This window comes from Bos grunniens, chromosome 14, assembly GCF_055505025.1.
Source record: "Bos grunniens cultivar Pamir isolate PY7600 chromosome 14, Bosgru_T2T1.0, whole genome shotgun sequence".
In the NCBI taxonomy this organism is placed as follows: Eukaryota; Metazoa; Chordata; class Mammalia; order Artiodactyla; family Bovidae; genus Bos; species Bos grunniens.
In genome coordinates, this window is record NC_141178.1 from 83,960,364 (window position 1) to 84,032,452 (window position 72,089).

Here is a 72,089-nt window from a genome sequence, read left to right on the forward strand (position 1 = left end):
GGGTGTTGACACCAGGAATGAGAAGAATCAGGACTTTTTGTTTGATGATGGGTTACTGGAACCTGAGAGTCACAGTTTCCTGCACAGAGAGGAGTGTTATCAATTTACCAGGGAATGAGAGAATTTCTTAAAAGAAAATTTAAATTTCTGAAAAAAAAAACATATATATACAGTGAGAAACAGAGTACTAACATAATTGGAAATCTCTATTACACAAAAATCTTTAAGAACACTGAAAGTTTATTTTTCAGGACTGACTCAGAGGCATAGTGACTAGATTAGATAGTTGTCTCTGGTGCCATCTATTGTCTGAAAGATGTAAGAATTCTAGGATCTACAGTATATGGGAAACACTTTTAAAGTTCATTCCTCTCAAGCAGTGCCAATGTGAAAGAGCATTTGCTAGGAAAGTCTGCTTTCTTAAGGCTGGTTCATGGTGAGCATGTAAGTATTTGAGTGGACGTAGCATGTATTTTCTTGATGATCTCCTTTACCACATTAGTTGCCAAGTTCCAAACCAAAAATCCTTAATACAAACCCTTTTGACCTTGTCATTTTTCATCCAATTCTTTGCTTTTAAAAATTCAATGTATCAATAAATCCATTCAATAAGTTTCTAATTTAGATGTATTTTTCAATTCTATTTTATTTTCTAAGGTTTCCAATCATTTGCAGAATGCCTCCCAACTTTTGTCATTTTCAATTTTTTTTTGACAATTTTCTTTAGGATGTTTTTAGAATTCTTTTTAAATTCTTACTTGCCAACTCCAATTTTGGTTCAATGTGTATTTGCTTTTGGCATTTTCCCTCTTGTATGGGCATAAAATCTTTCCTGTTATCATGTTAGTAATTTGTTTATTACATGCCGTACAGACTACAAAGATGTTCTACAGGATTTCTCAAATCAATGAAGCTTCAGTTATTTTTCTGATGCAATTAAGAGTGATAAGCTCCATTCAGTAGAAAACTGATTCTTTTGGTTTTGGCAACATGCACTGTATCTCCAGTTCACCCCTCGTACTAGTACTAGGTACTCACATAAATACTTGAGCTTTCTTAGTCTCTTCAGCACAAAAGCAATATAGAATTGTCTATTCTTGTGTTTCAGAGGTTTTTGACATATCTTTAACCCCCCACTCCAAGCAATTTAAAATTTGGCAAATGCTGTGAAGGGAAAACAGCTCTGTGTTTGTAGCCATGCAAATTTCCCAGTTTCTGTACTCTGCTGCTGCTGCTGCTGCTAATTCACTTCAGTCGTGTCCGACTCTGTGCAACCCCATGGACAGCAGCCCACCAGGCTCCCCCGTCCCTGGGATTCTCCAGGCAAGAACACTGGAGTGGGTTGCATTTCCTTCTCCAATGCATGAAAGTGAAAAGTGAAAGTGATGTCGCTCAGTCGTGTCTGACTCTTAGCGACCCCATGGACTTCAGCCTACCAGGCTCCTCCATCCATGGGATTTTCCAGGCAAGATTTCTGGAGTGGGGTGCCATCGCCTTCTCCAAGGGTACTCTAGTACTGTGTAATCACCAAAAGTTCTGAAAGTTTTTCTGAGAGCAGCTGAAACATCATTGTTTTAGTGAAACCGTCATACAAAACGCACATAAGAACAATCAAGTTGATGATGAAAAACTGTGTTTAGTAATTGGGATGGTTTTGCCTCCCTTTGGTGCTCTCAGGCATACGACTCTTATTTAAAAGTCCTTCTGGGACTTTCCTGGTGGTCCAGCGGTTAAGAGTTCACCTGCCAGTACAGAGGACATGGGTTCAATCCCTGGTCCAGGAAGATAACCACAAGCCACATTCCATCTAAGCTGTGCACCACAACTGCTGAACCTGTGACATTAGAGCCCATGGTCTAGAGTCTATGGTCTGCAACAGAAAGTAGCCCTACTCTCTGCAACTAGAGAAAGCCCATGCACAGCAAGGAAGATCCTGCACAGCCAAAAATAGATAGATAGGTAGATAGATAATTTTTTAAAAATAAAGTCCTTTCGTCTTCTCAGAAGGCACCTAAGATAACAGGTTCTATAGCACCCCCCGTGGGTCTCACCCTTCAGTGCAACAAAAAATATTACATTTCAGTGCTGAGGGCATCAAGTAACATTTTTAGGAACTTCCATGTGGTTTTTGAAATACTTTAAATGAGAGCTACATTTTAAAATATATGAACTATTTAAAAGAACCTCTACAGTATTAGAGTGTAGGACTCTAGTGGGATTTCAAGTGTCAGAAAAAAACAACCACAATATTACTGAGAGTAAAAATTGCCTCTTCAAACTAACACTAACAGAATTGCTATTATAATTATGAAGCTGTTTCAAAATAATAATTCACAATAACCTACTAATTATTCCCTAGGAATCTCTTGGAAATGAACATGTTTGGAACCTTCAGTTATTAGGTCCCTAATGACTTGAGAATGTATATAAAGTCCTTGGTTCTATTGGTGAAATTATTCATCTAGGTAATAGGAAAATGTCTCCTTCTTTGGTAAGTAGCTTCTGTGTTTACCAGATTGGCTTTATTGATGCAAAAATAGACTTTTATGGATCTGAGACCTCTGACATGTGTCAAAATAGTTGCAAAGTCATATGTATTAGCATATTACCTACGAATAAATTTACCCATGTCATTCTTCTATAGCTTCTACAGGGATCCAAGACACTTACCTTGTTTAAATAATTTTTTTTTGTTAACACAAATAAACTGAAACATGATCGGCTAGCATGTAGCCAACTGAAACATGATAGTTTCAATTAATTTATTTTCTATTCTAACATTGTTTTGCTATACATTTATGAAAAATTTAGCAAATCACTTCAGTTTGATTGAATCTTTTTGGTCATTCCCATTGAAAGCAAGAATCCAAGATTCACTCTCATCTCTGACTTTTCCCCTTGTGCTTCTCTTCTCACTCACGTTTCTCTACATGGGTGGTGGTGGTGGTGGTGGTAGAGGTGATTTAGTTACTAAGTCGTGTTCACCTCTTCATGGACTGTGGCCCCGCCCTGCTCCTCTGTCCATTGGATTTCCCAGGTAAGAATACTAGAATGGGTTGCCATTTCTTTCACCAGGGAATCTTCCTGACCAGGGATCAAACCCAGGTCTCCTGCATTGTAGGCAGATTCTTTAAGGGCTGAGCCACCAGGGAAACCCTTCTTAGTCTATTGGAAGGGATGCTCGCTGTGAGTCCCCAAGAGTAATGGACTGTGTTTTCAGGAAATAACTGAGTCATTCTGTGCTGCCTTCAGCAAGTCTGCACCACAGCCTGTCTCACAGAGGCTGCACTGTTAATTCTCTAACCACCTTCATGGTTGTCCTCGTGAACTTTGACTTCACACATATCTGAATTTGAATTATACCTGTCAACTACTTGCGGAGTGACTCGGAACATTAAGCTTCAATGTCCCCATGCAACATACGGAATCAATAATGAGAATCTAGCTTACACAGCCAATCTGTCTTGAAGTTTTAGAGGCAGGAGCCTGGGCTCCAATCCTATTTTCATCACGTCTTAGCTCTCCAGCTCTCTGTGCTTTAGCTCCCTCAACTGTAAGAGAAAGACGACAGTGACAGCAACTGCATGAAACTCTGTGAGTGTACTTTTGTGTAACAAGTAAATAAATTATATGTAAAGTGTTTAGAATATTGCATTTCACATCACAATCATTATATAAATGATAACTATTATTTTAAAAATCTGGTGACATAGTTCTAATTATTAGCTAGGGATAAGCGAGAGCAGTGGGGTCGTTTCTGTTGTTGTTTAGTCGTTAAGCTGTGTCTGACTCTTTGTGACCCCACGGACTGTAGCCCATCAGGCCTCTCTGTCCATGAGATTCTCCAGGCAAGGATACTGGAGTGGGTTCCCATTTCCTTCTCTAGAAGGTCTTCCCAGATCAGGGATTGAACCCACATCTCCTGCTTTGGCAAATGGATTCTTTCTTTACTGCTGAGTAGAGAGCAGTGGAGTAATTGAAACTAATCTTCACTCTTTACCTATTATGTGCCAGTCTATCTAAAGTGAGACAGCGAAAAAGTATAGACAGATAGTTTTCCTAATTTAACCTGGCAGAGAAACCATGTGAAATACCATTGTCATTATTATAGTAAAATTTTAAATATATATAATGTTATATGTAATAATATACATATAGTATATGTATTAAGTATAGCAGACTCTCTCTCTCTCTCTATATATATATATATAATACACACACACATAATTTTGCAAGGTCATACAGTCCAGGTGGCTAATATGAGATTCTAACCAAATGCTTATTAACTCTAAATTTAGGTCTTATCATTTCTGAACACTCTGATTACCTTGAAAACAGGCAAAATAAGAATAAATTAACTACTATTTTAACAAGGTACGCATCTCATTCACACTCTTTGAGGTAATAACATAAGACAGCATCCTAACCCTTCTAATTATCTTAGACTTTTCTGTGCCTATGGTATAGCATACTTTTAGTGATTAGATGATATTACAACAATGAAGTTCTTAGCCCTGTAGCTGTCTCAGTAATTTTATATAAGTGAGAGAATTACCCCAACCATTTGTTCTAGCCAACTGTGGCACTAGTAGCAAAGCTCATTGGAGGTTTCACTTGCTTGTTTAATAGATTTCCAAGTCATCTTTCAAGGTTACAATAAAAAGTCTTATATTTCAAACTCATGTTCAAATTCTCCTTGCTTCCAGAAAATCTCTGAGATTACAGAAACAGAAATTGACAACATTCTTTTTTTTTTTTTGACAAAATTCTTAGACTCAATTATCCTGAATTATATTAGGATAAAAATTAAACATAGCTATTTTTGTTTGCTCACATATATAAATAGTGAGGAGGCTATATAGAGTGATTTTTAAAGATGAGAAGTTAATACTAAGTTTTTGCCCACTTTACTCAGTCATCTAATATTTATGGTGTGCTTACTAGAAGCCAAGAATGATAAAGAATGCCAAAGAGAAATGCAGTTAACCACTTTAATCTCCTTGACTTAGTATCTTGACAGGATTTAAGGAATTGCTTTAAACTTGTCCCTGTCTAAAACATGCTCTCAGCTGATGATTACTGACATTTGCTTTCATTTCACTAATATTATTTTTGCTTTTATTATTTTTTTAATAGCTGAAGTATATCTCATTGCATCAATCTAATTACCGTCAAGAGTGCAACACACTACTATCTATTAAATACTGGACAGAAGGAGTACATTGTTCTAGAATTATCATTGCAAGATGTACTCAAGTTAACATACTTTTAATAACAGATATATTTTTCCTTTTATCATCATTTCATTTATTACTTCATTATTCATTTAATCCTCTGTACTAGCTATAGGTCTATACTTGAGAATTAAAAAAAAGTAAGAAATATGAGATGTTATCTGCACATGTCTGTCCAGTGGAAGAACTAGCCATTAATCAAACAAATAAAATAAAACTATCAACCATGAGATAAAGCTACTAAATTCTGAAATATGTTTCTCATAATTTATATTTGGAAGGAGATTTAAATGGCAACCCATTCCAGTATTCTTGCCTGGAGAATCCCATGGACAAAGGAGTCTGGCGGGCTACAGTTCACGGGGTCGCAAAGAGTCGGACACGACTGAGAGACTTCACTTTCACTTTGGTCTGGGACTCTTGACTTGATTGCTTGTTTTTTTGTTGAAACAATAAAATAACCTTATAACTATATCTATTCTTTTTCTGTATCAACATAGCATCTTAGGATGTTAGAATTCTCATAAGAAGAAAACAGCACAGAATATGGACTTTTTAGATGGAACCTATATCTTGGTAACAGAATTTATTGTTAGGGTTTCCAACTCGTCCTGAACTGCAGATTGTCCTGTTTCTCCTGTTTCTGACTTTGTACTCTATGATTTTAATGGGGAACATTGGATTGATGATGTTAATCAGGGTTGATCCGCACCTTCAAACCCCCACGTATTTTTTCCTTAGTAACCTATCCTTTGTAGACCTTTGCTATTCTTCAGTCATTGTTACCAATATGCTTGTCAACCTCCTCTCTCAGAACAAGTCCATTTCCTATCACAGCTGTGCCCTGCAGTTCTATTTCTTCTGTACTTTCGCAGATACCGAATCCTTTATCTTGGCTGCCATGGCGTATGACCACTATGTCGCCATCTGTAACCCTTTACTGTACACGGCTGTGATGTCTCAGGGCATCTGCATATGGTTGATCGTCTTGTCATACTTTGGAGGCAATATGAGTTCCCTGGTGCACACATCCTTTGCATTTATTCTGAAATACATACACACTGAGGAAACCAGAAGGGAAAGAGACACGTGTACCCCAATGTTCATCACAGCACTGTTTATAATAGCCAGGACATGGAAGCAACCTAGATGTCCATCAGCAGATGAATGGATAAGAAAGCTGTGGTACATATACACAATGGAATATTACTCAGCCATTAAAAAGAATACATTTGAATCAGTTCTAATGAGGTGGATGAAACTGGAGCCTATTATACAGAGTGAAGTAAGCCAGAAGGAAAAACATAAATACAGTATACTAACGCATATATATGGAATTTAGAAAGATGGTAACGATAACCCTGTATACGAGACAGCAAAAGAGACACTGATGTATAGAACAGTCTTATGGACTCTGTGGGAGAGGGTGGGAAGATTTGGGAGAATGGCATTGAAACATGTGAAATGTCATGTATGAAACGAGATGCCAGTCCAGGTTCAGTGCACGATGCTGGATGCTTGGGGCTGGTGTGCTGGGAAGGCCCAGGGGGATGGTATGGGGAGGTTGGGAGGGAGGAGGGTTCAGGATGGGGAGCATGCGTATATCTGAAATTAAAAAAAAAAGAAAAAACAAACAAACAAAAAAAAAAGAGAACAAACAAACAAGCTATGACTGAAAACCAAAGGGACAGCCCTTGGAGGAAAAGTGCCAAAGGCTTCAGTGTTAGAACAGAGATGACCCCCTCCCTCCACTTTCGGGCCTGTAAGTTTGGAAATACATTTTTGACTTCTGAGTCTTTATAGCTGCTTCCTAGACATTTCCACCTTAAACCTAATCTCAAACAGACAAGGAGCCTGCATCATCGGTGCTGAATGTGCCCTCATGTGCATCCCAGAGCGGAGACGGTCACAGCCCACAAAGCAGATTCCTCTAATGCTATGTGACTCAGGGCTGGGGGATTTGTCTGTCAGATCGGGCCCTCATTGTCCCTCTTCACCTCCCTTGTCAAAGCCTTTTGACAGCCATGGCAGCCCAGAGATTCTCTTTCTCTTTGAATTTGTCTCAAAATTAAATTATAAAAAAAAAAAAAAAAAAGAAAAAAAAAAAATGTCATTAGTCACTTTTTCCCTCCCTTGCTTAAGTTATCGTGCATAGACACGTCACTTAATGAGTGGCTTCTCTCCACGTACGGCAGCTCAGTGGAAATTATCTGCTTCATTGTCATCATCATCTCCTACTTTTACATTCTCCTCTCAGTCTTAAAGATCCATTCTTCCAGCGGGAGGAAGACCTTCTCTACGCGTGCTTCTCACCTGACATGTGGCCATCTACCAGGGAACTCTGCTCTTCATTTACTCATGACCCAGCTACCTGTATTCTCCCAACACTGATAAAATCATCTCAGTGTTCTACGCCATCATCATCCCAGTGCTGAATCCCTTGATTTATAGTTTGAGAAACAAAGACGTAAAAGACGCTGCTAAAAGGGTCTTAAAACCAAAGCTAAATCCCTCCTGAGATATAAGGTTCCAGGATTCATCTAAATCCCTGAGTACAAACTCCAGCTGTGTGTATGCTCAGTCATGTCCAGCTCTTTGCGACCCCATGGACTATAGCCCGCCAGGTGCTTTTGTCCTTGGAATTATCCAGACAAGAATACTGGAGTGGGTTGCCATTTCCTCTTCCAGGGAATCTTCCTCACCCAGGGATGGAACCTGTATCTCTTGCTTATCCTGCACTGACAGGCGGATTCTTTAACCCTGCAATGCCTGGGACAAACTGTAGCTAAGAACCTGCAACAACCTTGCCAGCACATACACAATTTCTCACACAAGCATTTTATCAAACACTTGTTTTCACAGAGCCAAACACATTTAATAGCCTCCAGATAAAGGAAACATTTAAAAGTTTCAAAATTGCTGCAAACTAATAGTTGGATAACTTTCCAACTATTCAGTTCAGTCACTCAGTGGTGTCTGACTCTTTGCAACCCCATGGACTGCAGCACGCCAGGCTTCCCTATCCATCACCAACTCCCGGAGCTTGTTCAAACTCATGTCCATCGAGTTGATGATGCCATCCAACCATCTCATCCTCTGTCATCTCCTTCTCCTCCTGCCTTCAGTCTTTCCAGCTATGGGGTCTTTTCCAGTGAGTCAGTTCTTCATATCAGGTGACCAAAGTATTGGAACTTCAGCTTCAGCATCAGTCCTTCCAATGAATATTCCTTTGTTATTGACTGGTTTGATCTTCTTACAGGCCAAGGGATTCTCAAGAGTCTTCTCCAACATGAAGGTTCAAAAGCATCAATTCTTTGGTGCTCAGCTTTCTTTATGGTGCATCTTTCACATCCATACATGACTACTGGAAAAACTATAGCTTTGACTCGACGATCTTTGTTGCTAAAGTAATGTCTCTGCTTTTTAATATGCTGTCTAGGTTTGTCATACCTGTTCTCCCATGGAGCAAGCATCTTTTAATTTCATGGCTGCAGTTATCATCTGCAGTGATTTTGGAGCCCAAGAAAATAAAGTCTGTCAATTCCAACCATTAGGAGCTGGGAGTTAATGCTAGAACAGATTGTAATAGGTTTTCTTAAAAGATATAGTAAGAACCTCAGAGACTGTGTCTGTGTGTGTTTTCATGTGTAGGATATCTCATTAACAAGATTGCATTTACAAAATTACTGGATTAGGGAGGAAGCCATATTCCTTTGGTTTCTGTGCTATCTCTTGTACCCAACTAGTCAATTGCACTTTGATCAAGTTACTTATTTTTTCTGTCTCAATTGTCTGACCTGTAAAATGAGGAGAGTATAGTACCTACATCAATGACTGTTGCATGTTTGACTAAATGCTGACAATCATGCCTGAATCATTTTAAACACTAGATAGATCTTAAATACATATTTTTCTTTAATAAATTAAAATACATAAAGTGCAACAAGATGGTGTGAAGCAGGGGTGCTAGGAAAGCAATCAGAACAGAATCAAATACCTTTTCTTAAACGCTGTCCAATAACAAGTCAAGAACCTTCTATACCCAATCTAATCCAAATTAATTTGAAAACTTGTTCTAAGTGGCATCTTGTAGACTAAACGTTAATTGCAAGCAGAGTATTTGTTTTCCTCCCTATCTTTTATTTTTATGTGTGAAAGTATTACTGAAAGTATGGAACATCCTTCTGTGGTATCTCAGAAATACAATGAGCTCCTGAGCATATAACCTGTGTCTTCAATGGCCGGTCAACTGACGTGACATTGGGAAGCACCACAGAGAACGGTCACTTGAAGCCTGGACATAAAAGGACATGTATGATTTCAAAATATATTTCTATAACTTATATTTTTCCTGTTTGTTATTATTTTAATCATTATTATTTATTATATCATTATTTAATTGCCATTTATATATCTGTTGGTGAGGTATCTGTTCAAATCATGTCCCCATTTTTAATTGGGTTGTGTTTTTATTATTTATAAACATTTTTGTAAGTCTAGCTACAAATTCTTTGTTGCAAAAATGTTTTACAAATATTTTATTCATTCCATCTATAATTCTAGCATCTATATTACATAATAATACATAACATTACATAATAATACAAAACATTAAAAATGATTTCATAAAATTATGTAACAGGAATAATTAATAATCAACAAAACATTTTTTCCCCTCTGCTTATATTCTATTCATACTGCTTCAGTTTTTGCTTGCTATATAAACACTATCTCAAAATGGCACAGGTTAAATAACTGGGCTGAATTGTGTTATTCTTCATGTTGACCATGGTCAGATTGTATCGACCCATACAGGATCCCACGGACAGAGGAGCCTGGTGGGCTACAGTCCAGGGGGTCTCAAAACAACAACAACCAAGTATAAACATTAGTTTGAAGGTTCTTGTTGTTTTATTTCAAAAGTAGTTATTTCAAAAGTATCTTACAAATAACAACCTGTGAAAAACTGAACTTCATGTGAACAATATATCATATTCTTTAGGTCTAAAAAATATACACATCATTCATATTCCAATTTTCACGTATTATCCAAGACACACACACACACACACAAACACGTGACACACATATAAATGCATGAAAACACAATGGAGATGAGTCTATATATTTCAGAAACAATTGAAAGTGAAAGTCACTCAGTCGTGTCTGACTCTTTGTGACCCCATGAACTATATAGTCCATGGAATTCTCCAGGCTAGAATACTGGAGTGGGTAGCTATTTCCTTCTCCAAGAGCTCATTCCCAACCCAGGGATCAAACCTAGGTCTCCCTCATTGCAGGCAGATTCTTTACCAGCTGAGCTACGAGGGAAGCCTACAGCATTCATTATCACTCATCTCATTTCCATTTTATAAAGAAAAAGTCTTTTTTATATTTCACTGGAGTGGGTAGCTGTTCTTTTCTCCAGGGGATCTTCCCAACCCAGGGATTGAACCCAGGTCTCCCACATTGCAGGTAGATTCTCTACCATCTGAGCCACCAGGAAAGTGCAAGAATATTGGAGTGGGTAGCCTATCCATTCTCCAGGGATCTTTCTGGCACAGGAATTGAACCAGGGTCTTCTGTATTGCAGGCCGATTCTTTACCAGCTGAGCTACAGGGTAGCTCAAGAGATAAAAATATATGTGTTAAATAAGTGTGTAGAAATGTTTCCCTTCAATGAGTAAAGAGACTCTTTCTTTGGCACCAGATTATTCCCACAAAAAGGTAATTAATATTATGACAAAACAAAAATACACATCTAGAGAACTGCTCATTAATACTTGCTTAATGTCTCACCAAATACTGAACATAACATAAACCCAAACCAGAAACATAATTATTGTATTATGATCAATCCATGATATGCTCATTATTTCTGGAACTGATACAGATACTCTTAAAACAATCATGGTTTTGAGAAATATTAGAATTGTTATCTTGGTTTGTATCCACATGAATATTCACAGAAAATGCTTAGTCCTGAAGCTTACAGCCAGGTATCTCTAACATTAGAGTCTCACCCACATTATTTTGAAGAGGAGAAGACAGGTAAATTCATCAAATGTATTCTTTGAAGTAAAGAAAGAAAGGCTCAGAGACAAGCTTGTAGAAAGTAACATGCCTCACAAATTACATTTAGATTTGGTTCAGTTTCCCAACGTTCTATACCAGGTACTTGTTTTATTGAGTAATAACAGTTATGCCTTTTTCAAGAGTGCGTGCATGAATGTATAATTTTCTGAATATGAAGACAATTGCAGATAGAATTGTGTTCTATCTTATGATATACTGCAGATGTGCAGAAGTGTTATACATCCATGTGTCCTTTTCTTGATCATTTTCTGAAAGCTTAGACAAGAACAAAGAAAAATGGGTGGAGGGAATTGCTCCTCCTTGACTGGATTCATTTTCTTGGGAATTACTGATAGCACCGAGGACAAAGCGACCATACTTACCATGGTTCTAATTGTTTATCTCGTTGGCCATTTGGCAAATCTTTGGATGATATTCCTGATTAAGATGGATCCCCAACTGCACACATCCATGTACTTTTTCCCCAGTCACCTCTCCTTCTGTGTCCTCTGCTGTTCCACTGCAATTCACCCCAAGATGATCATGGACCTATTTGCCAAGAGCAAATCAATCCCCTTCTATGGCTGTGCTCTGCAATTCTTGGTCTTCTGTATCTTGGCAGATTCTGAGTGTCTCCTGCTGGCAGTGATGGCCTATGACCAGTACAAGGCCGTCAGCAGCCCCTTGATCTATGTGGTCAGCGTGTCCAGCAGGATGTGCTCCCTGCTCGTGGCTGGAGTTTATCTGGTGGGAATGGCACATACTCCGATACAAACGGCATTAGCATTCCACTTATGTGTCTGTGGGTCAAATGAGATTAACCATTTCTTCTGTGATTTACCTCCACTTTTCCTCCTCTCCCGCTCTGATATACAGGTAAATGAATTGGCGTTATTCACTATTTTTGGTTTTATTGAACTGAGTACCATTTCAGGAGTCCTTTTCTCTTATTATATCATCCTATCAATCTTGAAGAGCCACTCTTCTGAGGGGAAGGTCAAAGCTTTCTCCACCCGCACCTCTCATTTAAATGTTGTGACAATTTTCTAGGGAACTGTACTTCTCTTGTATTTCAGGCCAAATACTTCCTACTCTCCACATCAAGACAAAATGACCTCATTGTTCTACACCCTTGTGATTCCCATGTTAAATCCTCTGTTATATAGCCTACAGAACAAAGATGTGAAACAGGCCCTGAAAAACTGGAAAATGAAAGGTGGTTTTAAAGGGTGTGCTATAAACATAGAGACACACATACATATGTTTGTTGTTTTTGTAAAATTATATTCATGATCTAAGGGAAATGAAATTGTTTCAAATACTTTAAAGGAATGAATAACTATTTTTAATACAGTATAATCTTTAAAAACACTACCGTTCCAAAACACAGCTTTCATTGTGTATAACAACTAATATATAGCACGTCCTTTTTGCCAAATACTTCCAGATTTTTGCAGTTTTGTCAAATATTATGATTAATTCTTTCATTCAAATATTATTTCAATTACACTAAGATTTATTGTATATTTACTGAGAGAACTTTGAGCATTTAGGTCCTTTATATTCTATGATACACACTGCATTTTCTATATTACTAACTATAAGCTAGAGCTAATAGCAAGTATTAATTAACTACACAGTCATATAATTCCTAAGAAGCCTCAAAATCACTCTGAAATAAAAATTGAGGACTATAAATCCAGCAGAAGCAAGACTATCAAAAGAGAAAAGGCAGTCTCTTCAATAAGTGGTGCTGGGAAAATTGTACAGCCCGTGTAAATGAATGAAATTAGAATATTCTCTAACACTGTACACAAAAATAAGTGCAAAATGGATTAAAGACATAAATATAAGATGAGGTATTACAAAACTCTTAGAGGAAAACATAGGCATAACAGTCTTTGACATTCATTGCAGCAATATATTTTTTTGTGTCCACCTCCTAAGGCAACAGAAATAAAAACAAAAATAAACCAATGGACCTATTTAAACTAAAAACTATAGGATACCATAAACACAATGAAAGGACAACCCATAGAATGGGAGACAATATTTGTAAACAATGTGAGCAACTAGGGATTAATTTCAAAATTTACAAACAGCTAATGCAGCTCAGTATACAAAACAAACAATCCAAACAAAACCATGCACAGAAGATCTGAATAGACATTTCTCCAAACAAAACATACAGGTGGTCAAGAGGCACATGAAAAGATTATCAACACGCGAATCATTAAACGCAAATTAAAACCACAAAGAGATATTATCTCACACTGGTTAAAATGGCCATAATCAAAAAGCCTACAAACAATAAGTGCTGGGGAGGGTGTCACTTCATTTCAGTTCAGTCATTCAGTCGTGTCCAACTCTTTGTGACCCCATGGACTGCAGCACGCCCGGCCTCTGTGTCCATCACCAACTCCCGGAGCTTACTCAAACTCATGTCCATTGAGTCAGTGATGTCATCCAACCATCTCGTCCTCTGTCATCCCCTTCTCCTGCCTTCAATCTTTCCCAGCATGAGGGTCTTTTCAAATGAGTCAGCTCTTCGCATCAGGTGGCCAAAGTATTGGAGTTTCAGCCTCAACATCAGTCCTTCCAATGAATATTCAGGACTGATCTCCTTTAGGATGGACTGGTTGGATCTCCTTGCAGTCCAAGGGACTCTCAAGAGTCTTCTCCAACACCACAGTTCAAAAGCCTCAATTCTTCGGTGCCCAGCTTTCTTTCTAGTCCAACTCTCACATGCATACATGACCACTGGTAAAACCATAGCCTTGACTAGATGGACCTTTGTTGGCAGAGTAATGTCTCTGCTTTTTAATATGTTGTCTAGGTTGGTCATTGTGGAGAAGGCAATGGCACCCCACTCCAGTACTCTTGCCTGGAAAATCCCATGGACGGAGGAGCCTGGTGGGCTGCAGTCCATGGGATCGCGAAGAGTCAGACACGACTGAGCGACTTCACTTTCACTTTTCATTTTCCTGCATTGGAGAAGGAAATGGCAACCCACTCCAGTGTTCTTGCCTGGAGAGTCCCAGGGACTGGGGAGCCCGGTGGGCTGCCGTCTAGGGGGTCGCACAGAGTCGGACATGACTGAAGCGACTTAGTAGCAGCAGCAGCAGGTTGGTCATAAGTTTTCTTCCAAGGAGTAAGCGTCTTTTAATTTCATGGCTGCAGTTACCATCTGCAGTGATTTTGAAGCCTAAAAAAATAAAGTCAGCCACTGTTTCCACTGTTTTTCCATCTATTTGCCATGAAGTGATGGGATTGGATGCCATAATCTTTGTTTCCTGAATGTTGATCTTTAAGTCAACTTTTTCACTCTCCTCTTTCACTTTCACCAAGAGGCTTTTTAGTTCTTCTTTACTTTCTGTCATAAAGGTGGTGTCATCTGCATATCTGAGGTTATATTATTTTTCCTGGCAATCTTGATTCCAGCCTGTGCTTCATCCATCCCAGCATTTCGCATGATGTACTCTGCATGTACATTAAATAAGCAGAGTGATAATAAACAGCCTTGACATACTCCTTTTCCTATTTGGAACCAGTCTGTTGTTCCATGTCCAGTTGCTTCCTGACCTGCATACAGATTTGTCAAGAGGCAGGTCAGGAGAGGGTGTGGAGAATAGAAAAACCTCCTACACTGTTGTGGGAATGTAAATTGGTACAGCCACTATGGAGAACAATATGAAGGTCCCTTAAAAACTTAAAAATGGAGCTAGCACATGATCCAGCCATCCCCATCCAGGGCATATATTCAGAGAAAACTGTAGTTTGAAAGGATATGTGTACCCCAATGTTCATTACAGTGCTGTTTACAATAGCCAAGACATAGAAGTAACCTAAATGTCTGTTAACAGATGAATGGATAAAGACGATCCACAACATATTTATAATGGAGGATTTGTTGCCATTCAGTCACTTAGTCATGTCCAACCCTTTGCGAGCCCATGGACTGCAGCATGCTAGGCCTCCCTGTCCTTCATTATCTCCCAGAGCTTGCTCAAACTCATGTCCATTGGGTCGCCATCCAACCATCTCATCCTCTGTCATCCACTTCTCATCCTGCATTCAACCTTTCCCAGCATCAGGGTCTTTTCTAAAGAGTCAGTTCTTTGCATCAGGTGGCCAAAGTATTGGAGTTTCAGCTCCAGCTTCAGTCTTTCCAATGAATATTCAGGACTGATTTCTTTTAGGATGGACTGCTTTGCTCTTATTGCAGTCCAAGGGACTTCATACCCAAAGTTTGCTCTAAGATCTTTGTATCTGGTATGATTGGGCTACTTCCAAAGATACCAGAACTATGATTCATTGGAAAATGAGTGTCCAAAGATTATGATTGTCATTGGAAAAGACCCTGATGCTGGGAATGATTGAAAGCCAGAGGAGGAGGGGATGACAGAGAATGAGATGGTTGGATGGCATCACCAAGTCAGTTCAGTTCAGATGCTTAGTCATGTCTGGCTCTTTGCAACCTCATGGACTTCAGGATGCCAGGCTTCCCTGCCCATCACCAACTCCCAGAGCTTACTCAAACTCATGTCCATTGAGTATATGACAACATCTGGTCCCATCACTTCATGGAAAATAGATGGGAAATCAATGGAAACAGTCACAGACTTTATTTTCTTGGGCACCAAAGTGACTGACTCCATGGACATGAGTTTGAGCAAGCTCCTGGAGTTGGTGATGGACAGGGAAGCCTGGCATGCTGCAGTCCATGGGGTAGCATAGAGTCAGACACGATTGAGTGACTGAACTGACTCACTGAAAGAGTTCCGTTGCTGTCTAGAAGGGAGAACTTGGGAGGATGTAATATGAGTGAGTCTTCTGTCTCATAGAATGAATGTGGATAGTAGCAAACAAATAAGTTTTTTAAGAAAAATTATGAACTCTGTTTATTTACAAAAATCACTTGTGTAAAAATTTTTAAATGAGTCATCTTTGCATATATGAACTTTATCAGTAGAAAATTCTGGACACAGTTACATTCTTATTTTTGTTCCTCAGCCTCCACTTTAATAGACACAAATATTACTACTATACTTAGTAGTAAATGAACATTTAGATACTATTACCTTTTCAAATTCTTGCACTAGAAATTTTAGGAAATGAAAAAAAAATCATTGACTTTTCCTGAGGTCTTAAATGTAATATAAATATTATTATATAAATAAAATGTAATTCAGAAAGAAAAAAATGCATTATTTAGGAAACGTGAGGGAGTCATAAAGTCAATGAAATGCCTGTAAGTAATGTGGTAGGATGAGAATAAGACAATGTGTGGTGATGATTGTTCCTAATGTTATAACATCATTATTCATAGTAGATAAAAAGTAGAAAAAACCTGATAGTCACTTAACTGAAGAGGGGATCTACAAAGTGTATTGTATCTTTAAAATGAAATATTATTGTCCCCAAATGATGAAACAAAATACTGATAAGTGGAACAACATGGATGCAACTTGAAAACATTATGTTCAAGGAAAGAAGCCTGACAGGAAAATAAACAAATACACAAATGAACAAAACCTATGAGAACAAAAAAAGGTACCACGTGATTCTGTTTGTATGAGACATCCGTAATAGGAAGCCGCATAGAATTAGTGGTTGCTGTGGGCTAAGGAAGGAGAACTGACGGGCAGCAGGTGGGGGCTTCTTATTGAAGTGATGAAAATATTCTGGATTTAGAGACTGGAGATAATTGAACAATCTTGAAAGTATAATTAAAAAACAATAAAAACAAGAACTGCATACTTACATAAGAAAGATCAATTGTATGGTATATGCCTCATATTTCAATAAAAAAAGAAAATATGGTCAAAGTGTAGCAATATTTTTAAATGTATTGAAGGAGACTCTTTCAGACAAAATGACCAATCCAAAGGAGCTGAAAATGACGGAGGGAGGATCTTTTTGAGTTTCATTAGGTTTCCTGTATAACTGGACAAGGAGGAGACGGTTTCAGGGTAACTGTGAAGCACACCATACAAACAAATTGCTATTTTCTTCTACCATAGATCAATTTGGCAGCAATAGTGAGGCTTCAAAACTCAGCCTTTGCAAAGTTGTTTCTGAATTCACAGGGGAATACACAGAAGCAGAAACATAATTAATGAAATGTTTGCTAACATCAAAACCCAGGGGCAGTAACTCAGGGATTTAAGTCCCCATATACCTGGTAAAATAAAAGACCATCTACTTATTATCATTTAGCTACCCAAGACCTGCTCACTTCAGGTAGGTTTCCAGGTCCTATCTTCAAGAATATAAGAGGAAATAACTTTTTGAGAAAGAAAAAATGTATTTGTAAGTGAAACATTTATGCCTACTTACTCAATTAAATTAACTCTGCATTTATTTGCCAGAAATGATATTGATTTCTCTGATTGGGAACCATCTTCCTGAACTTGTTAATAACCACAGTATGACTTCTTAATGATTTTATTTTCTTGTTGGCTCACAAAAAATCTTTTACTCCTTTTATCATTGGATAAGTGTATACATGAATTGAAGGTTTGTTTCATTTTGTTTAAAAAATAATACAACTACCACAGTAAAAATAAAAACTTTCAAATTAATTCTCATGTGAAAAAACGTCATATCTATTTAGGCTTAAGGAAGAAGTTCATTAAATGCATTCTATTCTCATATACATCAAAAACATATACAAGTCAAGAGGGAGGTGATATATTTATAATAGTGGCTGAGTTGCTTTGCTGTATGGCAGAAACCAACACAACACTGTAAAGCAATTTTACTCCAATTAAAAATGACACACACACACAGACACATACACGAGAGAGGGTATGTGTCTCTCAGAAGAATTTATTGTCTCTCGTCTCATTCCCATTTTATAATATTACAGCCCATTTAAAATCCAAACAGATGCAAATGTGTTCTATTGTTTTCAATTCCTTTTAGATCTTTTCTTTCACTCATCAAGCGACTTGATTTTTGACAACTATCTCTGCAAAGGGGTAATGAGTATTGTGACAAATCAATAATAAATTACTAGGAATAAAGGTTGATAATAATACTTAAATGTCTCACTATTAAATACAACATAAAACCAGTAACAAAATAGTGATCATTATTATTAGTCAGTGACAGAGTCATTATTTCAGGAATTAATACAAATATTCTTAAGCCAATCATGTAGTGAGAAACATTAAAGCTGTAATCCCATTTTGTTTCCATGTAAATACTTTCAAGTGGAGAGAATCCTTAGCCCTGTCTACAGCTCAGCATCTCTAATACATTAGAGTCTTGTTCATATTATTTTGAAGAGGAAAAGAGAGATCAGTTCAGTTCAGTCGCTCAGTTGTGTGTGACTCTTTGCGACCCCATGAATTGCAGCACGCCAGGCATCCCTGTCCATCACCAACTCCCGGAATTCACTCAGACTCATGTCAATCGAGTTAGTGATGCCATCCAGCCATCTCATCCTCTGTCATCCCCTTCTCCTCCTGCCCCCAATCCCTCCCAGCATCAGAGTCTTTTCCAATGAGTCAACTCTTTGCATCAGGTGGCCAAAGTACTGGAGTTCCAGCTTTAGCATCAGTCCTTCCAAAGAAATCCCAGGGCTGATCTCTTTCAGAATGGACTGGTTGGATCTCCTTGCAAGTCCAAGGGACTCTCAAGAGTCTTCTCCAACACCACAATTCAAAAGCATCAATTCTTCAGCACTCAGACTTCTTCATAGTCCAACTCTCACATCCATACGTGACCACTGGAAAAACCATAGCCTTGACTAGACGGACCTTTGTTGGCAAAGTAATGTCTCTGCTTTTCAAAATGGTATCTAGGTTGGTCATAACTTTCCTTCCAAGGAGAAAGCGTCTTTTAAGTTCATGGCTGCAGTCACCATCTGCAGTGATTTTGGAGCCCAAAAAATAAAGTCTGACACTGTTTCCACTGTTTCCTCATCTATTTCCCATGAAGTGATGGGACCAGATGCCATGATCTTTGTTTTCTGAATGTTGAGCTTTAAGCCAACTTTTTCACTCTCCTCTTTCACTTTCATCAAGAGGATTTTTAGTTCCTCTTCACTTTCTGCCATAAGGGTGGTGTCATCTGCATATCTGAGGTTATTGATATTTCTCCCAGCAATCTTGATCCAAGCTTGTGTTTCTTCTAGCCCAGCATTTCTCATGATGTACTCTGCATATAAGTTAAATGATCAGGGTGACAATATACAGCCTTGAGGTACTCCTTTTCCTATTTGGAACCAGTCTAAATTAATTCAAATATATCCATTGAGATAAAAAAGTCAGACTCTGACATGACCTTGTAGGAAGTAATATGCCTCATAAATGACATAATAGATTTGGTTCAGTTTCTCAGCAGTCTATTCTAGGCGGTTTTTGTTATTGGGTAATAGATACCTGAAGAAGTGTTAGTCACTCAGTCACGCTGGACTCTTTGTGCCCCCAAGAACTGTAGCCCACCATCCTCCTCTGTCCATGGAATTCTTCAGGCAGGAATACTGGAGTGAGTAGCCATTCCCTTCTCCAAGGGATCTTCCTGACTTTGGGATCAAACCTGGGTCTCCCATGTTGCAGGCAGATTCTTTATTGTCTGAACCAACAGAGAAGCCCCAATAGATAGCTTTGCCTCTTTAAAGAGTGGGCACTTGACTGGATGCTTTTCTGAATACAAAAACACAATTATAGAAAGAAATGTGTTCTGTCTTATGATATTTTGCAGACGTGCAGAAGTGTTACCTATCCATGTATCTTTGTTATTTATTTTTTAAAATATTTTTCTAAAAGTAAAGACAAGAACAAAGAGGAATGGGCAGAGACAATTGCTCCTCCGTGAATGAATTCATTTTCTTGGGAATTACTGAGAAGACTGAGAACAAAGTGACCCTATTTACCTTGTTTCTCCTTGTTTATCTCATCAATCTTCTGGCAAATCTTGGAATGATAACCCTGATTAGGATGGACCCCCAGCTGCACACACCCATGTACTTTTTCCTCAGCCACCTCTCCTTCTGTGACCTCTGCTATTCCACAGCCACTGGCCCCAAGATGTTGGTGGACCTATTTGCCAAGAACAAGTCAATCTCTTTCTGTGGCTGTGCTCTGCAATTCTTGGTCTTCTGTATCCTGGCACATTCTGAGTGTCTCCTGCTGGCAGCGATGGCCTATGACCCATACAAGGCCATGAGCAGCCCCTTGCTCTATGTGGTCAGCATGTCCAGCGGGGCGTGCTCCCTGCTCATGGCTGGGGTTTACCTGGTGGGAAATGGCACCATTTGGCAGATGCTCTGATACACATGACATTAGCATTCCACTTACACTTTTGTGGGTCAAATGAGATTAACCACTTCTTCTGTGACTTACTCTACCTTCTTTCCTGCTCTGATACACAGGTCAATGGATTGACAGTATTTATTGTTTTTGGAGTTATTGAATTGAGCTCAATTTCAGGAGTTCCTGTCTCTTATTGTTATATCATCCTTGCAGTCTCAAAGATCCATTTTGCTGAGGGGAGGTTCAAAGCTTTCTCCACCTGCGCCTCCCACCTAACTGCTGTGGCAATTTCCCAGGAAACTATGCTTTTTATGTACTTTGGGCTAAGTTCACTCTACTCTTTAGATCAAGACAAAATGACCTCATTGTTTTACACCCTTATGATTCCCATGTCAAATCCTCTGATTTATAGCCTATGGAACAAGGATGTGAAAAATGCCTTAGGAAAACTAAAAATAAAAGGTGGCTTCAAAGATTTATATCACACATATGCACACACATATAGTAATTACTTTTGCAAAATTATATGGTATGACACATGAGAAATATAATTTTATCAAGTTATTTAATAAATGAGTAGCTATACTAAAGTTCAGCCATAGGGAATTGTTGCAGTTTTCAAAACTTGTCATGCTTCATTGTATGTCTTGACCTTATCTACGAAACTTTCTCTGTGCAAAACTTCCTGGCTCTTCAAATTCCATCATTTTTGTGGGTATCCATTCATTCAAACATTATTATTTCAAGTATATTAATATTTATCAAATATTTAATTATTCTTTGTTTGCCTCTAAGTGCTTTACATTTCTTGAAAAACTCATTAGTTTGTGTAAAAATGGACCTTATAATCTAGATGAATAAAGAAACATTTATTAACTAACCACACATACAATTCATAATAAAGTTTAAGACTTTCATCAATTAAAAAAACAGGGTTAAAAATCTAGGAACAAATGTCAAAACATAGTGTGCAGAAGAAAGGTTTTCTTGAATGGAGATATTAATTGTCAGATGCAAAAATAAATTTGGGAAGGAAATGATTCTAGGAAGATAATTTGACACTTATAGAGGTCTTGAGTTGAGCAGCTGTATACCTTTCCAGGGGATTCCCAGTGGCTCAGTGGTAAGCAATCTGCCTGCCAATGCAAGAGATGCAGGAGTCTCGGATTCAATCCTTGGGTCAGGTAGAGCCCCTGGAGTAGGAAATGGCAACTTGCTCCAATATTCTTGCTTGGAAAGTTCCATGTACAGAGGAGCCTGGCAGGCTGTGGTCCCTGGGGTCACAAAGAGTTGGATGTGACTGAACACACAGACACACACATACACACAGCTTTTTAGAATTAAGAAATCCAAAACTGAAAGCAATTTATGTATACCTGTGATGGATTCATTTTGATATTTGGCAAAACTAATACAATTATGTAAAGTTTAAAAATAAAATAAAAAAAATAAAAATAAAGTGCCTTGGTAAATTGCTTAGTTTTCTTTAATAATTAGCTATCAACTCCTCCTCTTCTTAGCTCTGATTAAATGTTCCTTTTTATAGTTCACAGACAACCATTTCCTTTAATCATTCTATTTGATATCATCCTGTTTGTGAAATCATGGCCTACAATATGAGATTGTGAACAACCTTTGCTCAAGGATTCTGCATTCTGTCTGTATTATCCAAAGCACTTATCTAATGTTTGGGACACAAATGGAGAAAGAGAGAGAGAGAGAACAAAGCAAAGAAAAAGGAAGGAAGAAAAAGAGTAGATAACATTTTTGAGTGTTTATTAGACATCAATAATTAACAAAATAAAATTTAACTGAAGATATGGTATGTGCCTTGAATACATATATGTAATAAATTTTAAGAAAGAATATAAAATGGCTGTGAATACTAGGGTGCTTATCTATAAAGAAGATACACATCACACTAGAAGTAAAGAGCATTCATCTGTATACATTCTTAATATGTATCTATTTTGTGGGTTTCTGCTCTAGAATCTGATGCTAAAGCACTGAATCAGCATGTCTAAACAATACAGATATATTTGAAGAAGCATGTAAAATTCATGTACTTACTTATTACAGTTGCAAAAGTTAGAAAACCACTGTTTCTTAGATTTTCTAGCTATCATTGTAGAGTGTCTTTGTGCAAAAACATTTCAGAATGAAATTAAAGCCCAAGAAGATTCTCTGGCTTCCACAGGGGGACTTTGTGAGAAACTGACCTCTTACACAGAATCACAATGGAAAGAATTTATGAAGAATTGTTTTTTTAAATAAAAGACTTCAGGGGTTTTCACCTCTGGTATGTTTTCTCAATTTACACACAATATTTTAGAACTGTTATTTATGAGCAGAAACATGGTAGAAATCATTTTTTGAGATACATGTCCAAGCAACGGAGAAGGCAATGGCACCCCACTCCGGTACTCTTGCCTGGAAAATCCCATGGATGGAGGAGCCTGGTAGGCTGCAGTCCGGGGGGTCGCTAAGAGTTGGACATGACTGAGCGACTTCACTTTCACTTTTAACTTTCATGCATTGGAGAAGGAAATAGCAGCCCACTCCAGTGTTCTTGCCTGGAGAATCCCAGGGACGGGGGAGCCTGGTGGGCTGCCGTCTATGGGGTCACACAGGGTCGGACACGACTGAAGTGACTTAGCAGCAGTCCAAGAAAAATGGAGTGTTGGTGGATTGTTGCTAATTTAGAGAATATAAATGTGTAATCTGGTTAGGTAATCTCTCTCTTTTTGACTGCCCTGTATCAGAGCATCTAAAGATTCATTTATCTACATACTGGCTGTTATTATGAGATCTAGTGGATGTGAACTAAAGGCAAGAATATTTTAAGTCCTATAAATGGAAGCATAAAATTAAAAATTGACTTATTCAATTGTCTGAGGGCCTCCCACCTCAATTTACCAATATCTCCCTGGAAGGAACTTGTACACATAGATACGCCTCAGCTTTTGTGACTATCCTAAGGATATGGTAAAGAATCTGCCTGGAATATGGGAGACCTGGGTTTGATCTCTGGGTCAGAAAGATCCCTTGGAGAAGGGAATGGCTACCCACTTGAGTATTCTTGCCTGGAGAATTCCATGGACATAGGTTCCTGGTGGGTTATAGTCCATGAGGTCACAAAGAGTCTGACATGACTGAGTGACTAACACTTTAAGGGTCGACATGTCTCCAGATCATCTGACTCTGACAGACAGTAAGACCTTCATTCAAGAATGTCACAGAAAATTTAAACCATATCAAACACTTTCCCAACCATGACAGTATAAAACTGGAAATCAGTTAAAGAAATAAGTTTTAAAATTTGCAAATGTATGGAGATTAAACATATCCCTGAACAACCAGTAGTTCAGAGAAGAAATCAAAAAAGAATTAAAAAATATACTGAGACAAATGGAAATAGAAAAATATCATGCCAAAAATTAGAGGACAATAACAAATTACAACAAACATAGCTTTAAGAGAAAAGTTTGTAGTGAAAAAATGCTTACATTAAAAAAAAAAAAAAAAGCTAGACCTTTTATACCCCAAGGAACTAAAAAAGGAGAACTTTGAGCTTTAAGCCAACTTTTTCACTCTCCTCTTTCACCTCTTTCACTTTCATCAAGAGGCTTTTTAGTTCCTCTTCACTTTCTGCCATAAGGGTGGTGTCGTCTGCATATCTGAGGTTATTGATATTTCTCCCGGCAATCTTGATTCCAGCTTGTGCTTCTTCCAGCCCAGCGTTTCTCATGATGTACTCTGCATATAAGTTAAATAAGCAGGGTGACAATATACAGCTTTGATGTACTCCCTTTCCTATTTGGAACCAGTCTGTTGTTCCATGTCCAGTTCTAACTGTTGCTTCCTGACCTGCATACAGATTTCTCAAGAAGCAGGTCAGCTGGTCTGGTATTCCCATCTCCTTCAGAATTTTCCACAGTTTATTGTGACCCACACAGTCAAAGGCTTTGGCATAGTCAATAAAGCAGAAATAGATGTTTTTCTGAAACTCTCTTGCTTTTTCGATGATCCAGCAGATGTTGGCAATTTGACCTCTGGTTCATGTGCCTTTTCTAAAACCAGTTTGAATGTCTGGGATTTCACAGTTCACGTATTTTGAAGCCTGGCTTGGAGAATTTTGAATAAACTCTTCAGATTTTCTGAAATGTGTATTAGCTTAGAACGGGCAAGATCTCTAAATTGAATATGACCAGTGTTAATAAACTATATTCAAGGACTATTTGTGAGAGACCCTTTTGATAATGGAAGTGTCATTTCTGTGGTTCTGAAAACTGCAAAAGAGTCAAATGTTTATAGAATATACAGCTACAGCTAAAGACTTAAAATTAGGCAAAGAAATATATTCCAAGATACAGTACTTGGCAATAGAAGCACTCATATAAGTCTTTGAGTGTATTATTTATGGTATTTTAGCTTTTTAAATCTCATGTGACAACTATATTCATTAAGGAGACATCATCTAAAGTCTTACCCAGGTGAAGAGTTTGTCACCTAGTCGTGTCCATCTCTTTGTGACCCCGTAGACTGTAGCCCGGCTGCTCTGTCCATGGGATTCTCCAGAGAAAAATACTGGAGGGGATTGCCATTCCTTCTCCAGGGCATCTTCCTGACCTATGGATTGAACCTGGGTCTCCTGCACTGCAGGGGGATTCTTTACCAAGTGAGCCACCAGGGAAGCTCCCTTACCTAGGTGAGCACAGTACTAAATATTATGAATTTAGTCAGAGATTTTCGTTTCTTTTCATCTTTTATTCATCCAGCAAGTATTCATTGAAGACCAAAAGTGTTTTCTAGGTAATTTTCTAGGCATTAGAGATATAAGATACAATAATAATACAAGAAATTTCTACTCTCTTGGAGTGTATAGAGGGAGAAGGAAATGAGACAAATAAATTATTGCATGTAGTTAATGTATCATCTGTTTCTAAGCAAAAAAATATATTGTTAATGGGATAAAGAGTGATTGTCTCATTATATTAGCTTTTCAGAAAAGAATTTTCTTGGAAGGTGGTATTTGAATAGGCACATACATGATTTAATAGGGGCTTCTCCGGTAGCTCAGATGGTAAAGCGTCTGCCTGCAATGTGGAAGATCCGGGTTCGATCCCTGGGTCAGTATGTATACTGTATGTCACTGAGTTCAGTGTGAGGATTGGCATGGTATAAAACAGACTCTACTTGAACAATCACTTATGAGCATTTGGAACTGAGCATACTATAGAGGACTTCCCTGGTGGCTGAGACGGTAAAGCGTCCGCCTACAATGTGGGAGACCCGGGTTCGATCCTTGGGTCGGGAAGATCCCCTGGAGAAGGAAATGGCAACCCACTCCAGTATTCTTGTCTGGAAAATCCCATGGACGGAGAGGCCTGGTTGGCTACTGTCCATGGGGTCGCAAAGAGTCGGACATGACTGAGCGACTTCACTATCCATCTATCTATCTATACTATAGAGGGCTTCCTAGGTGGCACTAATGATAAGGTACCTGCAGGAGACATAAGCAATTCTGGCTCAGTCCCGGCGTCTGCAAGATCCTCTGGAGGAAGGCATGGCAACCAACTCCAGTATTCTTGCCTGGAGAATCCCATGGGCTGAGGAGCCTGGTGGGCTACAGTCCAGGGTCTCAAAGAGTCAACAGGGTGAAGTGACTTAGCACACAGCACGCACGTGCTATAGAGAGAAAGGATGATGATGTGTGGAAGGGATAGGTAGACAGGACTCTGTGATGCCCACAGGTAGAAACTATTTTTAAAATAGTGACAGAAGGGAAAGCTAGGAAATGATGACTATGAACTTTCTTAGTTCATTGAATTGGCTAAAGTAAAACAAGATCCAAAAGGGCAGCAGTAGGCAATACAACTGAAAGGATGAGTGTAAGAAACAGTCTGTGCTCAGCTGTAGCACCAGCCAGAAAGATGGAACACAGCTTCTGGGGCACAACAGCTGTGTAAAGCACAGGTTTACAAACAGCCAGGAAGCAGTGATGTACCAACAATACTAAAAATTAGTTTTATTTTTTTTTAAGAATTGTGTGTGGTTTAGGAGGAAAGAGAGAGAAGCGGAAGTCACATACCCTCCTTCCCTGTGTGTCTCTGTGTATCTCTTTCTGTCTCTTATAAGGACACTCTCATTGGATTTTGGGTTCACTTTACGCTCATCTTGACTCTTACCTTAATTATATCTGCAAAGACCTTATTTCCAAATAAGGTGACATTCTGAGTTCTGGGCGACATGGATATTTGGGAGACACTATTCATCCACAGCTCTTCCATGTTGGCTCAGAAGTTGAAGAATTTCCCTGAAATGTAGGAAACCCAGGTTCAAACCCTGGGTCAGGAAGATCCCCTGGAAAAGGCAATGGCTACCCACTCCATCATTCTTTCCTTGAGACTTCCACGGACAGAAGAACCTGGCCGGCTACAGTCCGTGGGGTGGCAAAGAGTCAGACATGACTGAACAACTCACAGTTTCACTTTTCATACACCAACAACACACATCATTTTACACATGATATACAGCTATTTTATTTGACACTGAACTGAACAAAAACTAAGAGATCAAATAGCCAATTCATGGCTCTAAATTTATGATCTAGTCAGTTGACTACATAATCTGAGTCTTCATCTCTACAAGATTTAATCAACACTATGTAATGATCAAATTTCTTTTGGACATACAGATCTTCAACCAAATTGTATTCAGTGAGTCATTAATTTCCTTTAACCCTCTTTCACATCTTTGTTCCTGAGGCTATAGATCAGAGGATTCAGCATGGGACTCACCACTGTATAAAATACAGAACCTACTTTGACCGTGAGCCATGAGTTTTTGGAGCTGGGTACACAATAAAGGAACAGGACAGTCCCATGGAACGTGGCGATGGCGGTCAGATGGGAGGCACAAGTAGAGAAGGCTATTTGGCGCCCCCAGCAGAGGGCATTTTTATGATAGTGACAAGAATGCACATGTAAGTAGTGAGGACAATTGCCAGGCTGCTCACTTCGTTGAATACGGCAATGGCAAAACAGAGCACTTGGCTGATGAAGGGGTCAGAGCAGGAGATGGAGACAGTGACAGAGTGCTCACAGAGGGAATTATTTATGATGTTAGATCCACAGAAGGATAATGCCAGGAGGAAACAGGTGAGTGTCAGGGAGGAGACTATATCTCACATGCAGGGACTAGCCACTAACGATGCACAGAGCTCTGGGGACATGACCACTGTGTAGAGTAGAGGCTTACAAACGGCCACAAATCGGTCATAGGCCATCACTGCCAGCACGAATGCCTCTGCCACTGCAAACATACAAGCTGAGAAGAATTGCGTGATGCATCCCATGAACGAGACGGTTCTGTCTTCCACACCAAATTCTGCAAGAGTTTGGGTGTAACTGTGGTGGAATAGCAGAAATGAACAAAGGACAAGTGACTGAGAAAAAAGTACACGGGGGTGTGGAGTTTGGGACTGATCCTAATGATGGTGATCATGCCCAGGTTCCCCACCACAGTGACTGCATAGATGGTGAGGAAAGCCAGGAACAAGGGAACCTGGAGGTCGGGATATTCTGAGAAGCCCAAGAGGGTGAACGTGGCTCCTGCACTCCGATTTCCTTCAGCAAACCACAAAATTGTTGGAGAAAATCTGAGACAGTGATAATAAAATGATAACAATGATAATGATGACACTGCATGGATATCACATTTATCGTGCAGCAGACATTGTATTAAAATATTGGTACATTAGTTTTGACCACTAAATAAGACTTATGAATTTCAAAACAACTAGTCTCATATTTTACAAAAGGAAATGGAAGCATATATGAGTTAAGACACTTGTTTGAATTAACACAGCCTGCTAGTGATGAGTTAGGTTTGAAGTTGATCATGAGTGACAGAAATTGAATTTCGTGTAGAGTTAGAAATGTTTTCTATAGTGTTGCAGAAAAACATGTTTTTCATAGTTCCACCATTCTGAAGGTCTGTGCTGTTTAGTGGGAGTAACATAACAATAAATGAAAACATAGCACTCAAATTTATTTTAAAAAGCAGGAGGAGTAATATTTTTAGAGGTCGTAGGACTTCTATCATTATATTCAAACTGAAGATCATCGAAAAGGCAGAGGTCATGAGTTACCACAAGAATTTTCACATTTTAGAAAACATAAATGCACTGAAGGAAATAAAGCTCCATCTTCAAGTTTTCCAATGCTTCCAGTTTGACGCTAAAATTATTGGCTTTGTGTTCAATGCAGCGACCTGGTAAAGCAATGAAGTTGTATTACAATTTGTAGTACCCTCACTTGTTTTCTTTCCTATTTGACTATCATTTGTCTCACATACTGCCACTGATGCTCTCAATATAGTCTTTTAAATTCTTTGATCAATATCTCTTAACTTGCTATCAATATTTTTAATCTAAGAAATTTATTAGGAATATTATACATTTAAATGGTTATAGAATATCTGAATTACAGAGTAACTTAAAATATATTTTGCTCAACTCTTTCACATTCTACACTGTTTCTCAAGAAAATCAGAGAATACGGTAATAAACACAAGTGGTTACATTATCACCCTCAAAACTTCTGGTGACAGGAATATTGAGCTTGATTAAAACTACAGGTGATAATCTTGCTTTGAGTCATACAATCATTATTTGTGCACATTATTTTGAGAAAGCAAAAGCATCTTGTACTGGTAAGCAGTTTATAACAACAGAAGTATACTTATTTAGCAAAGATTTTTAAATAAGTTAACCAATAACAAGCACACATCTGAAATATTCATTAATAAAGGGAGTATTTGTTTGAACCTCATAAACACAGATGCAATTTTAGTTTTGTCTGACCATGTGAAGGGAGAAAAAATTCATTATTTCTTGAATAGCTTTATGGTACTTTTGACACTCAAAAAATATATTTCCTACATGCAGAAAAGGGAACGAGTGGGAAGTGGAAAAGAGTTAGTGACAGACAGACTGGCACAATGAAAGAAGCAAGGAGTTGGAAACATAAATTTAACTTCAGTTCCAAGCTTTGGCATTTACTGTATGATCTTTGGTGAATCACTCAGATTTTATGAGCCTCAACTTCTTTATCAGTAATAATGACATGATAATATATATTTTATAGGTGTATAAGTATAGGAAATGGCATTAATATAATTTGCACAAAGTCTTACAGTTATGCAGTTCACAATATATAGGTTTTCCCACCCTCATCCATTTCAATTCTTAATACTCTGAATAATTGGTATTATTTTTAAACGTATTATTTTAAACAATCTAAGAAATAGGTCAAGGTTCAAAGTTGGCAGCAGCAAAACTGCAGGAACAATTTGTGATGTCAAAGAGTAGCTCAACTCTTTTTCTGAATTTCCTCTTGGCCCTGTTCATGTTAATTCATCAATCACTATCCTTCAGTAAATTGTCTCTGTTTCCCCTGTGTTTTCTCATTATTATCTGACTCTTATTAATCATCCCTTTTTAATCTCACGGTCACCTAGGCTCAGCCAACTTCCCTGTGATGCTGCTAACCTGCACTGTGAGAAAATCAATTTCTTCTCTTCTTGATTACTGTGGTTGTTATGACATTTTATGACTCTTAAAAACTTTAATTTCTCCCTACTAACTAATTTATCGAATCTAAATTTCTCTGCTCAGTTTTACCTAAACCCTTATCCTAACTATATTCTCCAGTTTTCAATCTTCTCTGCTCATGTCAGTATTCTCAGAATATAATGCCTGCAATTTCCTCTTTTTCTTACATACTGATGCAGCACTTGAACAAGATATAAAGCATTTCATGAAAATTACTATAATGAGGATACTTTTCCTTTTCACTTCAGCCATATTTTCCACACCCTTGACATACCTGAAGACATTACTGTCAGAAAAATGGAATTGTATATTATGGTATTTATTATTATTTTATGCATATTATTCTTATCTTCTTTTGACTCAATTTTGAGGTGTTGAGGAATTACCAGGCATTATAATATTCTTTTTAAAAATTTCATTGTGACTACTCTGCTAAGCACAGTGTGGATATCCTCAGAGCAAAAATCAGGATGATACCCCAGTGAAGGGGGAGGATATCAAAGCTCAGCCCTCAGGAAAATGGACTCAGGAGACATTATCACACAAAGACTGACAAAGAGGGTCCACTGCTTTAGAGGTTTCAGGATCTCAGAGTTCCCCAAAGGAGAGAAAAGAGACAAGATAGATCATCCTGCCTGAAACCAACTCACCCCAAGATCCCATTTCTACTATTAATTGTCTCCAGAGCAGTTCCCACTCAGAATTCAAACATCATGTAAAACATTAAGGAGTTAATCAATATAGCAGGAGCCCACAAAAATTCAATGTGACTGGAATATACTTCTTTCTTAATATCCAGAAAAACTCAGAGAAAGGAAGAAACAGAGAGAGAGATATTTGGAAGCTGAATCTGATTCCTATGAACAAAATGTAGGGCTCCGATAACCTCGGGGATTTAGACCCCAGAGAATATTTCTTGAGCTATTTATTTTTGTATCACATATCAAGAAATTAGCTTGAATGCTTTTTTTATGTGGCAACTTGCAAGAAGGTAGTTTTTTTTTTTCCTCAGTCACTGGAAATGGCACCTCAAATAGTCTATTTCATGAATTTCTTTTAAAAATAATTATAAAAAAATACATGAACTGAATAAGAAAACTTGGTGACTACAGTAAAACCCAAAATGAATGATAAATAAGCTAAAATGCAGCTGTTCAGAGATATTAACTGCTATTATATATATTTACTGTGTGATTTTTCTTTCCCATTTTGTGTATGAAGTGCATGTGTTTTGAGATGTATAGCAGTATAACTTGGTCTCTGGTTTTGTTGCTTAACCTAAATAAATATTATTGTCTTTAGAAACAGTGATGTTCTTTACTGAAACTAAATTGTGCTGTCTTCTAAATATAAGCAATCCACACTTCCTAGCTTATACAATTAAATAATACAGTCTCTTAAAAATAGCAAATGCATTTTGGAAACTTGTTTAAGTCTCTAAAACCTCTGAGTGTCAATCAACTGGTTCTACTACAGTGAAATATCACACAGTTAGACCACTGGCTTGCCTGGTGGCTTGGTGGTAAAAAAAAAAAAAAAAATCAGCTGCAGTGCAGGAGACATAGGTTCTATCCCTGCCTGGAGTTGGGAATAACACTTGGTGAAGGCAATGGCCACCCACCCCAGTATTCTTGCCTGGGAAATCTGTTGGACTGAGGAGCCTGGTGGGCTACAGTCCATGGATACGCAAAAGATTTGGACACAATTTAGCGACTAAACAGCAGCAACAAATGCTTTCCCTAGGCTCCTGACAACCTGACTAACACTTGCCAGACTCTACCAGGAAGGCATAACACCAGAGGCTGTTTCCCACCAGGCACAGAATTATTGTACATAGTATGGTCTTGATCCAAAATCCCACAAGTCTGCATGGTTATTCTCTCACTGAGATAGGCTTGAGTTCCACAGTGCACCTTCCCCCCACTGCTGACACCTCTGTACCCTGGACCAGCTTTGGAGCCAGTAGCTACACCCTCTCACCCAGAGCTAGCAACCTTCTTGGATATTAGTTCTCCAGGCTGCACAACAAATTGCCACCAACTTCGAGGCTTCAACTGCTATCACAGTTTCTGTAGCATAATAGTCTGGGAAGCGTTAACTTCATAAGATACTGCTAAACTGTTTTCAAAGTTATTTAACCCTTATCTGAAATGCATAAGCATTTAACTTGCTCCACATTTTCACCAGTATTTGAAACTTATTCATTTTAGCTATTCTAAATGGAGTACAGTAGTTTCTCCTTGTGGTTTAAGTTTTAATTTTAATAAGAATGTCATTGATGACTAGCTATACTTAGTATTTTTTCATGTGTTTATTTGTGTGTTCTGTTTTGTCAAATGTGTGCTCAGATAGTTCATCAAAACTTTAAGTAGGCTTTTTTCTCATATTGAGTATAAAGACTTCCTCTGTATGTTTTACATTGAAATCATTTATCAAATACGTTTTGCAAATACTTACTCACAATCTATGGCTTGTATTTTCACTTTATTAATGGTGTCATTTATGCTTCAGAAACTCTTACCAAACATTTTTAATGGCAATGAAGCTCTTTTTATTGTTTTTTAAAGATCCATCCTTTTTATGTTCATTCAAAGAATTATCCTAACTTTTGAAAGATTTTTTCTGTTTTATGCTAAATATTTTTCAGTTTTCATTTTTATGTTTACATCTATGATTCATTCATCTATGATTGCTTGGAAAGAAAGCTATGACAATCGTAGACAGTGTATTAAAATGCAGAGGCATCACTTCGTTGACAAAGGTCCATATAGTCCAAGTTATGGCTTTTCCAGTAGTCATGTATAGATGTGAGTGTTGGACCATAAAGAAGGCAGAGTGCTGAATTGTTGCTTTCAAATTGTGGTGCTGGAGAAAACTCTTGAGAGTCCGTTGAACAGCAAGGAGATCAAACCAGGTCAATCCTACAGGAGATCAACCCTGAATTCTCATTGGAAGGACTGAGGCTGAAGCTGAAGCTCCAACATTTTGGCCACCAGTTGAGAAGAGTTAACTCATTGGAAAAGACCCTGATGCTGGGAAAGGTTGAGGGCAGGCAAACAAGTGGGCAACAGAGGATGAGATAGTTGGATAGCTTCACTGACTTGATGGACATGAGTATGAGCAAACTGTGATATAGTGAAGGACAGATTGCTGTCATGCATGCCTAAACACTTTAGTCTAAGACAATACTTGGTCACTGTATGATTGGAATAATTGTGTTGTTGATTGGTCACTCACATTTTATTGTTACTGTGTGTTTGATTGATTAGTTCTTGGAGTCCGTGTTGCCCTCCTGTCTTTTTCCCAGACTTGTGTTTTGAAGAGGATATCATAAACAGTTTATGCCTTCTTTGCAGGAAGCTTGAACTTTCTCCTTAATCATTTTTCTTATGAGGTACATGCCAACTGTCCAAAGCAGGAAAAATAGCTTATTTCATCATATACCCATAAACTTTTAATACAATTTAATTCACTCAAAAATAATTTATAAATACTACAAAAAGCAGTCATTTAAAAAAAAATTTGGTTTACATATGGTTTACAGCATGGAACAACAGACTGGTTCCAAATAGGAAAAGGAGTTCGTCAAGGCTGTATATTGTCACCCTGTTTATTTAACTTATATGCAGAGTACATCATGAGAAATGCTGGACCGGAAGAAACACAAGCTGGAATCAAGATTGCCGGGAGAAATATCAATAACCTCAGATATGCAGATGACACCACCCTTATGGCAGAAAGTGAAGAGGAACTCAAAAGCCTCTTGATGAAAGTGAAAGTGGAGAGTGAAAAAGTTGGCTTAAAGTTCAACATTCAGAAAACAAAGATCATGGCATCCGGTCCCACCACTTCATGGGAAATAGATGGGGAAACAGTGGAAACAGTGTCAGACTTTATTTTTCTGGGCTCCAAAATCACCGCAGATGGTGACTGCGGCCATGAAATTAAAAGACGCTTACTCCTTGGAAGCAAAGTTATGACCAACCTAGATAGCATATTCAAAAGTAGAGACATTACTTTGCCAACAAAGGTTCGTCTAGTCAAGGTTATGGTTTTTCCTGTGGTCATGTATGGATGTGAGAGTTGGACTGTGAAGAAGGCTGAGTGCCGAAGAACTGATGCTTTTGAACTATGGTGTTGGAGAAGACTCTTGAGAGTCCCTTGGACTGCAAGGAGATCCAACCAGTCCATTCTGAAGGAGATCAGCCCTGGGATTTCTTTGGAAGGAATGATGCTAAAGCTGAAACTCCAGTCCTTTGGCCACCTCATGCGAAGAGTTGACTCATTGGAAAAGACTCTGATGCTGGGAGGGACTGGGGGCAAGAGGAGAAGGGGACGGCAGAGGATGAGATGGCTGGATGGCATCACTGACTCGATGGATGTGAGTCTCAGTGAACTCCGGGAGCTGGTGATGGACAGGGAGGCCTGGCGTGCTGCGATTCATGGGGTTGCAAAGAGTCAGACACGACTGAGCGACTGATCTGATCTGATCTGATGTATGCAAAAATCAATAATCATCAATAAAATGCTATCCTGCCGTAGATATACTAACTTAAAGCTTTATATTTATCAAAAGATTTGAATCATCAATTACACCACAAGAACTGAACAATCTGTAGCATAGGGTATCAATTTTTTTTTCAGAAATAAAATAACGAATTTAAAAATATTATGTGGAGTGACAAAGCGGTTTTGTGAAAACTAATCTTGTGAATGTATTTTTTACTTCTTTGTTCCTCAAGCTGTAGATCAAGGGGTTCAGCATGGGAATCACTACTGTGTAAAACACAGAAGTCACTTTGACTGTGAGCCAAGAAGTTTTGGGGTTAGGAATGCAGTAAAGGAGAAGGATGGTTCCATGGAAGATGCTGATGGCTGTCAGGTGGGAAGCACAGGTGGAGAAGGTTTTCCAGCACCCACTTGCAGAAGGCATCCCCATAACAGTGATAAAAATGAATATATAGGACATCAGAATAATCACCAGGCTGCTTGCCTCATTGAACATGGCGATAACAGAACATAACATCTGACTGATATAGGGATCTGAGCAGGAGACAGAAACAATTACAGAGTGGTCACAGATAAAATTATTTATGGTGCTAGACTTGCAATAGGATAATTCAAGAAGAAAATATGTGTGTCATGGAGCACACTACACCCCATGAGTAAGAGCCAGCCACCAAGAGAGCACAGTGCTTCAAGACATCACAGTGGTAGATAGAGCAAGGGGTTGCAGACTGCCACAACGCGGTCATAGGCCATTGCTGCTAACATGAACGTTTCTGCTACACCAAATAGGCAAGTGAAACAAAATAGTGCAATGCAACCAGAGAAAGAAATGGCTCTGTCCTCCACAATCAATTGCACCACAAGAACTGAACAATCTGTAGCATAGGATATCAATTTTTTTTCAGAAATAAAATAATGAATTTAAAAATATGTGGAGTGACAAAGCGGTTTTGTGAAATTCAAATTCAAATTTTCCAACAGTTTGGGTGTGATCCAACCAGTCCATTCTGAAGGAGATCAGCCCTGGGATTTCTTTGGAAGGAATGATGCTAAAGCTGAAACTCCAGTACTTTGGCCACCTCATGCGAAGAGTTGACTCATTGGAAAAGACGCTAATGCTGGGAGGGATTGGGGGCAAGAGAAGGGGATGGCAGAGGATGAGATGGCTGGATGGCATCACTGACTCGATGGACGTGAGTCTGGGTGAACTCCGGGAGTTGGTGATGGACAGGGAGGCCTGGCGTGCTGTGATTCATGGGGTCGCAAAGAGTCGGACGTGACTGAGCGACTGAACTGACTGACTGACAGTAGAAAAACAGAAATCGACAAAGGACAAGTGACTAAGGAAAAAGTACATGATCATGTGGAGTTTTGAATTGACCTTGATGATTATGATCATGCCTAAATTCCCCACCACTGGAGAAGGCAATGGCAACCCACTCCAGTACTCCTGCCTGGAAAATCCCATGGATGGAGGAGCCTGGTGGACTGCAGTCCATGGGGTCGCTAAGAGTCAGACAGGACTGAGCGACTGACTTCACTTTCCCTTTTCACTTTCATGCACTGGAGAAGGAAATGGCAACCCACTCCACTGTTGGTGCCTGGAGAATCCCAGGGATGGGGGAGCCTGGTGGGCTGCCATCTACAGGGTTGCACAGAGTCGGATATGACTGAAGTGACTTAGCAAATTCCCCACCACGGTGGCTGTGTAGATAGACAGAAAACAAGGAAAAGTGGGACCCGGAGTTCTGGATATTCTGAAAAACCCAGGAGAATTAATGTAGGTATGATACTCTGATTTCCTTCTGATAGCAGGATGATTCCTGTTGAACAAAGGACCAAACATTATTCCTGAAAAATAGAAATGAATACAAAAGAGAAACAGCGAAGGCAGAAGCTTCATATGTCTCTGGGGAGCTGGTATATATTCTCCAGATATGGTCCTCAAACCAGCAGCAGCAGGGACGCCTAAGAATATGTTAGGGATGCAAATTCTCAAGCCTTGTCTCCAACTTCCTGAATCAACAACTCTGGAAAGTAGCCCACAATTTGTGATTTATCCAGCCCTCCAGGTGATTTCTGATGCATGATAAATTATGAGAACCACTAAAATACAGACTATTCATGCTATCGTTTAAAATTTAGCCCTTAGTATTTTCAATATACAACTAAAATATAAATTTGGAACACACAAAAAAGTGTAAATCTCAAAATTTTCAGATGCCAAAAAGAAGCAGAGTACTTTGTTATGGTTCTAACAGTTACACTAAGGATCAAGGAGATCACATGGTGTGTAAAAGGTGCCCTATAAATCTCAGTATAGTTTTTTTATATTCTAGTCATATTAAAGAATTGACTTTTAATTGACAAATTAAAAGTTTGTGAATTGGCATAAATCTTAAGTTGTAACTAGTTTATGCCTTCCATCTTGTGCTTAAATTAATTATAGAATCTTATTCATGAAATAATCATGTACCTTCCATCAAAACCTCCATTAAGGTTATACTGGCTCCTGGGATAATTTTTGGGTTTTTATATTGACATTTTGCTTAACACTGATTCATTCATTAATTGAATCTAATTAACTTATATTAATTACTTGTAAATGTGATTTTAGATCATCTATTTTAATATATAAGGCTTCCATAGTGGCTTAATGGTAAAGAATACACCTTCAATGTAGGAGACACAGGAGACACAGGTTCGATTCCTGGGTGGGGAAGACTCCCTGGAGAAGGAAATGGCAACCCACCCCAATATTGCTGTGGGCCTCTCTGGTGGCTGAGTCAGTAAGTAATCTACCTGCAATGCAGGAGATCACCTGCAATGCAGGAGACCTGAGTTCAATCCCTAGGTCGGGAAGATCCCCTGGAGAAGGAGATGGCAACCCACTCCAGTATGACTTAGCAGCTAAACCTTTTTGATATATCTAAAATTATAAGTGAGTGTTAGTTTCTTTCTCGTGTCTGACTCTCTGAAAAACCACGGACTGTAGCTCATCAGGTTTCTCTGTCTGTGTGATTCTCCAGGTAAGAATACTGGAGTGGATTGCCATTGCCTTCTCCAGGGGATCTTCCCAACTCAGAGATCAAACCCAGGTTTACTGAAGACAGATTCTTTACTGTCTCAGCCACCAATATATAATTAAATATATAATATAAAGTATATATAATGTTATGAGAAACAAAATGATATAATTTATATTTATAAATTATATATAATTATATATAATTAATTATTATATTTACCAACAATAATTTTATACAAAATGTATTCAAGAAACAGTGAAAATTACAAATTTTCTCTACCAATGAGTAAACCTCTGTTATGATGAGGCAAACTTGGAGAAGATGGGGAAGCAAGAGCTGCAATGCCTTAAAATGAATGGCCCCGAGATACAGACATTCATCTTTGTTTTGTCCAGATCAAGTGTCAGGCTACAGACTCAGCTCCATGAAGGCCTAGTTGATATCCACTACAAACAACCCTAGACATAAATAATATGTCATCAGAATATTTTTTTCCAATAGCAAGAGGGACTGGGCAGATACATTGTAAATATCCATTATTATTCAGGCTATTTTAACAAATGGCTTTCCTTTAACATTTGAAAATATTAGCAACACCTTGGTATATTAGGAAGACTGGAGCCACTGTTTTAGTTTCCTGATGCAATACTCATATCAATAACCAAAGAGACTGAAAAATTGATTTGGTGTTCAACGTTAGCAATTTCAAATGATTTTGCAGAAAATCAGTGGATTAATGGTGGGTTTGTATTCAAATTGGAACTGCTGCTGCTGCCAAGTCGCTTCAGTCGTGTCCGACTCTGTGCGACCCCATAGACGGCAGCCCACCAGGGGATTTTCCAGGCAAGAGTACTGGAGTGGGGTGTCATTGCCTTCTCCGCAAACTGGAACTAGGTTTATGGAATTACAGAATTCTCTGCATCTTTGCAATTTCCCTGTTGCTCACTGCTACCACTTTCAGTAATACAAATCTTAACTGTGAAAACCACTTCATGCCGTATTAGTGCAAATTAAAATGTTTCTGATCATAGAAAGGGATCATCTATAGTTTGTGGAATAATCTATATGAGTCATAGCTCCATCTTTTCCACTTAATTTGCAAGATACAGAAAGAAACATGAACTGATATGAAACCAGATGTTCTTGATTAATTTACTGAGAATTTCTTTTTAGGATTAATGAACCTCCAGTATATTTCTTCTCAGTATTCAAACATTCTTTAAGATATTAAAAGACTTTAGGCTTGCAAAAATGACAGTATATTTCAATGAGCATGCCAGTAAAATGGCATTTTATTTCCAGGAACATTAGAAATATTAAAAAATACAAAGAAAAATTTAACAGCTGAATTCACAGTCTAAATTCTGCCAAACCCTGGGTCTTATATTTCCCCCCACGACCATGAATATATGAAGTACACAGAATTGTAATTGGAGTATTACTCAGTGGACCACAAGCCATTTAATTAGGTGAAACACTGTCTCTTGTGTCATTTCAGTGGATGGATTTTCTTCTAAATCATTAAAGATAATTACACCACCACATCTATCCCATGAATTACTTTTTTGATATTGAACTTTTAAAATAATAAGTATTCATTGAATAAACATAAAAATAAACATAAAATAAAAAATAAACATAAAACTTTGAAATATGGAAAAAATATAGAAATAATTGTTATTAACTGCATTTCAAATCCAGCATTCAAGTTTAGAGTAGAGAAATTTGGCCAGCTCTGCCTTAGGCAAAAGATAAAGATGGTCTTCGCTAGTGATGTAATGTAGATATCATTCACCCTGATACAATGTCATGAGAAAAGCTTCACTTCTGTGATAAAACCATACCGAAAATCTACAATCCCAGTTTAATGTGAGAGAACCATTAGGTAAACCCATATCCGGAAACATTCTTCAGGATACCTCACCAATATTCCTTAGAATTGTCAAAGTCAAGAAAAAACAAGAAAGGAGTGAAACACTGTTTCAGACCAGAGGATACTGAGGAGATGCGAAAACGAATCCAATGCTGCCCCTGGATTACATCTCAGAAAGAAAAGAGGGTTTTAGTGGGAAAAAACAAACCAGAAGGAATCAAATTAAATTTAAATTTTAGTCGTCATAATGTACCTTTAATTCTCTCTTAAATTTTATTTTACTGTGGTAAGAACACAATATGAGATCTACCCTAAGATATTTTTAAGTGTACAATACAGTACTGTTGACCACACATATAATTTTATACAGCACAGCTCTGTGTGTCTTGCTAAACTGAAACTTCTTGACCATTGATTTGTAAATTTCTGCTTCTGTCTCCACTAGCCTCTGTTAGTTATTATTCCACTCCTTGATTCCGATATATCACATAAGTGAAATCCTGCAGTATTTGTCTTTCTATGACTGACATTTTCATTTAGCATAATGTCCTCAAGTTTCATCCATGTAGTCACATATTACACAATTTTCTTCTTTTTAAAGGTCAGGTTGTATTCCACTGTTCACATATGCACCGCATTCTTTTATCCAACCATCTGTCCATAGATATTTCAGTGGTTTCCACTCCCTGGCTATTGTGAATGGTTCTACAGTGAGTGTGGGAACGCTAGCATATTTTTAAAAGCTTGACTTCAGATTTTTAGGATAATACCCATAAGCAGGATTTCTGGATCATGTACAATTCAATTTTCATCTTAATAAAGAACCCGTATACCATTTTCCATAGCAGCCACAACATTTTGCATTCCCACTAACAATGTATGGTGAGGTGTGATGAAAACTGAAATATCTTTGCAACTTATTTTTTAAATTAAAAATTATATAATTTATTCTTAAAATGTCATCATTCACATTAGTAGTCCCACTTTATTGTATCTCCAATACTACAACCAGCTCTGCTTTATGCCAACATACTATCAATTCTGAACTGAAAAAGTGTAAATGTAATAAGTAGCTCTCAGTATCCCTACTTTGCATCATTTTGCTACAACATTTGCCAGACTTGGCTTTTAGTATCTGTGACTGTCAGTGTGTTGGGGCCAGGTTGAGGGGTAGTTTTTGGGAGTAGTAAGCAATATTTTTTAAACTTATTATTAACTAAATAACAACTAATTAGTGAATGCAAACTTAAAATTTTCTAATAATGTTGGGCTGGCCATGAAAGCTCATTCCAGTTTTTCCATAACATGTTACAGAAGAGCCAGAACAAACTTTTTGGCTAGCCAAATACACACATTTCACAAAGAAGTAAGCAAGACACAACAAATCTAATTTCCTGGTCCAGAAAATTGGTATGTGAAGTCAGGGTTCAAACACAATATTTTCTTTGCATAAATAGATAATAAAAATCATAATTGCTTTAGGGCCTCCTCCACTAATTGGTTCCCTGGAGGCTCAGACAGTAAAGAATCTGCAATGTGGAAGAACTGGGTCCAATCCCTGGGTTAGGAAGAGCCCATGGAGGAGGGCATTGCAAGCCACTCCAGTATTCTTGCCTGGAGAATACCATGGACAAAGGATCCTGGTGGGCCACAGTCTCTGGGGTTGCAAAGACTCAGACACAAATGAGTGACTAAGCACACCAGTAACAGCCATTACTGAAGTAATTGCTTGGAGTACAGTAATTGCTTGGAGTACAGTAACTGGCCTTGGAGTACAGAATGAAGCAGGGCAAAGGTTAATACAGTTCTGCCAAAGAATGCACTGGTCATAGCAAACACTGTCTTCAAACAACACAAGAGAAGACTGTACACATGGACATCACCAGATGGTCGACACCGAAATCAGATTGATTATATTCTTTGCAGTCAAAGATGCAGAAGCTCTATACAGTCAGGAAAAATAAGACTGGGGCTGACTGTGGCTCAGATCATGAACTCCTTATTGCCAAAATCAGACTTAAATTCAAGAAAGTAGGGAAAACCACTAGACCATTCAGGTAAAACCTAAATCAAATCCCTTATGACTATACAGTGGAAGTGAGAAATAGATTTAAGGGCCTAGATCTGATAGACAGAGTGCCTGATGGATGGAGGTTCATGATATTGTACAGGAGACAGGGATCAAGACCATCCCCAAGAAAAAAAATGCAAAAATGCAAAATGGCTCTCTGAGGAGGCCTTACAAATAGCTGTGAAAAGAAGAGAAGCGAAAAGCAAAGGAGAAAAGGAAAGATATACCCATTTGAATGCAGAGTTCCAAAGAATAGCAAGAAGAGATAAGAAAGCCTTCCTCGGTGATCAATCCAAAGAAATAGAGGAAAACAATACAATGAGAAAGACTAGAGATCTCCTCAAGAAAATTAGAAATACAAAGGGAACATTTCATGTAAAGATGGGCTCAATAAAGGACAGAAATGGTATGGACCTAACAGCAGCAGAATATATTTAGAAGAGCTGGCAAGAATACACAGAACTGTACAAAAAAGATCTTCATGACCCAAATAATCACTATGGTGTGATCACTGACCTAGAACCAGACATTCTGGAATGCGAAGTCAAGTGGGCCTAAGGAACCATCACTACAAACAAAGCTAGTGGAGGTGATGGGATTCCAGTTGAAGCTATTTCAAATCCTGAAAGATGATGCTCAGAAACTGCTGTGATCAACATGCCAGGAAATTTGGAAAACTCAGCAGTGGCCACAGAACTGGAAAAGGTCAGTTTTCATTCCAATCCCAAAGAAAAGCAATGCCAAAGAATGCTCAAACTACCACACAATTGCACTCATCTCACACGCTAGTAAAGTAATGCTCAAAATTCTCCAAGCCAGGCTTCAGCAATATGTGAACCACGAACTTCAAGATGTTCAAGCTGATTTTAGAAAAGGCAGAGGAACCAGAGATCAAATTGCCAACATCCCCTGGATCATCAAAAAAGTAAGAGAGTACCAGAAAATCATCTATTTCTGCTTTATTGAATATGCCAAAGCCTTTGACTGTGTGGATTACCACAAACAGTGGAGATTCTGGAAGAGATGGGAATACCAGACCACCTGACCTGTCTTTTGAGAAATCTGTATGTAGGTCAGGAAGCAACAGTTAGAACTGGACATGGAACAACAGACTGGTTCCAAATAGGAAAAGGAGTATGTCAAGGCTGTATATTGTCACCCTGCTTATTTAACTTAAATGGAGAGTACATCATGAGAAAATCTGGCTGGATGAAGCACAAGCTGGAATCAAGACTGCTGGGAATATCAATAGCCTCAGATATGCAGATGACACCACCCTTATGGCAGAAAGTGAAGAGGAACTAAAGAGCCTTTTGATGAAAATGAAAGAGGAGAGTGAAAAAGTTGGCTTAAAGCTCAACATTCAGAAAACAAAGATCATGGCATCCAATCCCATCACTTCATGGCAAATAGATGGGAAAACAGTGGAAACAGTGGCAGACTTTTCTTTTTGTTTTGGGGGGGGGGCGGTCTCCAAAGTCACTGCAGATGGTGATTGCAGCCATGAAATTTAAAAACCCTATTTCTTGAAAGATAAGTTATGACCAACCTAGACAGTATATTGAAAAGCAGAGACATTATTTTGTCAACAAAGGTCAGTCTAGTCAAAGCTATGGTTTTTCCAGTAGTCATGTATGGACTATAAAGAAATCTGAGCACCAAAGAATTGATGCTTTTAAACTCTGGTGTTGGAGAAGACTCTTGAGAGTCCCTTGGACTGAAAGATCCAACCAGTCCATCCTAAAGGAAATCAATCCTGGATATTCACTGGAAGGACTGGTGTTGGAGCTGAAACTCCAATACTTTGGCCACCTGATGTGAAGAGCTGACTTACTTGAAAAGACCCTCATGCTGGAAAAGACTGAAGGTGGGAGAAGGGGATGACAGAGAATGAGATGGTTGGATGGCATCACCGACTCAATGGACAGGAGTTTGAGTAAACTCTTGGATTTGGTGATGGACAGGGATGCCTGTCGTGCTGCAGTCCATGGGGTCACAAAGAGTTGAACACGACTGAGCAACTGAACTGAACTGAATAGCAATTAACTTATAGTGTTTTTCTTTTTTGATGTGATACTGTCCTTGAGTTTCTCCCAATCACATTCTCTTTTTCATTTCTACTTAATATTCACTGCATTGAATAAGAAGACCCTCATCATTTTTGTTTTGAGAGAAAAATATAATCTAGATGGCAAAAACTAACAAGGACAATAAAAGAAAATTAGAGAATAATCTTACTAATGATCACAGAATTTTAAATTATACATAAAATATTGACACACTAAACCAATCAACTAATAAAAAGGTAAATATATAATGACTATAGTACTTTTCTTAGGAAAAAACACATATTTTGATATTAGAAAATTTTTAAAAATACACGTTACCATATCAAAATATGGTAATGCCTTTAGGCGTTAAAATGAGGAAAATTAACTTGATAAATTCAACATTCACTCACTAAAAAACAAAATATAACAAACAGACACATGCAAAACAAATATGTGAGATAACTTTGTTTAACATTTTAAGCATGAAATGTTTCCTTGTTAGATGAGGAAGTCAAGGGTACCCACTTTTACTAATTATTTATTTATTATTTATTCAGAATTGTACTAATGTTTTCAGCTAGTTAACCAAACACAGGAAAAAAATAAAAAGAATAACACTGGAAACAATATATCCAGAAAATGTTTAATTAGAGATTGTATGATATGCATTCTGAAAATCAAAAATAATCTACAAATAAATTATAAAATTATTAAAAAATATTGTTAGAGTTGCCAAAATGCATTGAATCCTAATTGAAAAACAATAAACATTTTACAAATGACATTTAAAATAGTATGAAAAATAATCACACATCCAGATTAATTTAAAAATATATGTAACAACTTTATAAAAATATGATATATCTTATATTGTAAAACACGAAGTAGATCTAAATTAACATAATAATGTAGCATGCTTATGATTTGGAAGACTTGAGGATGCAAACATCATTCTTTACAAATAGATCTACAATTCTACTGTTTTTCTACACTAAATCTAAACAAGAATAATTCTAAAGTTTGTTTTAAAAGGTAAAAATAAAGAATATCTTAAACACTCTGCAAGATAAAAAGTAACTTTTTAAGAGTTGCTCAACTTGATGTTAAAGCCTATTAGTTAAGGGTAGTTCTGATTATAAAATAGCTAGAAGCATACAGAAAGTCTAGGAACAGAAGTATAGATATACTGATATTTACTTTATGAATATTCTGGCACCACAAAGCAGTGTTAAAATGAGTGCATTTTTCAATAAGTATTTCTAGGGTAAATATACACCAATAAGTCAAAATATAAAATTAGATTATAGTCATGCCCCATCAAAAATTACTTGCAGTTTGAAATAAATATAAAAATCAATGTAAAAAGAGAAAATAAAACCCTGAATTGAAAATAGAGGAAGTAGAATAGAAAATATAATACTGTGTGAAATTTGTGATAACTTAGCACATAAAGTATGATAATATCTTTATTATTTTGGAGGTAAGAAGTGGATCTTAAATAAGATATTAAAAGTACTTCACTGTGTAAAGAAACAGTTTGATAAACATTAATTCATTAAACATAAGGAAATGTGTGCACCTAAATACATCACCAACCAAGTGAATAGACAAGCCACAATCTAGGAGAAAATATTCATTATACATACATCAAAGGACTTTTATTTAGAATGCATAATGAAATACATATTTCATAATAAAATATTAACAACCTAATAGAAAAATAGGTAAAAAAAAAAACACCTGAATAGGACCTTCACAAAGAAGTAAGACAAGTCAAATGACTAATAACTAAATTATAGGAATTCAACCACATTAGTAAAGTGGAATTGAATTCATCACCAAAATGAAGTACCCCTACTCATCCACCAACCTCAAAATACTAAAATGTCTGCTATGACAGTATTAAATATTGGCAAGAATGGACAATAATTAGAACCCACATGTAATATAGTTGGAATTTAAACTAATACATCTATTTTGGAAAATTGTTTAATGGGACCTAGCAAAAGATCTTTGGCTCAGAGGTTAAAGCGTCAGCCTGGAATGCAGGATACCCAGGTTTGATCCCTGGGTTGGGAAGATCCCCTGGAAAAGGAAATGGCAATCCACTCCAGTACTCTTGCCTGGAGAATTCCATGGATGGAGGAGCCTGGTAGGCTACAGTCCATGGGGTCGCAAAGAGTCGGACACAACTGAGCGACTTCACTTCACTTCACTTCACTTCAGCAAAAGATCAGAAACAAGCACCTTTGATCTAGAACATTCAGAGACAGGGCATACCTCACCCAGTGAGTGCTCATGGGCAATGCAGCACATACTTGTGTAAAAATGTTCATGCAGCATTTCCATTAAAGATAAAAAAGGTGAAATAACCAGGAGTGAAATTGCTGGCTCATATGGTAGTTCTATATTTAGCTTTTGTGTGTGTGTTTGTGTGCAAAACTCCATACTGTTTTCCATACAGTATGCAATTGGCTCTACCAATTTACATTCTCACCCACAATGCGCAAGGTTTCTCTTTACTCCAATTCTCTCCAAAAATTGTTATTTGCAGACTTTATAAAGAAAGGAGGAGGGGCAATTTAGGAGTATAAAGTCTACAAAATACTCTGTATAAAATAGATAAGCTACAAGGATACCACTGCCTAGCGCCATAAGTTCTAGCTATTATCCTTTGTGTGCTGTACTGTGCTCAGTCACTTCAGTCATGTCCAACTCTTTGTGACCCCATGGACTGTAGCCCACCAGGCTCCTCTGCCCATGGGATTGGGTTGCCATGCCCTCCTCCAGGGGATCTTCCCCACCCAAGAATCAAACCCATATCTCTGGCATCACCTGCATTGCAGACAGGTTCTTTACCCACTGAGACACTAAGTTTTAATAGTGTATAGTCTAAAAACATAATGAATCACTGTGTTGTGCATCTAAAATTATTATAACACTGTAAATAAATAATGGAGAAGGCAATGGCACCCCACTCCAGTACTCTTGCCTGGAAAATCCCATGGACGGAAGAGCCTGGTAGGCTGCAGTCCATGGGGTCGCTAAGAGTCAGACACTACTGAGCGACTTCACTTTCACTTTCCACTTTCATGCATTGGAGAAGGAAATGGCAACCCACTCTAGTGTTCTTGCCTGGAGAATCCCATGGACGGAGAAGCTGGTAGGCTACAGTCCATGGGGGTTGCACAGAGTCGGACACGACTGAAGAGACGCAGCAGCAAAATAAATAATACTTCAATAAAGAAGAGGAAATAGCCAAATTCGTTTTGTAGTAGAAGTATGAATAAACATATTATCATATCAATATATTTATTTTGTGGAACATTCTTCAGCAACAAAAATGGAACTACTGTTATACTCAGTCACTTAAAAATTCTTTTGAAAAAAAAATGCTGAGCCAAATAAGCCAGACATAAGGGAATATACTCTAAAATTTTAATAATACAAATTTCAAAAGCAACAAAGTTAAATTTTAACTCTCATAAAAGTTATGACCAACCTAGATAGCATATTGAAAAGCAGAGACATTACTTTGCCAACAAAGGTCCATCTAGTCAAGGCTATGGTTTTTCCAGTGGTCATGTATGGATGTGAGAGTTGGACTGTGAAGAAAGCTGAGCGCCAAAGAATTGATGCTTTTGAACTGTGGTGTTGGAGAAGACTCTTGAGAGTCCCTTGGACTGCAAGGAGATCCAACCAGCCCATTCTAAAGGAGATCAGCCCTGGGATTTCTTTGGAAGGAATGATGCTAAAGCTGAAATTCCAGTACTTTGGCCACCTCATGCGAAGAGTTGACTCATTGGAAAAGACCGATGCTAGGAGGGATTGGGGGCAGGAGGAGAAGGGGATGACAGAGGATGAGATGGCTGGATGGCATCACTGACTTGATGGACATGAGTCTGAGTGAACTCCAGGGGATGGTGATGGACAGGGAGGCCTGGCATGCTGCGATTCATGGGGTCGCAAGAGTCGGACACAACTGAGCAACTGAACTGAACTGAACCTATTCTCTGTTTAGAATAATAAGTTTTGAACACAGCAATGAAGTTTGCTCCTAGAGGCATCAGAGAGGCACAGTGACTAGAAAAATGCTTAAAGAAATGCTGTAAAGAGCTGATAATGTCTTTAATTTCTTGGAGAAAGCAACATACAGGATTATTATACAGTATTACTTGTCTATTTATCACATTTCATAATTTGAGAGTGAGAAAAAGAGAAAGGAAATGAAAGGAAGAGAAAAAAAAGAAAGAAGACATGGAACAGAAATCATTTGCAAATTCTGAGGATTTTAGGATGTGGATAGCCTTTTGCTGTGCTGTGCTTAGTCACTCAGTCTTATCCAACTCTTTGTGACCCCATGGACTATAGCCCACCAGGATCCTCTGTCCATGGGGATTTTCCAGGCAAGAATACTGGAGTGGGTTGTCATGCCCTCCTGTAGGTGATCTTCCGTACCCAGGTAAAGAACCCAGGTCTCCCATATTGCAGGGGGATTCTTTACCATCTGAGCCACCAGGGAAGCCCATGGACAGTGTTAGATGATCATTATTTAGCCTATAACTCTCTTAAAGTGAGACATAAACATAATTTTATTTCTTTTTTTCTTTTAAACTGCAGTTGATATTTTAAAATCACATTGCAGTTTAAAAATCACATTATAAAAATCACATATATATCATATTATATATATATATATGTATATATATTGTATCATGGAGAAGGAAATGGCAAGCCACTCCAGTGTTCTTGCCTGGAGAATCCCAGGGATGGGGGAACCTGGTAGGCTGCTGTCTATGGGGTCGCACAGAGTCGGACACGACTGAAGTGACTTAGCAGCAACATATTGTATCCACAATCTATATATATATATATATAGTATATACATATATATACAATATATATGCATATATAATAATGTATAATGTATATTATACATTATATATTATACAATATACAATATAATATATATTGTATTATATATTATAATACAATATATATAATACATATATATTGTATATATAATAATGTATATATTGTATATATATTGTATCTACATATATATATATATACAATATATATATTGTATCCACAATCTATATGTATATATAGATTGTATCCCATTGTGTCTCAGTCACTAAAGAATCAACACGCACTTCAGGAGACATGAGTTCCATCCATGGCTTGGGAAGATCCCCTGGAAGAGAGCATGACACTCTTTCCACTCCAGTATTCTTCCCTGGAGATTCCCCATGGACAGAGAAGGGGTCTCAAGATCACACTAATCAGCGAATAAGCACACATTTGAAGAAAAATGTAATAACCATCAACACACTGTGTAAAGTACATTTAAGAAAGTGCTCTCCTCTATCTCTCTTCTCATTCAAAATTACATTAGGTGAGAAAAGATTTTGGTGTTGACTAATTTTCTGATGGTCTCCTTCACATCATTATTTCTAAGGCTGTAGATAGGGGATTTAGCATGGGGATGACTACTGTGAAAAGCACAGTGGCCACTTTGATGAAGAGCCATGAGCTTCTGGAGTTGGGTACCCAGTAGAGAAGAAGGATGACCCCATGGAAAATGGTGATGGCAGTCAGGTGGGAGGCACAGGTGGAGAAGGCTTTTCGGAGTCCACCAGCTGAAGGCATCTTGATGATGTGACAATTATGAAAACATAGGAGGTGAGAATAATCAGGAGGCAACACACCTCATTGAGATTAGAAATGATAAAACATGTCATCTGACTGAAGTAAGAGTCAGAGCAAGAGGCAGAGACGATTGCAGAATGCTCACAGCCAAAGTGATATATGACGTTAGAACCATAGAAGGACAGCTCCAAAAGAGAACATGTGATTGTCAAGGACCACGTTCCACCCCATGTGTAAGTTCCAGTGACCAGGAGGCTGCAGAGCTTAGGAGACACAGCAACTGTGTAGAGCAGGAGGTTACAAACAGCCACAAACCGGTCATAGGCCATCACTGCTAACATGAACATCTCCGTGATCACAAGTGTGCAATCAAAGAAGAACTGCAGCATGCAACCCATGTAGGAAATAGTCCTTGTGTCCACAACCAAGATCTCTAAGAGTTTGGGTGTGGTTATAGAAGACTAACAAAAATCAAGAAAGGAGAGATGGCTGAGAAAGAAGTACACGGGGGTGTGAAGTTTGGGATTGATTCTGATGGTCACAATCATACCCAGGTTCCCCACCACAGAGACTGTATAGACAGTGAAGAAGACCAAGAATAGGGGCACCTGGAGCTGTGGGTATTCTGAGAAGCCTGAGAGGATGAAGGTGATTCTGACTTCTCTCATCCATCACTATGGTTTTTGCCAGAGAAAACCAGAGTTCACCCTAAGCAACCAGACATGACAGAAATAGAGGGTATTTTTTTTTTTCCCAGCCTGGACAGGGGACTGGTCTGCAGTGGTGAAGTCTGGGATTTCCCAGGAATACGAATAAGACACAGTTGGAGCCCAAATGGTATACTGTGTGTCTACAGGTGTGGAGAGTGCAAGTCAGCTTCTGATGGAGAGGCAAGGAGAGGATGGACTGGGAAGAGCTGAGTGTCACGGTGACTCAGAAAATGTCCTTGTTTGAATTTCTCCCAGCTCTGTCTCCCTTTTCTCCACATGGAGAATTCCTTTCTTTAGCTTCATTTAATTGAACTTGTTGATTGTGCTTGCAAATTCTTATGTTTGTTCAGGCCTTTCTACCTGCTCAAGATGTCCTGTTTTTCTCTCACTTTTCCTTAGTGCTCTCCGATCAGAGAGAGGCTTCCCAGGTAGTGCGATGATAAAGAATCCTCCTGACAGTGCAGGAGATGCAAGGGACATGAGTTCAATCCCTGGGTCAGGAATATCCCCAGGAGAAAGAACTGGCAACCCACTCCAGGATCCTTGCTGGTGAAATCTGATGACAGAGGAACCTGGAGGGCTATAGGCCATGGAGTCGCCAGTCACATAACTGAGAGATCCAGAACCCACCTCATCAGAGAAGCCTCAGGTTTACATTCCCTTAATGATTTCACCAACTGGCCAAACCTTGGTAAAAAGTCACATATTGTATCTCCTAGAGAATATGAATGATGTCTTGTTAACAATCTAGACTCTTTAATCAAGTCAACTTGCCTTAAAATTTAACCTCAGTCACTTATTAATATGTCTCTGACAAGTTAAGCTCTCTGAAACCTTACCTATAGAATATAATTCTAAGAATTTGCTTTTACTACACAGTTATGTATAAAATATAACTTAAATTAGTGAATTATTTTCTAAAACATTTAAGACTTTAATTTTACACATAATAAATGCCCCCCACCAAATTTAGTTTAGAATACTGGAGTGGGTAGCCATTCCCTTCTCCAGGGGATCTTCCCAACCCAGGGATTGGACCCAGGTCTTCCACATTACAGGTAGATTCTTTACCAGCTGAGTCACACGAGAAGACCAGAAATACTTGAGTGGGTAGCCTATCCCTTCTCCAGCAGATCTTCCCGACCCAGAAATCAAACTGGGGTCCCATGCATTGCAGGCGGATTTTTTACCAGCTGAGCTATCAGGGAAGTCCAACTTTAATTATTTTCTAAAACACTTAAGACTTTAATTTCACATGTAATAAATGGCCCCCACCAAATTTAGTTTCTTCTCTTGTATTTCTAATGCTGTTTTTCATGTTTACTTTTAATTTGAAATATTTGACCCCCAAATATTCTACAATGTAGCACTGCCTATAATTTTACGAAGTCTGAAATGGTGCAAATAGTGACTAAGAAGTAGAAAAAAATGCATACACAGAGGAAATCTTTTTCTTACTTACTTATTTTCTAATGTTTCCTTCTTAGCTGTACATTTCCATTAATGTCTCAAGCCATCAAGGGATAAACTTCATTTTGTCCATTTTTCCCTGTCCTTGTCTGTATCTCTATGATTTCCTTTCCATCCAAGGTTAAGGCTGTGAAAAATGTAATTAGGGCAAAATGAACATATTCTTCAAAATACACTCCCATCTTTATTGCTAGCTACCACCCATCTACTCAGCAGCTATCTTTATTTAGCCTACCTACCGCCATCCTTCAGGACTAATTTTCATTCAATTTTAGTTTAAAATCATGCTCAAATGCTTACCCATATTCAAAATCATCTCCATACAAATTACCTGCAAACTGAACACTTCTGTCTGGATTTCTGTGATCTCTAAAAGAACTAAACTACCAATGCAGCAGACATAAGAGACACGGGTTCTATCCCTGGGTTGGGAAAATCCCCTGGAGGTGTGTATGTATTCTTGCTTGGAGAATCCCATGGACAGAGAAGCCTGGTGGGCTATAGTCCATAGGGTGGTTTATTAAGAGTCAGAAAGGACTGAAGTGACTTGGCATGCACAGTATCACTGCATTACCTAGATTGCTTGATAGCTATTTCTTTCATTTTACTCACTGCAGGAATTTTTATTTTTGTGCACAAAATACACACATTTTGATATATAAAAGCATAATTACCTTTTAATATCAAATACCAGGCAACATATTTCAGACTACTTTGGGGTTTAATTCAGAACTCAAATTTGCTGTACTGCTCCAACTTGCTTTTACCTGAATGATTTTAAACTCAAAAAAATTAATGCAAAGTCTGGCATATTCCTCTACAGTTTTATAGATCTCTTTTTAATATTTCCCTATTTTTTAAAATTATTTTTAATTGAAAACAAATAACTACTACTTGAATGTCCACCAAAGACATCATTCAGCTATATAAGCAAAGTTCAAAACTAGATGCATCCCATGAATATTAAAGATATAAGAAATAAGTTCAATATCTTGTATTCTTACCCTTTAATGAATTAAATGAGTACCATTTCATTGCTACTGGGGTTGCATAGGCGCTTCTCTGCCAAAATTATGGTTAATTTCAAAGTTTCCCACATCAGAATTAAAGTAAATCACTTACACAACTCACGAGAAGCCATATAGTCTTTATAGACTGATTTACTGAAGACTTCTTTAATTTAAATAAGAATCTTGAAAAGTATTTAAAAAAATACTTACATTTAATTAAAATTGTGGTAGCTTGTAATAAGAGTATTGTAACTTCTTCCAAAGTATATTTCAGTAAAGTCATCAAGAAAATTACATTTTTTTCTCATTAAAAAATAGAGACACTCTCAAGGGTAAGCAATACTTGCAAACTAAACTTAGGGACCATGCTGTATATTTACGTCTACCTGAGTGACCTGGGGATTCACACCCCAGAGAATTTTGATTGGGTTGTTTTCCATGAGCTACAAACAAGACAAGTTAATGAAAATCCTGTATTCCTATATTTTATGATTTAAAATATAATATAGGAAGCTTGAGCATGTTTATCTTCTCATCTTAGAAAAATAACACTAGCAATCAACCTGTTTATATTTATCATGGAAGACGTGAATTCCAAAATTCAGAAAGAGAAAATCACAATTACTGTCCCGTAGACCAAGCATAGTGTTATGTTTATTTCAAGTCTTTCCTCTAAGTTTTCTTATTTGAACATCTATATTTGTAAAAAAACATATTCAATATCACACTGAATAGAAATATGATATTCTGGCATTTGCAGTTATTATTGTATCTCAATGTTTTCCTGTTTTATGAAAACTTGTTGAATATACATTTTTCGATAATGCAATTGATAGGTTTGCTGAATTGTGTGGTATATTAATGGTCTATTTCATCATAATAAACTGCTGCAGATTCAGTGGCTTGAAAAATACTCATTTATTAATTCACAATTTTGTATGCCCAAAGTTAGGCACAATACATCTGGTCCCTCTTTTCAAGTTACCACAAGGCTGAAATCAAAGTGTCATCAAGTTTCTCATCTAGAAACTGGTTCTCTTCCAAGCTCATTTCATGTTGTTGGGATAATGTAGTTCCTTGAAGTTGTAGGAATAAGGTCTTGTTTCCTTGACATCTGTTTTGGGGTTATTCACAGTTCCTAGAATCCACTCCTAGGTATCTGCTTTGTTTTCTCCTCTCAAGTCACTCTCACACTTAAAATCTCTCTTTCAACACCCTCTTATAATTCACACATCTCTTTAAAGAGGGATTCAAGTGTTTTTAACAAATCATTGGATTATATGAGACTCACCAATAAGGATAGTCTTCTTTTCTCATGATCAACTGATTTAAAACTAGTTATAATTTGAAATTATTTGCCAGCAGCTCCCAGATTAATGTGTAATTAATTGAATGGCTAGTTGAAGATATGTGTGCACCAAGTGGTGGGGAATCTTAAGGACTAGTTTAGACTTCTACTTGTCACTCATGAGGTCAACATCTTTGTAATCTTTCCATTTATATCTCATTCTATTTAAAATAGCACCTACTTGCTTGAATGTTTTACTTACGAGAAGAAACTTGATGATTTGTGATTCCATTACAAGAAGATAAGAAAGCAAACACAGTTTTTAATCTCACAATAAATAGAAGGAGGAAAAGATGAGAATGGTGATCAAAAATAGAAAATGGACAGTGAAGTAGAAATAAGGGATTGAGCAAAACTAAAATTCTGATGTTTAAAATGATACATAAAATCAATCATCTGATAGATAAATTGATTAAAAATAACAGATCATAACACAATTGCTACTCAAGAAAAAAAAATGGGACTTCATTACAGATGCTGTCAATGTAGAAAAAATAATTAGGGAGTATTATGTAGAATTTTCTTCCAAAAAATTTGACTACTTAGTTGATGTAGAAAAATCATTTGAACCATACAAATAAACATGAAATACAAAATATGAATAGCCTCTATCTCCTTATGAAATTGAATTTTCAGTTAAAAATCTTCCCACAAAGAGAACCCCAGGTCCATACTATTAAATGGTAAATTCTGTCAAGCATTTAAGTAACAAATAGCACCAAAAAAACATGCATGGATATTTGAATAAACAGAGCAATAAGAGATATATGCAACACTTTTTCTTCATCCCATTAATATAGCTCATACTCAAACTGGAGGCATTGGGATTTGAATTCAGTCATTCTGGCCACAGAATTTGTGCTCTTAGTTAAAAAGTTATGTCTTTTGATTGCAACTGGGCCATAAAGATTCTTAAAGGATAAGCTTATGATCATGGGTTTTATAGTCTCACAATTGGGAAGGTTTTAGTTGAAAGGGGACTTGATTAAGATTTTGCTCCAGGAGGATGATTCAGACAGGAAGGGGAGGAGGGGCTAGAGGAGGAAATAAGACTGGAAATGTTATTTAAACTTGATGCTGTTACTATCTTGCCTATACCTTGTGTGAAACATGTACTTAGGATTGTGTTTATTTGTATGTGACAGCGTTCTAGTTCCCAAACATCCATGTACATAAGAATATTCCAAGAGGCTTGTTTAAAATGAACATTCCTGGGTTTCTCTGCCAAATATCCGTGAGTTCAACTGATTTCGCAGGTGATTCTGACAGAGGTTCTAAGAAACCTCCATGATAGAAACCAAAGATTTCTGGATTTGATTTTCAGCTACAAATATCTAGAACCCAGCGCTGTGCAAGTACAATGATAGAATTCTTTGGCCTGCTTCCTGACCTTCAGGAGCCCAGGATTTGGTTGAAGAGGCAAAGACAATTCAATCAACAAAGCGCAAAACCTGAAAATGATTAATTAGTTTAGAATGTGTGAATCATAACTCTATTGCCGGGTCCAGTCCCGGTGGATCCAGGGAATTCGAAGCGGGGACGGCGTCGGCGAGGATCAGGAAACAACTGCTTAATTAAACGTTAATTAAGGATATAAAGAGTAATAGAATGAGGATAGCTCAGTGAGGAAATTCAGTGGAGAAAAGAGGCTGAATAATTCAGCCAGAAGGTAAGAGAAAGAACATGGGGAGACCAAGTTTTGGTGAACAAGGCCCGCACTTTATTTTCCAAAGTAGTTTTTATACCTTAAGTTATGCATAGAGGATAATGGGGGAAGGGGTAGAGTCATGCAGTAAGCCAGGCTTTCTTCCTGCAGACTTATCATATGCAAAAGTTTAGGTGATTTGCATCATCTTCTGGCCCGGAGGCCTGTTAACATTTTAAGACCCTTTCTTCAGAAAACTTATTTTTCTCTAAAGGTGATAAGTCAAGCGCCACCCTCCAAAAGCATTAGATAAAGTTGCATTCCTACAGAGCAAAGGTGTGGTGGGCTATAACAAGAAAAAGAATTAACTCAAGGGTCCCAGGTTACAAACATTAAAGCTACCATTTACACCAATTATATTAATCAATACACTGCCAGGGACACAGCAGGTAAGGGATATGGAGACTTAGCAGCAAACATTGGCCCAACAAGTGAAAATCCCTTCACCAATACAATTTCTAATCAATCTTTTAACTGCTCAAAGGAATCTGTATTTAGACAGTTTAGAACACCTCCTGCCTCTCACAGTTGGGAGGCTCTGAGCAATCACATGTGGCCGGAAAAACCTATTCAGGCAGGCTAGAGGACTTCCAAAGAGTTTGTAGGTTGAAACACTGTCACACCCAGGAATTATTAACTGGAGCTGTAAGCTGACTCTTTTTTCAGAGAGAGGTAGTGGGGGACAGCCCCCCGTAAAGTCAGAGGTGTAGGTGAAAGCACAAGGCAGAAAGTAGGCAGACTCTGGTTTTGTGGGTAGATGCTCGAGAATTTCCAGGGGGACTCCTGAGGCTTGATCCCGCCTCTGCGTATGCCGAGCCTCTTTCCTCATGACCGTTGTCATGGGTGGAGCTCCTCACGCTGGCTCCTGGCAGTGATAGAATTCTAGTTGAGCTATTCCAGATCCTGAAAGATGATGCTGTGGAAAGTGCTGCACTCAATATGCAATATGCACTCAATATGCAACATGCCGGCTCCCGGCACTCTATAGTTTAAAAACTGATAGCTGACAAGCGGGTTACTGGCAACCATCAGTATATAAATATATTTTTGTCCCCAGTAAAAAATGCATTTCTCAAGGAGGCAAAAATTGTAAATGAAGGTATGAAGTTTTTTTTTAGAGACATAGCACAAGTGGGAGAGCAGGCAGAGAAACTGTTTAGGTAAGATCGAAGCAAGGCAGAGAGGCACACCAGGAAAGAAAGAGTGTGGGTGTCCCCTACAGTGAGGAGGAGCCACCACCAATATTTCTAATCATTTTCTGAGTTTTGGGACATCTCTGGTGTTTCATGGGTTTCCCTGGTGGTTCAGAGGTAAAGAATCCATCTGACAGGCAGAGGACACATGTTTTATCCCTGGATCAGGAAGATCCCCTGTAGAAGGAAATGGCAATCCACCCCAGTATTCTTGCCTGGAGAATCCCATGGATAGAGGAGCTTGGCAGGCTATCATCCATGGGGTTGTAAAAGAGATATGACTTAGTAACTAACCAACAACCATCAACAACAAAACCAGACAAAGATGTTGCAAAAAAAAAAAATCAAGATAACTAATGTATTTCATTACAGAAATACTGAATAAAATATTAGAAAATAAAATATCACAGTATATGATAGGAAAATAAATAATGACTTGAGGGGGGAGGGGAGGAACAAAAACAATTACCTGTATAGCAGCAAACAAGATATATAAGAAAATTGCTTCAATCTGATAAAGATCATCTACAAAAGTACCTCTAGCTAGCATTATGTTTAATGTAAAAGCAGAAAACAGAAAAGAAATCCTCAGATCAGATCAGATCAGTCGCTCAGTTTTGTCCGACTCTTTGTGACCCCATGAATCGAAGTATGCCAGGCCTCCCTGTCCATCACCAACTCCCGGAGTTCACTGAGACTCACATCCATCGAGTCAGTGATGCCATCCAGCCATCTCATCCTCTGTCGTCCCCTTCTCCTCCTGCCCCCAATCCCTCCCAGCATCAGAGTCTTTTCCAATGAGTCAACTCTTTGCATGAGGTGGCCAAAGTACTGGAGTTTCAGCTTTAGCATCATTCCTTCCAAAGAAATCCCAGGGCTGATCTCCTTCAGAATGGACTGGTTGGATCTCCTTGCAGTCCAAGGGACTCTCAAGAGTCTTCTCCAACACCACAGCTCAAAAGCATCAATTCTTCGGTGCTCAGCCTTCTTCACAGTCCAACTCTCACATCCATACATGACCACAGGAAAAACCATAGCCTTGACTAGACAGACCTTTTTTGGCAAAGTAATGTCTCTGCTTTTCAATATGCTATCTAGGTTGTTCATAACTTTCCTTCCAAGGAGTAAGCGTCTTTTAATTTCATGGCTGCAGTCACCATCTGCAGTGATTTTGGAGCCCAGAAAAATAAAGTCTGACACTGTTTCCACTGTTTCCCCATCTATTTCCCATGAAGCGATGGGACCAGATGCCATGATCTTTGTTTTCTGAATGTTGAACTTTAAGCCAACTTTTTCACTCTCCACTTTCACTTTCATCAAGAGGCTTTTGAGTTCCTTTTCACTTTCTGCCATAAGGGTGGTGTCATCTGCATATCTGAGGTTATTGATATTTCTCCCAGCAATCTTGATTCCAGCTTGTGTTTCTTCCAGTCCAGCGTTTCTCATGATCTACTCTGCATAGAAGTTAAATAAGCAGGGTGACAATATACAGCCTTGACGTACTCCTTTTCCTATTTGGATCTAGTCTGTTGTTCCATGTCCAGTTCTAACTGTTGCTTCCTGACCTGCATACAGATTTCTCAAGAGACAGATCAGGTGGTCTGGTAATCCCATCTCTTTCAGAATTTTCCACAGTTTATTGTGATCCACACAGTCAAAGGCTTTGGCATAGTCAATAAAGTAGAAATAGACGTTTTTCTGGAACTCTCTTGCTTTTTCCATGATCCAGCGGATGTTGGCAATTTGATCTCTGGTTCCTCTGCCCTTTCTAAAACCAACTTGAACATCAGGAAGTTCACGGTTCACATATTGCTGAAGCCTGGCTTGGAGAATTTTGAGCATTACTTTACTAGCGTGTGAGATGAGTGCAGTTGTGCGGTAGTTTGAGCATTCTTTGGCATTGCCTTTACTTTGGATTGGAATGAAAACTGGCCTTTTCCAGTCCTGTGGCCACTGCTGAGTTTTCCAAATTTGCTGGCATATTGAGTGCAGCACTTTCACAGCATCATCTTTCAGGATTTGGAATAGCTCAACTGGAATTCCATCACCTCCACTAGCTTTGATCGTAGTGATGCTTTCTAAGGCCCACTTGACTTCACATTCCAGGATGTCTGGCTCTAGGTCAGTAATCACATCATTGTGATTATCTTGGTCATGAAGATCTTTTTTGTACAGTTCTTCTGTGTATTCTTGCCATCTCTTCTTAATATCTTCTGCTTCTGTTAGGTCCATACCATTCTGTCCTTTATCGAGCTCATCTTTGCATGAAATGTTCCTTTGGTATCTCTGATTTTCTTGAAGAGATCCCTAGTCTTTGCCATTCTGTTGTTTTCCTCTATTTCTTTGCATTGATCTCTGAAGAAGGCTTTCTTATCTCTTCTTGCTATTCTTTGGAACTCTGCATTCAGATGCTTATATCTTTCCTTTTCTCCTTTGCTTTTTGCTTCTCTTCTTTTCATAGCTATTTGTAAGGCCTCCCCAGACAGCCATTTTGCTTTTTTGCTTTTCTTTTCTATGGGAATGGTCTTGATCCCTGTCTCCTGTACAATGTCACGAACCTCATTCCATAGTTTATCAGGCACTCTATCTATCAGATCTAGACCTTAAATCTATTTCTCACTTCCACTGTATAATCATAAGGGATTTGATTTAGGTCATACCTGAATGGTCTAGTGCTTTTCCCTACTTTCTTCAATTTAAGTCTGAATTTGGCAATAAGGAGTTCATGGTCTGAGCCACAGTCAGCTCCTGGTCTTGTTTTTGCTGACTGTATAGAGCTTCTCCATCTTTGGCTGCAAAGAATATAATCAATCTGATTTCGGTGTTGACCATCTGGTGATGTCCATGTATAGAGTCTTCTCTACATAAAGTAAAATAACTTGATTTTCTCCTAACCCTGTGTATAAAAACAACCAAAAAACTAATGTCCTCAACCACTTTTATTCAACATCTTATTTTAACTTTTTGCTGAATAAGGAAAGAAAATTATAATTACTGGAAAGTAGAAAGTAAAACTGTCTTTACTTGCCAGCTAGATTCTGTATATAGAAAGTTCTAAGGAATCTGCAACCAAAATATGAAAAAATAATAACTGAATGCAGTAGTGGTGCGTAAATGAGTATATATAAAAATATCAATTGCATCATTGTATTCTAATGGTGAGCAAATAGAAATGACTTTTTAATTTGCAAGACTTATTCATGCACGCATGTATGTGTGTGTGTTAGTCTCTCGGTCGTGTCCAACTCTTGTGACCCCATGGGCTGTAGCCCACCAGGCTCCTCTGTCCATGGAATTCTCCAGTCAAGAATACTGAAGTGGGTCGCCATTTCCTTCTCCAGGGCATCTTCCCGGCCCAGGGATCAAACGCAGGTCTCCTGCAAGCATGAAGATTAAAAATAAACTATTGATAGCTAAGCTGTAACCCCTGAATACCTTAATTACACCAAAGGCAAGCCATTTCTAGTATTCATGGTCAGCAGGCCATATTTTTCACAATGATAGCCTATTTCTGACATTCTATACTCTAACAAGAAAGTGAAAGTGTTAACCACTCAGTCATGCCTGATTCTTTGGGACCCCATGGACTGTAGTCCGCCAGGCTCCTCTGTCCATGGAATTCTCCAGGCAAGACTGCTGTAATGGCTGACCAATCCCTTCTCCAGGGAGTCTTCCCAATCTAGGGACTGAACCCAGGTCTCCTGCCTTGAAGGTGGATTCTTTACCATTTGAGCCACGCACACTCTTATCAGGAAGAGGTTAATTTCTATTCAACACATGGATACTAGAAATATTTGTCACAGCCATCAAGGAAATATGAACTTTTCAAGTAAAACTCTAGGGGACTGCCTTTGGATCTGTACATTCTTGGGGAGATGTAGGTTTAGATATATACATAGTATTACAGCCAAAGTATTTTAAAATTAATCACAGTAATTTTAGTAGTTAATATGAGGATTGCTTAAAGTTTCTTATAGCTAATAGCAATTTTATTAAATGTGAGTTGAGAAAAGTCATCCATTCAGAATGGAAGGAGTTTTGTATTTAACCAAATTATTTTTCTAGAACTGTAAATTGCAAGAATGATATATCTTCCCTTTTGCTTTAATATGTTGATTTGTGGCTATTAATTCATGACTGTTAAACCACTTTTCAGTTTCTGGAATAAAACTCAGTGTGTTAATATTCTGTCTTGAATATTCATTATCTAACCTCATGAGAAAGATTGATCTATAAATTTATTTCTTATAATAGCTTTGTTTGAATTGATTGTTAAAAACTCAATGAATATAATGCATTATTAAGTATCCTCTCAATTTATTCTCTAGACAGATTTGTGCATGATTGACAATATTTCTTAAATGTTTTGAGAAATTCACCAACATAATAAACAGGGCATAGGATTTCTTTGTTAGGAAGTTTTTGAAAACAAATTCCATTACTTTGGGCTTCCCCAGTGACTCAGTGGTAAAGAATTCACCTGCAATATAGAAGACACAGGAGATGGGGGTTCGATCCTGGGTCAGGGATATCTCTTGGAGAAGAGCATGGCCACCCACTCCAGTATTCTTGCCAGGAAAATCCCATGGACAGAGAAGCCTGGCAGGCTGAAGTCCATGGGGTCACAAAGAGTCAGACATGACCAAGTACACACAGACATTCAATACTTTAATAGATAAGACTTTACCTAGATTTTCTATTTTTATTGTATAAGATTGAATGCTATGTTTTTTCAAGGAAGGTGTTTATTTCACTAAGATTTGTAATCTCTTATTAATGATTCTTCACAATATATCTTATCTGCCATGCCTGTATAATTTTACCTATGCCCATTTTTTCCCCTAATCAGTAAAGAAAGAGATACAGTTTGGATTATTTTTAATTCAGTATGTCAAACTCAATATATAACATGGCTTTGTTGTCTCTCTTTTCCCTCAGAAACTGAATCAATCATAGTAATGACAATAAGAAATACATCAAATGGCAAAGTCACATCAATAAAAACAATGGTGGGATTTCCCTGGTGTTCCAGGGGTTAAGATTCTTTGCTTCCACTGCTGGGAGCACGGGCTTTATCCCTGGTTGGGAAGCTAAGATCTCACATGCTGGGCAGCACAGCCAAAAATAAAAATAAATAAATTAAAACAATGGTAAAGTAAAAACCAGCTAATATGATCTTATCATTACGAAGGAGTGTAGATGAATGAAGCAGAGAGGGCATGGCTACCGTCAAGCATGCTTTAACACGCAGAGCTAAAGAACAGGTGATGTAAATTTTAGAGCCCCTAAGAGTCTCAGGGTTTAAAAGAATGAACAAAATAAATACTGAAGTCTGTGTGAAAATGAAACGGTCAAGGATAAACAGGATCCACTTACAGTGAAGAAAAGATGTCAGAAGTTGCTCTAATGGATAGTGAGATTTACTTCAACGTTATCATAAAGAATATGTGGTAATGGCAGGTACTTCAAAGGAATATAAGAAAGACTAATTAAACCGAATGAGGTAGATTCATGATTAGGCCCAGTTATTCAAAAACATCTCTGTTAATCTATTATAATTTTTTCATACTTCATTATTGATAAAGAGCATTTCTTCTTTTTTGGATTATGAATGCAAACCTGAGACATGAACGAGTATATATGTCAGAAGAAGAGAAAATAGAGCAGTTCTTAACTTGGGCTTTATCACTGGGTAATCATTATATCTCCTTAGAAATACGTTTAACTTTTTCTCAGTATTCAGTATCATCTTAAACACCTTTTATTGAACTATATTATACTGGTATTCAAAAAATTAGTGATGCATACAGAGACTAGATATTATTTTCAGGATCTTCTTGCTTAAAATCAGGTAATATTTTTATAATGAAAACTCAAAAGTCCTCATTTTACCTGGAGTAAAATAAAGTTTTGAGAAAAGCTAAAAGTTGCATTTTATAGAACTGAATCAAAAGAGTTAGTTATGAGAATCTGAGTACAAATTTAACCCTAACCCTAACCTTAACCCTGACACTAAACAGAGTCATCATCTGTGTTTGCAACAGTTACAAATCACAACATAAACTGTAGCATAAGAAGTGAGTCTCTAACAATATATATCTTCTCATGACTCTGACTTCCATAATGTATTATTTCTATATTAACTCAGAAATAATTGTACCTCATCCTGACCATCAAAAAAATGTAAAATGCAACATACAATTTATTTGAAACATAATCATATATTTATTTAAAATAAAGGTAAACTAGCATCAGAAATATGTAAGAAAATTATTAGGCATAATATGAACATAAACATATTTATTTGAGTTATACACAGCTTGACTTTAATTCAAGTGATTTTTCAGTCCTATTGGACTTCTGAATTATATTGAGGGAGAAAGCAGTTTCATGGTTATCAAACTCCTGACTGTCTCTTTCACACCTTTATTCCTAAGGCTATAGATAAGGGGGTTCAGCATAGGAATCATGACAGTAAAAAACACAGTGGCTACTCTGACGAGGAGCCATGAGCTTTTGGAGTTGGGTACACAATGAAGGAACAGAACAGTCCCCTGGAGAATGGTGATGGCAGTCAGGTGGGAGGCACAGGTAGAGACGGCTTTTCGGAGTCCAGCAGCTGAAGGCATCTTGATGATCGTGACAACTGTGAAAATGTAGGAGGTGAAGATAATCAGGAGGCTACACACACCTCATTGAGTGTAGAAATGAAACACGTCAGTTGACTGAAATGGGTGTCAGAACAGGAAGCAGAGATGATGGCAGAATACTCACAGCCAAAGTGATGTATGACATAGAACGGCAGAAGGACAGCTCCAAAAGAGAACATGTGATTGTCAAGGAACACATTCCACCCCACGTGTAAGTCCCAGCAACCAGGAGGCTGCAGAGCTTAGGAGACACAGCAGCTGTGTAGAGCAGGGGTTACAAACAGCCACAAACCAGTCATAGGCCGTCGCTGCTAGCATGGACATCTCTGTAATCACAAATGCACAGCCAAAGAAAAACTGTGCCATGCATCCTTTGAAAGAGATAACTCTGTCTTCCAGTACCAAGATATCTAGGAGTTTGGGTGTAAATACACTGGAAGAACAAATATCCAAAAAGGATAGATGGCTAAGAAAAAAGTACATGGGTGTGTGGAGTTTGAGACTTGTCCTTATGATCACTATTACGCCAAGGTTCCCCACCAGAGTGACTGTGTAAATGGTCAAGAACACCAGGAAAAGGGGTGCCAGGAGGTGCGGGTATTCTGAGAAGCGCAAGAGGATGAACATGATTACAGAGCTCTGATTTCCTTCACTCAGAACCATGGATCTTGATTTAAAAGATAAAAATAAAGAAGAATTAAAATTGAGCAATGAAACACGAGAAGGTGGAGTGAAAGAAGCTCAAGATTGCTCAACCTAAGCTAGTGAAGCAGTGTGATCAGTGTACACCCAGGAATGTTCTGAAGTGTCAGCTGAAGTCTTTGCTCGACAACTTGAGTAAATTTGATTATGGGAAATTAGCTTTATCCTTTAGAACTTCAGTTTCTTTATCTGGAAAATAAGAAAGAATAGTATTTCTCAGTAGTGGTATTATATATAAATGATTCCTGAATGAGTATAATGCTTAGAGTACTAAATGTCTCCAAAATAGAATATAATTATATGAGAACACAGGCTACATAGAAAGAAATTAAAAAAAGAAAAAAACTAAACAAATCATTGATTGGGTTATGGCAGTCATATGATAACAGCAGAATTGGCCTGGGAAAGATTAAAGATTTTTAACACATAAAGAAAAATATAATAGTAAATTTCTCTGGGGTTAAACATATAACTGCACATGCACGATGGTCCTGGGACTAATAAAAGTAGAATTTAGCCTGTATATTGCTGTTTTCAGTTCATATAGGTCTCCTCTGCCAAAAATCTTCTGGATTCCATATCCCTCAGATCAGAGTGAAAGGATGATCCTAGGTTAAATCAACTCACCAAATGCCAGATATCTTTGGAGTATTTCTATGATGGATTCCTTGCTAACACTAATATGCTGCATACAAATTTTGTATCAAAATTGAAATTTTTGTTTAAGTGTTTCCAGTCCTTTAATCAGAAAGTTGATGATTCTTGCAAAATATAGTTAATAATTATAGCAAGAAATATAATCTGTTATTTTTGCAACAGTCAAGAAATTGTAGAACGAACATGTCTTTGAGCAATAGGCAGACTTAGAAATTATACTTCATGATGGTGTTTTAATTTGCTTTATATCTAACTACTTAACCCTAGGGACTCAAACCTTGAAGAATTCTTACAGAGTTTATTGTCATGAGCTATAGACAGAATAACTAAAGGAAAATTCCTCTTCTGTAGTTTACAGTATGATTTCTTTTGTCATTGACCTATTGCTGATGCTTTTAAAAATAATTCACCTCCATACGGAGGCTGTGTTTGTGCATGCTAAGTCGCTTCAGTCGTGTTGGACTCTTTGTGACCCCATGGACTGTAGCCCACCAAGTTCCTATGTCCATGGGATTCGCCAGGCAAGAATACTGGAGCAGGTTGCCATGCTCTCCTCCAGGGGATGTTCCTGACTCAGGAATTGAACCCCTGTCTCTTTATGTCTCCTGCAATGGCAGGAGGGTTATTTACCACTAGTGCCACCTAGGGAGACCATACAGAGGCTATACTTCTTAAAATCATGAAAAATTACATTAGTATATTTTCCAATGAACCTAACCCAAATTATGGCTGATACAATGTGCTTTTTAGTCTTACATATCTCTACATATATTGATATGGAAACACACCTAACGTTACACTGCACAAAACACACAACATTATACTATACATATTTTTGCATTTAGCCAGTTAGGCTTATTATTCATGCCCTGAGTATGAGTACCATCAGCTATGGGTTGTTAGAGTGGATATTGATTAGGTGTCATGATCCTAGCTTGGACAGCAAGGAGATCCAACCAGTCCATCCTAAAGGAAATCAGTCCTGAATATTCATTGGAAGGACTGATGCTGAAGCTGAAGCTCCAATATTTTGGCTAACTGATGCAAAGAACTGACTCATTGGAAAAGAGCCTGAAGTAGGGAAAGATTGAAGGCAGGAGGAGAAGGGGCTGACAGAGGATGAGGTGGTTGAATGGCATCACTGACTAGGTGGACATGAGTTTGAGTAAGCTCCGGAAGTTGGTGATGGACAGAGAAGTCTGGCATTCTGCAGCCCATGGGGTCACAAAGAGGCAGACATGACTGAGCAACTGAACTGACTGACTGATTGATGATACTGCTGATCAGTTCAGTTCAGTCGCTCAGTCATGTCCGACTCTTTGTGACCCCATGAATTGCAGCATGCCAGGCCTCCCTGTCTGTTGGGAAGCGTAGTGCAAAATAGCCGTAAAAGGAGAAAGTCCTTGGGAAAATGGCGAAGGGCCAGAAGTACGCGGCTTTGCACTATGGATAGAAAGACATCTCCTGCCTTTGGTTATGCTCGGCGCCAAGAGTTAATAATAAATAGGGATGTTACTTGTGAGAGCGGGTTGTGGGAGAAGCCCATGAGTGATTCAGAGCGCGCTGTCCTTGAAATGTTTCTACTGATAATGTGTTAACTCCGTATGCGCTCTGCTGGCCGCATACTTTGAGCTCTTTGTTCCTGCTTCTATAAAAAAGCTTGACTGCAGAAATAAACTTGTCAGTCCTTGCAAGAGACTGTCCAAGTGTCCTTCTTTCAGGTTCGTCGCTTCCAAGTTCCGGGGAGAAAAACCCCAACACTGTCCATCACCAATTCCCAGAGTTCACTCAAACTCATGTCCATCGAGTCGGTGATGCCATGCAGCCATCTCATCCTCTGTTGTCCCCTTCTCCTCCTACCCCCAATCCCTCCCAGCATCAGAGTCTTTTCCAGTGAGTCAACTCTTCGCATTAGTTGGCCAAAGTACTGGAGTTTCAGCTTTAGCATCATTCCTTCCAAAGAAATCCCAGGGCTGATCTCCTTTAGAATGGGCTGGTTGGATCTCCTTGCAGTCCAAGGGACTCTCAAGAGTCTTCTCCAACACCACAGTTCAAAAGCATCACTTCTTCGGCTTTCTTCACAGTCCAACTCTCACATCCATACATGACCACTGGAAAAACCATAGCCTTGACTAGACGGACCTTTGTTGGCAAAGTAATGTCTCTGCTTTTCAATATGCTATCTAGGTTGGCCATAACTTTCCTTACCAGGAGTAAGTGTCTTTTAATTTCATGGCTGCAGTCACCATCTGCAGTGATTTTGGAGCCCCCCAAAATAAATCTGACACTGTTTCTACTGTTTCCCAGAGATCCAGCTATATTTCTGTACTACAATCACAGAGGTCATAGCACTAATATTTTTAATTCATCCATGTGATCGCTGCACCTACTCCTTTATGTCACATATCAAGAAAGAAAAAAAAAGGCCATATAAAATATTGGCCCAATAAGATGATACTACATAGTTTATTTGGAGGAAGAAATTGCAACCACTCCAGTATTCTTGCCTGGACAATTCAATGGACAGAGGAGCCTGGAGGGCTACAGTCTAGGGGGTCTCAAAAAGTCAGACACAACTGAACACACACACACACACACACACACACACACACACAGTTTCTTGTGTCGGAAATGATATACACATATGTAGGGGTGTTGGAAAACAAAGATTACACAAATTATTCAAAGGGATTGACAATTCTGGTGCAGCTAATTTGGGAAGATTTAGCCAAATGGGCAACCTATAACTCAGCAGCTAATTGAGGTTCCCATTTATAAGTGTAAGCTATTTTTAATATAAGGCTAAGAAATAAAGAAAATATCTGCTTACTTGTTTGAGCATCTGTTGTCACCACATCAATGCAGTTGGCCTGATATTTCAACTGAAGCTTTGTCAGGGATGGAATCAACAAATATACTTATAAATCCAATCAAAGGAGCATTTTAAAAGAGAATCACTTGAAATAGAAGGTTTTTGGTATTTTACTTTTTTGCAATTTTACAGATTTCTTAGTATGCTTTTATCAGTAAATCAAATATAAATGATAAAGAAAGTTGAAGTCCATGTAGACCAAAGATAATTAGTGCAACAAGTTTATTAATTCTATAGAGTATTACTTTGTAATTCTAAATTCCTTTCTTCCAAATTTTGTTCAGAATTGCATGCTAGTTTTAGTTAAAGCAAGAACTGTGTATATGATACTAACTTGTTTCTTTTAAAAAAAAATTTATTTATTTATTTTTGGCTCATGGCTCCAGAACGCAGGCTCGGTAGTCATGGTATACAGGCTTAGTTGCCACGTGACATGTGGGATCTTCCCAGACCAGGGATCGAAACAGTGTTTTTATCCTCCAATATGTAGTTTAGTTAAAGCTTGAAGACTTAATTTCATAAGCTTTGACAGTGCTTCTAGGTAGAGAAGCCCTGATTGTGCATGCTCCCATAGAGAGGTTTGGATTGTGTTATGTAAATACATTTTAAAAAATGGATGTCTTAATTATTTGTGATATGGCATCTTTTTTGTTAAAAAAACAATTATTTCAGATTTAAAGATTTGTGAAAGTGGTAAGTGCCAAATACTCATTTAAAGAATAAATGACTAAATAGTTTTATTTACAGAATTTGTTATTTTTTAAACAACTACAACAAGTACAGTGAGACAGAAAAACAAAAGAAAAATCAGAAGAAAGACAAGTTAAACTACAGGACAATATTTGTCAGGAGAAATGTTGAGGTTCAAGAGTCTAAGCCAGAGAGATATTAAAATAAATTGTTAATTTATTAAAGACAGATTGTTGAAAAAAGTTTTTCAAAGGGAGAAGTGTTTCATTTGTCTGATACAAAATCAGACTGTATCTTAACAGACACCAACAAGCAACTGGGGAAAATATCAAAATAGACTGGAATGCCAACAATATTGAAGAATGCCACAGATCATGTGATAAAGAAAATTATTTTATGATGTTGAGGACTATATAGTCCCTGACACACAGTTTTCCCACTGAGAAATTTAGGGAACTTTCCTAGTGGCTTAATAAAAATGAAGATTCTTTTAGGGCTACTGTAAGATATTTCAACTTCTTTCAAAGTAATATTTGCCAAAGTGTTGATGCCCAGAATTTTGTCACTTCCTACTGCAAGCTCCCCAGGACAATCAAAAGAACCCATACCTCATTTTCTCCCATTTCCTGTGATCACCACAACTTTCATGACAGTATTCTTCATCAGTTCAGTTCAGTTCAGTTGCTCAGTCATGTTCAACTCTTTGCGACCCCATGAATTGCAGCTTGCCAGGCCTCCCTGTCCATCATCAACTCCCGGAGTTCACCCAGACTCACGTCCATCGAGTCAGTGATGCCATCCAGCCATCTCATTCTCTGTCGTCCCCTTCTCCTCCTGCTCCCAATCCCTCCCAGCATCAGAGTCTTTTCCAATGAGTCAACTCTTCTCATGAGGTGGCCAAAGTACTGGAGTTTCAGCTTCAGCATCATTCCCTCCAAAGAAATCCCAGGGCTGATCTCCTTCAGAATGGACTGGTTGGATCTCCTTGCAGTCCAAGGGACTCTCAAGAGTCTTCTCCAATACCGCAGCTCAAAAGCATCAATTCTTCGGTGCTCAGCCTTCTTCACAGTCCAACTCTCACATCCATACATGACCACAGGAAAAACCATAGCCTTGACTAGACAGACCTTTGTTGGCAAAGTAATGTCTCTGCTTTTCAATATGCTATCTAGGTTGGTCATAACTTTCCTTCCAAGGAGTAAGCGTCTTTTAATTTCATGGATGCAGTCACCATCTGCAGTGATATTGGAGCCCCCAAAATAAAGTCTGACACTGTTTCCACTGTTTCCCCATCTATTTCCCATGAAGTGATGGGACCGGATGCCATGATCTTTGTTTTCTGAATGTTGAGCTTTAAGCCAACTTTTTCACTCTCCACTTTCACTTTCATCAAGAGGCTTTTGAGTTCCTCTTCACTTTCTGCCATAAGGGTGGTGTCATCTGCATATCTGAGGTTATTGATATTTCTCCTGGCAATCTTGATTCCAGCTTGTGTTTCTTCCAGTGCAGAGTTTCTCATGATGTACTCTGCATAGAAGTTAAATAAGCAGGGTGACAGTATACAGCCTTGACGTACTCCTTTTCCTATTTGGAACCAGTCTGTTGTTCCATGTTCAGTTCTAATTGTTGCTTCCTGACCTGCATACAGATTTCTCAAGAGGCAGGTCAGGTGGTCTGGTATTCCCATCTCTTTCAGAATTGTCCACAGTTTATTGTGATCCATGCAGTCAAAGGCTTTGGCATAGTCAATAAAGCAGAAATAGATGTTTTTCTGGAATTCTCTTGCTTTTTCCATGATCCAGCGGATGTTAGCAATTTGATCTCTGGTTCCTCCGCCCTTTCTAAAACCAGCTTGAACATCAGGAAGTTCACAGTTCACGTATTGTTGAAGCCTGGCTTGGAGAATTTTGAGCATTACTTTACTAGCATGTGAGATGAGTGCAATTGTGCGGTAGTTTGAGCATTCTTTGGCATTGCCTTTCTTTGGGATTGGAATGAAAACTGACCTTTTCCAGTCCTGTGGCCACTGCTGAGTTTTCCAAATTTGCTGGCATATTGAGTGCAGCACTTTCACAGCATCATCTTTCAGGATTTGAAATAGCTCAACTGGAATTCCATCATTTCCACTAGCTTTGTTCATAGTGACGCTTTCTAAGGCCCACTTGACACCCAATTTTTCAAGACATTTGTTTCGGTGAACACTCTGTTACAGTCATCCACAAAGGATAATTTATAAACCATATTACTACTACAGACCATTGATTATTGGAATCCAATTTTCTATTCACATGATGCTTGGTCTATGTTTAAGGCTAAAGATGTTGTCCAAATACTCATCTTTGAAAGTCTTCCCCCAAATTACCACTTCTTGCTTGAATTTCTTTGGGAAAACATAAACCTCACTAGAACATTATAATAGGAAAATACTTCTTTTAAAGAATTGAAGAATTGATTTAAAAAATGAAAAGAAAAAAAATGAATCAAGATATTGCACAGTAATGATCACATTGGAAGAGTACCATGTTTAGGACTGGAGATGCTATGTTAGTAGAATATGCAAGAATGCAGATAGGTGTCACAGATTATGAAACTATCTTTTCATAAATGTGAATCAAAAGATCTTTTAATAATTTCTTAATAAATCTAGTAGATTTTATATTTTTAAACTTTTTACATTTTTTGATTCTGAATTTCCCTTATGTAAGGGCTTCCCTGGTGGCTCAGAAGGTAAAGAATTTACCTTAAATGCAGGAGATGTGGGTTTGACCCCTGGATGGGGAAAGATCACCTGGAGAAGAGAATGGCTACCCACTCCAGTGTACTTGCCTGGAGAATCCCGTGGACAGAGGAGCCTGGCAGGCTACAGTCCATGCATGCATGCTCAGTCACTTCAGTTGTGTATGACTCTGCATACCTGTGGACTGTAGCCCACCAGGCTCCTTTGTCCATGGGATTCTCCAGGCAAGAAGACTGGAATGGGTTGCCATGTCCTCCTCCAGGGGATCTTCTCCACCCAGGGATTGAACCCAGGTCTCCTGTGTCCTCTGTGTAGCAGGCAGATTCTTTGCCACCAGGCCACCAAAGGAAGCCCAGGTTACAGTCTATGGGCTCACAAACTGTTGGACATGACTGAGCAACTAACACACTTTGACTTTAGTTATGTAAGGAAAATGTCTTGTAATAGAATAATATAGTAAGATACGTGCCCAATATCAATCAGTATATCGGCTGTTGCCTTCTTTAGTTAGTCAACATATTAATATTGGCATGTATACATCATGCACCAGATCCAGGTTTTGTAATTATTGCTCCAGAAAGAAGTGAACATTGAACTGTACAATTCTTAGCAGTATTGTATGTATCCTCAGCAACCGTTTAGTCATAGTCTTTCAAGGAAGAAAAGTTATATTTATACTTGCTACCTCCAAAAGTTTTAAAGATAAGTAGCATATAAATCCATCTATAGAAACAGTAGTCCATAAATGTTACTTAATATAACCATTAGTGAACTAACCTATGTTATCTAACATATCAATGCATTGAGCTTCGTAGTTAAAATGTTTACTTTTAGATTGAAAGTGCAACCTAAGAATTTTTGGAAAAGAGTTTGCATTGCATTTTTATAAATAAACTGCCTATTCAAGAGCATTTACCAAGCAAAAATAATCTATACTAAAAGGATTTTGCAACTATTTGATCCTTTTCTCTT

The 72,089-nt window shown here is 38.1% G+C and overlaps 1 protein-coding gene and 6 pseudogenes across 1 annotated transcript; 3 read left to right on the top strand and 4 right to left on the bottom strand.

Annotated features, from left to right (window-relative positions):
- Positions 1-5,780: 5,780 nt before the first annotated feature.
- On the top strand, positions 5,781-7,830 carry LOC147359894 (olfactory receptor 5I1-like; annotated as a pseudogene).
- Positions 7,831-11,549: 3,719 nt separating this feature from the next.
- LOC147359895 (olfactory receptor 5W2-like) lies at positions 11,550-12,602 on the top strand (annotated as a pseudogene).
- Positions 12,603-20,105: 7,503 nt separating this feature from the next.
- Positions 20,106-20,590, top strand: LOC147359896 (olfactory receptor 5W2-like). Its single transcript, XM_086338115.1, has one exon. The coding sequence runs from the start codon at positions 20,108-20,110 to the stop codon at positions 20,588-20,590; it is 483 nt and encodes a 160-aa protein (XP_086194241.1). The 5' UTR covers positions 20,106-20,107.
- A 6,698-nt stretch (positions 20,591-27,288) lies between these two features.
- LOC147359897 (olfactory receptor 5D3-like) lies at positions 27,289-32,059 on the bottom strand (annotated as a pseudogene).
- Positions 32,060-34,857: 2,798 nt separating this feature from the next.
- Positions 34,858-36,096, bottom strand: LOC147359898 (olfactory receptor 5D13-like; annotated as a pseudogene).
- A 13,014-nt stretch (positions 36,097-49,110) lies between these two features.
- LOC147359899 (olfactory receptor 1165-like) lies at positions 49,111-50,026 on the bottom strand (annotated as a pseudogene).
- Positions 50,027-63,094: 13,068 nt separating this feature from the next.
- On the bottom strand, positions 63,095-64,122 carry LOC147359900 (olfactory receptor 1165-like; annotated as a pseudogene).
- Between the last annotated feature and the right edge of the window lie 7,967 nt (positions 64,123-72,089).

Bases quoted from the DNA above. Each gene is read 5' to 3' on its own strand.
- LOC147359896 (XM_086338115.1), top strand. From the start codon at position 20,108: ATGGGCAGAGACAATTGCTCCTCCGTGAATGAATTCATTTTCTTGGGA.